Source organism: Sarcophilus harrisii, chromosome 4 (genome assembly GCF_902635505.1).
Source record: "Sarcophilus harrisii chromosome 4, mSarHar1.11, whole genome shotgun sequence".
Classification (NCBI taxonomy): domain Eukaryota; kingdom Metazoa; phylum Chordata; class Mammalia; order Dasyuromorphia; family Dasyuridae; genus Sarcophilus; species Sarcophilus harrisii.
The window spans coordinates 362,534,842-362,606,930 of NC_045429.1; the positions used below are offsets into that span (position 1 = coordinate 362,534,842).

General features: G+C 35.0%; 2 protein-coding genes and 1 pseudogene across 3 annotated transcripts in view; 1 reads left to right on the forward strand and 2 right to left on the reverse strand.

Moving 5' to 3' along the window:
- Positions 1–7,322: 7,322 nt before the first annotated feature.
- LOC116423357 lies at positions 7,323–10,731 on the reverse strand (annotated as a pseudogene).
- Positions 10,732–11,383: 652 nt separating this feature from the next.
- LOC100916813 (C-reactive protein) lies at positions 11,384–28,033 on the reverse strand. Of its 2 annotated transcripts, none has more exons than XM_031966837.1 (2): positions 27,836–28,033; positions 11,384–12,067 (listed from the first exon to the last, which is right to left on the reverse strand). In XM_031966837.1, the coding sequence occupies exons 1-2, from the start codon at positions 27,945–27,947 to the stop codon at positions 11,463–11,465; spliced, it is 717 nt and encodes a 238-aa protein (XP_031822697.1). In that variant the 5' UTR covers positions 27,948–28,033; the 3' UTR covers positions 11,384–11,462. The 2 variants fall into 2 exon arrangements, with proteins under 2 accessions (XP_031822697.1, XP_003767916.2); XM_003767868.3 differs by lacking the exon at positions 11,384–12,067 and adding an exon at positions 25,181–27,644 and having other exon boundaries at positions 27,836–28,018.
- Positions 28,034–71,071: 43,038 nt separating this feature from the next.
- Positions 71,072–72,089, forward strand: part of DUSP23 (dual specificity phosphatase 23) — a 2,470-nt gene continuing 1,452 nt past the window's right edge. Inside the window, exon 1 of the mRNA XM_031966838.1 lies at positions 71,072–71,522. Within this exon, the coding sequence (XP_031822698.1) occupies positions 71,256–71,522 (267 nt within the window). The 5' untranslated portion in view covers positions 71,072–71,255. The remainder of the gene's footprint in view (positions 71,523–72,089) is intronic.

Sequence of the window (72,089 nt, forward strand, 5' to 3'; positions counted from 1 at the left end):
AAGAACCCTATATAGAAGTTCTTTTTGTCAATTGATTTTTCCCTTCAAAAATTACCACAGAATTGATTGATATTTCTTTTGAGATGAATTTTTTTAAATTTCTCATTATGCCCTAACAGTTAATATCAAGTCCATGCAAATTTTGTTAGATCTTCACATAGCAATATCAGAGGACTGGGGTAGAAATATGGTAAAGCTGTCAACCTTTGTCCTGAGATGTTTAAAGCAAACCAGATTGCTTTTCTTCTTATCCAAACAAAAAGCTTAATGTGAAAATTGAGTCATAGTAAGAGCCACAGTATCTCAAAGAAGGGAGGTAATATCCTGACTGATGTTAATGACATCCAAGCTAGATCTAAAATATTTTGCTTCCTTTGGCATTCATTTTAGGAAAAAATATTGACAAGAGAGGAACTCAGGTTTTGAACTGATATCCTTTCACTCACGATCCAGGGGTTTTCATTGGAATTATTCTATTTGATCCAAAGTGGAAGATAGAATTGTAAAAATGGAAATACTCAATGGAGGAAAAAATACTTAAGAATTATTAAAGTATAGAATGAGCTTCATTTGGGAAGTACTAGAATTCTTCAAGAAGTTTGATGATTTCTTGTCAATAATATTATGCTGGGAATATTCAGGAAAGTTTACAAAACAGTCCACTTTAACCCAGGAATAACAATGTCAGGTCTGTATCCCAAAGAGATCCAAGGAAGAAAAGGTTATATAGTTATAGTTATAGTTATGTAGCTATATATAGTTATAGTTATATATAATTATAGTGGCTCTTGTGATAGTGGTAAAGAATTGGAAATTGAAAGGATGCCCATCAACTGGGGAGAACATCTAAAATGTTCTTTAGATCCAGATGATAGGTGTCTTACCAGGCCCATTAAATAGAATTAAAGTAATTTTTTTATTCCTAGAATCAACTTTTTATCAGTTTTGTGCTAAGAGTTTCTTTTCATTTACCTTACTTTCTTTGGTGATTAGCAAAATTCTATGTGGGGAAACCCAACTTTTTTCTTGATTTCTTTTCCCAATGTGACTAATATGGAAATGTTTTTGCATGACTTCATAAGTATGATGGGTATTATATTTCCTGACTTCCCAATGGTTGGAGAAAGGAATGGAGGAAGAGAATTTGGAAATAAAAATAAACAATTTTTAAATGTTATTACTATTGAACAGTTAGATGCCTCAAATGATTAGACTACTAAACCTGCTGTCAGGAAGACCTGAGGTCAAATCTAGTATTAGATAGATGTAAGAAAGAGCTAATTACCCTAGGAAATTATGCCAGACATAAAAGATTAAAGTAAATTTAGTGATAAAATTCTTGGGATATACACCTTATCAATTTTTTACTATGAACTTCTCTTCATTTGCTGTATTTTCTAGATACATGTTACTTATTTTGAGAAAAATTACATTTATTCCTATGTTCCTTAGAGTTTTTATTAGGAATAGATAATGCATTTTGTAAAATTTCTAATTTTGTTTAATCACTAGTAAAATCCTTTGTGGGAAACCCAATTTATGTCTGGTTATTAGCTCAGAAGGAAAAATAGATCAGTAGAATCTTAGGAACAGGAAGCCTACAAGTCTTCCAATTACTCCTGTGAAGATTATATTATCTTTGTCACCCTGGGATTACCTATTGATAGGTGGGTAAAATGGAAGAGCCAATTGTCCTCTGGTAATGGTGAGGTAGCTTCTCATACTACAGATATGAGCTGTATATGTTGGAAAGAGAAAGAGAGCCAGAGAGGACCCCTTGATAGGACAACAATGCAGTGGTGGGAGTCTGAGGCCACTAAATATCTTTTTCTTCCAATGCCCTTGGAGAACTCTTGTACATCTGATTTTGGTGTGAACTACATGAGGTTTTAGAAAACCTCAATATTATTAATATTGAGAGAAATATTAAAGTATTTGGGATATAGTCAAAATGTTTCTGCTAATATTTTGATTAAGATATTCCTATGATTTGGGGGAATTTGCAGAGTGCTTTTCTCAAAACAATATTATGAAGTGGTTTGTACAAATATTAGTATATTCATTTTATAGTTATAAAAACTGGAGCTACTAGAGATTAGAAGAACAAAAGGGCTTAGTGACTGGTCATGATAACGATGCAAAAGAAATTGCTGTTGTTATTACTATTAGAAATTGCACTTAGCTATTGCTTTCAGACTCTGAGCAAAGATTAAAGCATATTTTTCCTTGATTTCTTTTCCCAATGTGGCTAATATAGAAATGTTTTTGCATGATTTCATATGTATGGTGGGTATTGTATTTCTTGCCTTCCCAATGGGTGGGGAAGGGAATGAAAGGAGGGAGAGAATTTGGAAATAAAAATAAATTTTTAAATGTTATTACTATTGAACAGGTAGATGCCTCAAGTAATTAGACTACCAAACCTGCTGTTAGGAAGACCTGAGGTCAAATCTAGTATTAGATATTTATTAGCTGTAGGACCCTAGGCAAGCTACTTAGTCTCTTCTCTATAAAAAGAATAGCACCTACCTCCTAGGGTTGTTGTGAGTATTAAATAAAATAATATTTGTGAAGTTCTTTGTAAATCTTAAAGTCCTATTTAAATGCTAAGTATTGTTATTTAGATCACATTTCCATAGCACTTTAAATATTATAAAATGTTCAAGTCTCACCAATACTATTATATCCATTTTATAAATGATGAATTTGCAGCTAAGAGAGATTAAATAACTTGGCACTGGTCTCACAACTACAAGTGTGAACCCATATATTCACCATCATCCTCATTCCATTATAATATACTGCTCTATGGAAAGAGGTCAATAAAAGTTGTGTCCTTGACTACAACTGGCCCCTTACCTCTTCTCTTTGGCCTGCTTATACCAGAATTCACTATAGCCTAAAGGGGAACTGAAAAAAGCTATCAACACCAAATAGAAGTGAACAGTAAAAGAAGTTATAGAGAAGTCACAAGAAGTCTGAATGGAAACCAGGGAGATAGAAGAAACCCAGATGAGACTGAATCAGGCCCACCTCCATCCCAACTAGAGTCTGCTTCAACATGAATGCTTTAAAAAGATCTTCCTAAGCAATAAACTCAGGAAGTTTTTACATTCAAGGGTTCTGATAAAGGGCTCATTTCCAAAATATAGAGAGAATTGACTCAGTTCATAGGAATTCAAGCCATTCTCCAATTGATAAATGGTCAAAAGATATGAACAGACAATTTTCAGATGAAGAAATTGAAACCATTTCTAGTCATATGAAAAGGTGCTCCAAATCACTATTGATCAGTGCAAATTAAATGCAAATCAAGATGACTCTGAGGCACTGCTACACATCTCTCAGATTGGCTAAAATGACAGAAAAATATAATGATGAAAGTTGGAGGGGATGTGGGAAAACTGAGACACTGATACATTGTTAGTGGAGGTGTGAACTGATTCAACCATTCTGGAGAGCAATTTGGAACTGTCCCCAAAGGCTATCAAATGCTATCATAATGTGCATGCCCTTTGATCCAGGAGTGTTTCTACTGGCTTATATCCCAAAGAGATCTTAAAGGAGGGAAAGGGACCCACACATGCAAAAATGTTTGTGGCAGCCCTTTTTGTAGTGACAAGAAACTGGAAACTGAGTGGATGCCCATCAATTGGAGAATGACTAAATAAGTTATGGTATATGAATGTTACAGAATATTGTTGTGTAAGAAATAATCAGTAGGATGATTTCAGAGAGGCCTGGAGAGATTTACATGAACTAATGTTAGATGAAATGAGCAGATATTCATCACTGTATATTCATCATCGGATGAATTCTGATGGATGTGGCTCTTTTCAATAATGAGATGATTGAAGCTAGTTCTAATGATCTTGTAATTAAGAGAGCCATCTATACGCATTTCATGGGAAATGAGTGTGGATCACAACATAGTATTTTCACTCTTTTTGTTGTTGTTGACTTTCATTTTGTTTTCTTTCTCATTTTTTTCCTTTTTGATCTGTTTTTTCTTGTGCAGCAATATAATTGTTGAATATGTGTGTATATATATTGCATTTAACATATATATTAACATGTTTAACATATATTGGATTACTTGCCATCTAGGGGAGAAGGGTGGGGAGAAAGGGGGGAAATTTTGGAACACAATGTTTTGCAAGGGCCAATGTTGAAAAATTATCCATGCATATGTTTTGAAAACAAAAAGCTTTAATTAAAAAAAGATTCTCCTAAAATGCAGGTCTGACCATGTCAGCCCTCAAACATACATATACACAATAAACTCTAGTGGCTCCCTATCATCTCCAGGACCAAACAGAAAATTTTCTGTTCAGCCTTTTAAAGTCCTTTATAATTGCCTACTCTCTTCCTGTTGTCTTATATCTATACACTACCACTTAAGAAAATTAAAAATTATCTTATATCATTTTAATTGATCCCAGTTACAATTGATTTTTTCCACTAACTGCTTTTTTCCTATAACTACTTAAATCATGGTTCTTTGTCTCTGAACTCAGTTCAGAGATTCAACTGATCCTTAATGGGTTAATTTTTTTAAAAAATCTAGCTCTTCTGCTAATTATTGTTCTGTTCTTATCCCAAGGAATTAGCTGATTTTAAGGGATGTGTATAAACTCAAAGAGTTGAGAGTAATATTACACCACCAAGCTATCCTTCAAGAATACCTAGTTTGCTCTCCAAACAACCTGAATAGCTATCTTACATCTGAACTCAAAACAACAAGCATTTTTTAGTCTTAAGAAAGAAAGGGTTCATTCCTAGCTCTTCATTATCAAACTTCCAACCAGTCATATTGCTTCAAATCTATAACCAATCATGTATCCCTCAGCCCTGTGACATCACTTACCCTGTTCTGGTCTTTGTTCTACAAAAGGGGAGCATATTTTGCTTAGGATCTTTGACCAAAGACAGGGTCACTGACTTTTTCATTGTTAGGAAGGATGTTCCTGTTAATAAAATGTTATCTTGCTTGGAGAAATGTGCCTCATTTTATCTTTTTGTTAAATTCCACATATGATACCACCTACTCTTTATTCCAGTGTCATCACCCTTCTCGCTGTTTCTTGAGCAAGGTACACCATTTCTTAACTGTAGGAAGTTCCCCTGGAAGGCCCCTATTCATGGAGTTTTCTCTTTTCTCATTGTCATCTATTGTTTTCCCTGTCTTCCTTCAAGTCCCACCAAAAATCCCACCTTCTACAGGAAGCTGTTCCCAATTCTCCTTAATCATAATGCTTTCCCTCTACTGATTATCTCTAATTTACCTTGGTTGTTTTATTTTTACATAGTTATTTGCATGTTGTCTCTCCCACAAGAGTGGGGGCTTTTAACCCAGCATTACACAAGGTCTGCGATTTAGCAGGATTATAATAGATGTTTTGGGCTAACTAGATTCTAGTACTGTACCTTTATGTTACCCTCTGGTTATCCCAAACTCCCCTTTAAACTTCAAAAACCACCTCCAACCTATCTTGCCTCTAAGTGACTTTCTCTCAATTAGAACTGCTGCAACCAGCAGAGTTCCTCTGGGGTGGTGGGTAATTATAGAATAGTCTATGACAAGTCAAGGTTTAGATTTTTTAATGATAGGTTGGTAATGACTATATTGAAATCAACAGTTGAAAGGTTGATAGGCAAGGTAGCTTAAACTTCTTCTTCTTGAGATATTTTGTTTTCACCAATGAAAAAAAAAATGAGCCTTCCTAGTTGGAATTATCCTAACTCTTTCCCTGAATATGAGAACAGGAAGATGAGTGGCTGAACTTTCATTTTTAAGCTTTTAGATACTTATAGCTTTTGTTGTGATTCAGACATTTCAGTCTTCAATTCTTCATGATCCCAATTTCTTGGCAAAGATACTAGTGGTTTACCATTTCCTTCTTCAGTTTATTTTACAGATAAGGAAACTAAGGCATATAGGATTAAGTGACTTGCCCAGGCTCACACAGCTAGTAAGAGTCTGAGGTCAGATTTGAGCTCAAGAAGATGAGTTTTCCTAATTTCAAATACAGTGCTCTAACTTCTGTGCCATCTAGATGCCTCTACTTAAAGACTTCGTTCACATAATACAAAACAAGCAAGAAGGCTAGTAGAAGAACTACAAGATTAAATTAAAATGCCTTCCTTTATTCTCTTTCTTTTTAGCTTTCTAGATAGCCTATTTTAATGGGCCTCAGAGTGAAGGGGATTTTGGATTGTGTGGGCTAATCTCAGGACCCCCTTCCAACAAAACTGAGGGTTTTGAACTCATAGGATAAAAGGTTTTATATTAAAAGTATAAGATGGGGAGTCATCAGGAGATTTGAATTTTAGACTCATCTTCCCTCATACAGAAACAGAGTAATAGATTTGGAGTCACTGGATTATGTTTATATTTGTCTTTACCAATTATCACCTCAGTGACATTTAGTAAATCATTAACTTCCTTAAGAAAATGAAAGAATTTGACTAGAAGGCCCCTGGTGTCCCTTATTTATCTATTTTCCAAATGATCCTCTGACTTGATACTGTCAAAAAATAATCTGTGTAATCTTCAACCAAAGATTCCTTACTCTAAACCTTAGATTTCATCTATAAATCAGGAGATCTGAACTAGATGACCTTGACTATTCCCACCTTCAGCTCTAATAATTTTAGGATGCCACTGATGCCAGTGGGAAAATCTGCCCAAAGTGCCCTAATTACCCTTACATTGCAGCTTAAACTTCTGCCTTGGTTCTAATAAGACATTACCTATACTTTGAAAATTCCTTGTATATGATCACTAGAGAGGTGCTGACCTTTGCCCGGCTATGCAAAACTTAAAATATTCATATGCACAGAAAAGTAAAAGTCCTTATAGAGCAGAGTGAAGTAGTCTTCACAGTATATAAAAGTTGTCTTTCAGGAGAAGAGAGCTGAGCAAGTGTGGAAATATGAAGATGGCATAGTCTATGTGTGTGTATATATATATATATATATATATATATATATATATATATATACAAAATTACATACACACACACATACACCTTTCTTATACACAGGTGTACATATGTGTATCCCTCTCTCTCACACGCACACATACCTTTCTCTCTTACACATACAATCTCAAATACCCTTCTCACACACACTCCTCCCCTCTCACTATCACCTCTACTCACTTTGTCTCTGTCTCTCTAAAAAACACATACATATTTATACACTTACATTTTTATACACACACACACATATATATATATATATATATATATATATTACACATATGGGTGTCTATATATATACATAGATAGATACATATACATGTTTTGTACAGATATATACATATACATTTATGTATTCTTATTGTGTATGTGTGCATATATACAAATAGATTCAGGTATATAGCTTGCTGGCATGTATGTAAGAAACACATGTGTACATAGATATGTGTATGCATGCATACATGCGTGTGTCCATGTGTGTGTTTATACAATCAGAACTTTTTCTGAAGCAAGAAGGAGTGAACTGAAAAGCCTGGATTCCAAAGAATAACAGGGGCTTGTGCCCATAGCTGAGGCTTAATGACCATATAGTCCTTTTTCTCAAAGTTTAGCCCCCTCCAATCTAGGACTCCACCAAAATACACAGTATTAATCTCCCCTGGTGACAACACATAAAGTCCCACATGAATACATCTCCAATGTGACACACCTGGAACTGAATTTTATCAAACCCTCCCCCCAAAAAAAGAATCCTGCTCTTCCCCAAGGATAATATTTAGCTCAATCCCCAGAGAGTATGCTGTTTTAGGGCCTTTCTGACCATAGGCTTCCCATCTACTCAGAGTTCAGCTGTGCTTGACTGACTCTCACATGGCACAGAAGTGAATTAAAGCAGGAGTGGTCTCTAGGACCTGGAATAATGCCTCCCTATGTCCCTCTCCAAAAGCATGTATCCCACCCCTCTCTTAAACAGGAACATCTCAGTATAAGTTGAGGGAGTAGCATAGGAGAAAAGGCTCCAGCTTCTTATCAGGTCAGTGTAGACTTTAGGTACACAGTAAAGACCTTCAGGATCTTCTTCAGGGTTCATTAGAAGTGGTGTCAGGATCATATAGGAATCTTGGGAATACAGAAAAAAAAAAGTCAAGATATACATAATTCAAAAATAGGTTTCCTTATATATTAAATCAACAATATAAAATCCAAAACAATTCCTTTATCCCAAATAAAGCATTCCTCTGATTTATGTTTGCAAAGCCTTCTCCCCCATAACAAATTTCAGATGCAACTATAGACAATGCTTACCTGCCTGAGAAAGAAAATCTCTCAAGAATAATGATGATCAAAAAGTGCAGTGGTAGCTTCTTCTCAGTTAGGTTCTGGGGCAGGGCCTTGGATCAAACAGCTGTTCTGAGATGTCTAGCACTGACTCTCTCAGCTCTTCCTATGTAAAGATCTGATTCATGAAAGTTTTTATCCGCACCAGTCAAGACAACACCAATAATGTGCAAATTATTTTCCAAAACTTCCTGTTGGATATGGAATCAGGGTTGCAGTAGCATCAAAGGATACAGGATTATTTCTCATTTGGGAATTGCTTTATTTGTTATTTATTATAGGGGTAGTTGAAGTTTCAACACTTGGAAGCAATAAATAAAGGAACAAAGAATATAAATACTTTTAGAAAAGGTATGAGAATACTCCGGGACATGATTTTGAGGAATAGGTGGGAAATTCAGGCTCCTAAAGAAATACAAGCAGGGAAGAAAGGCAGCCCCCTGGTACTTAAAGCATAGTTTTAGTCTTTAAGGTGCTGAAATATCAATATACTGAAAGATTCTTACTATGAGTTTGGTAAGCAGAAGCTGTGCATAATAACCCTGTCTTGGGAACCAGCTTTATTCCCATCCAGAACAGTTACCCCAGGCATCAGATAAATGCATACCAAGCCAAAGCCTGTCAATTGGCAGTATAGCCTGTTCCTTATCCTGTTGTTGCAGAATCATAGTATAGATGAATGTCAAAATTGGAAGGACTTCAGAATTTATTGAATCCAATCCAATATTCACTAATAAATCCCTGCTACAATGTATCTCACAAGTAGTTACCCAGTCTTTTTATTAAAATCCTTTCAGTGAAAAGAAAGAAATTCCATTATATTTTATATAGCTTACATTGTTAGGATATTTTTTTAGCCTTGTGCCTAAATTTGCTTATTTTGTAACTACAAATTTCTTTATTTACTTTTCTGAGAAGAATATGAAAGCTAGCCTTCATTTTGCTTCAACTGTCTTGTCATTTCTTGTATTATATGATTCAGTTTTTCTAGTGGTAAATTTGTTCATTATTCATTGGACAAGGATATTACATATAACGGTTCAATAGCTGGGTTAATATTTATAAAAAAATCTAATAACTGTGTAATTCTTAACATACTCTAGTCCATTTTACATCACTCTGACACCATTATATCAGTAGTTTAAGAGAATGACACATAGGACAAAGAACAATTTGACATTTTTCTTCATTTCACAGTTTCCATGATCAAAGAATTCATTGCCAAACAGCTTGCTTGCTATTGAAGATCTGATGATATTTAGGTATTCTGGTCCTCAGAAAGTGTATAAAGACTACTGTTGGTATTGCACTCAAAAGCTTTGCAGTTTGGCAGACCCTGACATAGTCTGCATTTCACTGAAGTAGGCTTCAAGAATCTTCTGGCAATAAACTCAACAAATCTGATCACTCTTACGTGGATTAACTATTTAAATATTTGAAGATGATTATGATGTCTTCTTTGGATCTTTCCTTCTTTATTCTAAACATACTCTTTTCCTTGAAGTAATTGTCACATTACTCTAGACCCTTCACTTTTCTGGTTATTCTCATTTGGCTACCTACTAGCTGACTTATTTCCTTTCTCCTTCACTGCAGGAAACTAGCCCAAAATCATACTACTTTTATAGTTGCTATTTCATATTGTTGATTTATACTGAGCTGTTCATCATCTATAATTATAAAGCCTCTTACATACAAGCCTCTGCATAGCCATGCTTTTCACCTTTTGTGCTTATGAAATATTTCTTTGTAACTCACATGGAAGACTTTATATTTAGCTCTATTAAATTGTATTGTGTAGCTTTAGTTCAGTATTATAGGCTGTCAAGTTCTTCTTGAGTCATTCAGTCATCCGGTATAGTATCTATCCCTTCCAGTTTTATTCATCTTCTAATTTAATGAACATAGTTTCAGTGTTCTGATGCAAATCACTGATAAAATATCAAACAGCACAGGACCAAGAACAATTCTCTAGGATACTACAATATAAACCTCTTGCCAAGCTGATAGTGATTATTCATGAGTTCAGTTATAAAAACCATCCTGAATCTATCTAAAAGTACTATATTCTAATCTACATCACTCCATCTTCAGAACAAGAATACCATCAGATGATTTATCAAAAATTTTGCTAAAATTTGGGTAAACTATATCTATAGGATCCTTCTGATCCATAAAAAAGCAAACAAGGTTCAACTGACAAAATTTGTTCTTAATGAAACTAACCTAGTTCTTTGTAATCAATAAGTCCTTTGCCAAATGTTCCATAAATAACTCTTTAATGATTCACTTCATATTTTTTACTGAGATCAAAATTTGATCATCCTGATAATTTCATTCCAGCCCAATAGAAGCATGCAATGAAAATTCAAATAATGCAGCCACTTCATGGGATTAATTATTCATATTAACCAGGACCTGTATTGCCTTTCAGGCATAACAAATAATTTTTTTTTGGGGGGGGGGGTTCAGTACAATTCCAAAATTTTAATACAACCTTTTAGGATTTTGAAATTCTATAATTCTATAATGAGAAATGAAAGATAATAAAGTTGGATTCTAGATATGATCCTCCCCTCTTTCCCTAGAAATAGAGTGATAGATGTGAAGCCCTAGTATCTGAGTTTAAATTTACTTCTATCACTGAATACTTGTACCATTTTAAGCAAGCCATTTAATTTTTCTGGGCCCCAATGTCTTCCTCAGTAAAATAAGACTACACTAAATACCATAGGATATTCCATCTTTGACTATTGTTCTATGATCAATTATTCTACGAATTTGCCACTAGTCTGTGATCTTGAGACAATAACTTCCCCTCTGGCAGCCTAAATTCTTCAGCTATAAAATGGGAGGATTTAGACTATATGGCCTGGAATGTCCATCCCAGTTCTAATATTTATGAACCCAATACCCAGTGGCAAGGTTTCCAGAAGTAACTCCCTTGCTCTTAGGTAATTACTTGTGCCCTCTTCCTTTGCTGTTAAGGACAGAATGAGGAGTATAGACATAATGCAATATAAGGATGTAGCCATGTGAGCAGGGAAAAAAATAGCAGAGTCTAAGATGTAAAAATGAAGTTTAATTTTTTGGGTAACAAAAAACCATAAGAAAAGCTTGGAGACCAGAGGGCAGTAGGGCTCATGCCCACAGTTGAGGCTTAATGACCACATAGCCCTTTTTTTCAAATTTCAGTGCCCTCCAGTCTAGGACATTAGGACTAGCAATCACACCAAAGAATACAGACTTAATCTCTTCTGGTGACAACACAGAGTCCCACATGAATACATCTCCAATGTCACCCACCAGGGACTGAACCTTTTGAAACCCTCCCCCAAAAGAATCCTGATCTTGCGCAAGGATAATCTTTGACTTACTCCCCAGAGTATATCCTTGCTGTAAAGCTTTCCTCACCATGGGCTTCTCATCTATCCAGAGTTCCGCAATACCTGACTCTGACTCCCAGGAGACACATAAGTGCCTTGGTGTAGTAGTCTGAGGGATCTGAAACACTACCTCCTTATTACCAATTGCTAAGACATACAATGGAGGCCCTCTTTTAAGCAGAAGGATCTCATTAAAATGTGATGGAGTAGCATAGGAGAAAAGAGCAAAGCTTCTTGTCAGGTCAGTGTAGACTTTCAGGCATAGAGTGAAGGCCTTCAGGGGCTTCTCCACCTGGGGTGTCAGGACAACATAGGAATCTTCAGATTCTACTGGGAAAACAAAGGCTTTCCCACTGAGATCTATGGAAAAGACAGAAGAGAAGAAGAAAAAAGTCAAGCTCCCGAAAAAAAAAATCCTGAATAGATTTCTTTATTTACACATTAAGTCAACAATAGAAAAATCAACACCTTTCCCCCATCCCCCCACATCCACATTTGTCTGGTGGAGCCAAGATGGCAGAGAGAAGCTGGGAAACTGCTTAAGCTCTCTCCATTTTCCCTCAGAAACATTAAATCAAACCTGTAAAAAGAATTCTGGAGCAACAAAAACTAAACTAAACTAAATAAAATAAAAACACAAACACACACACACAAATAAAAAGAGTGAAGCAATTTCCCAGACTAAGGTAATTTAGGACTTCACACAATTTTTGTCACACTTCAATCAAAAAGGGAGCACCCAACACATACAACATCCTGGCAAGCCATGGAGAGGCCCTTAACCACAGCATAGAGCAGATATCAAAGCTCCATGTTCCAGGATCAGCAAACCAGTGAAACAGCAGCCCAGCTACAGGCTCTCCAGCTCCAGTACAGCAGGCAAATTGCCAGCCCTAGTACCCTGCCACAATAGACATAACAAGGCTGAGCCATGTTAGTGCAGTGAAAAGGCCACTATCCCAAGAATATCTAGAACAAAAAAGCAATAACCAGACCCTCTGCCCTGCCCTCCCCACCAATCCAGTGCAAGAAGTTTAGGATGGTACCTAAGACCAGGTTCAACTTTTTAAAATGAGAAAAAAAAAAAGGCCTGACCATAGAAAGTTACTGTGACAATAGGGAAGATCAAAACACAAACTCAGAAGAAGACAACAATGTCAAAATGCCTCCCCATGATGCTCAATGGGGAATATGAATTGTTCTCAAACCCAGAAAGTTCTCTTGGAAGAGTTCAAAAAGAATTTTTTAAAAATTAAGAAAGGTAAAAGAAAAAAAATTGGTAAATGAGAGTTATGCAAGAGAATTATGGGGGAGAAAATCAACAGTTTGAAAAAGGAAGGACAAAAACTGGCTGAAGAAACAACTCTTTAAAAAATTTTAATTGGCAAAATGGGAAAATGATTCACTGAAGAACACTATTCCTTTAAAAGAAGAATGGGCCAAATGGAAAACGAGGTACAAAAGCTAACAGAAGAAAATCATTTCTTTAGAATTTGTATTGGTCAAGTAGAAACTAATGATTCTATGTAAAATCAAGAATCAGTCAAAAAATATCAAAAGAATGGAAAAATAGAAGGAAATGTAAAATACATCATTGAAAAAATAACTGATTTGGAAAATAAATCCAGGAAAGATAATTTTTAAATTATTATATTAATTGAAGGCAATGATAAAAAAAAAACCTGGATGAAATCTTTCAAGAAAACCTTCTGTGATATCCTAGAATTAGAGGGTAAAATAGTCAATGAAAGAATTTACCATTCACTTTCTGAAAGAGTTCTCAAAACAAAAATTCCAAGCCAAATTCCAGAGCTATCAGGTCAACGAGAAAGTACTGCAAAGTAGTCAGAAAGAAACAATTCAAATATCAAGGAACTACATTCAGGATTACACAAGACTTAGCAGCTTCTATATTAAAAGATTGGGGGACTTGGAATATGATATTCCAGAAAGTATAAAAGTTTGGATTACAATCAAAAATCAACTATTCAGGAAAATTGAACATAGTCATTCAAGGGAAAAGATGGGCATTCAATAAAAACAGGGGCTTTCAAACTTTCCTGATGAAAAGACCAGAGCTTAATAAAAAATTTGATCTTCAAATATAAGACTCCAGAGAAGCATTTTATGATAAATAGAAAAGAAAATATACATACATATATATATATATGGTATTCAATAAAGCTAAACTTTCTACATGCCTACATGGGAAGATGATACTTGAAACTCTTAAGAACTATATATTTATATATAGTTTCCCTCACTAATATATGGATATAGATCAGTGCAGTTAGCTGTATACTTAGATAGAGGGTGTACGTATAAGTTGACTTTGATGTGATTTTAAAAATAAGTAAAAGATGAAAAAAGGACTGTACTAGGGAAAACAAGAAAAGGGGAGGCAGAATGGGGATAATATATCATATGAAAATGCATGCAAGACATATTGTGGTATAGAAAAAGAAGGGAAAGGGTAAGCATTGTTTGAACCTTACTCTCATTGGATTTGACTCAAAGAGTAAATAACATAAAAATTCATTTGGGCAAAGAAATCTATCTTACTCTATAGGAAAGGAAGAAAGAAAAGTTGGGAAGTGATGATATAAGAGAGAGCATATTGAAGAGGGTGATGGTCAAAAACAACATTCTAGTGAGGAAGGACAGAATGAAAGGAAAGAGGGAGAGTGTTTGTAATCATAGCTGTGAATGTTAATGGGATGAATTCTCCCATAATATAGAAGTAGATAGCAAAAAACAAAATTCTACGAATGTATTTACAAGAAACACATTTGAAGCAGAAACACAAATACAGTAAAGGTAAAAAGCTGGAGCAGAATATACTATGCTTCAATTAAAGTATATAAAAATTAGGGGGAGCAATCCTGATCTCAAACAAATAAAAACCAAAAGTAGACCTATTTTAATGAGACAAGGAAGGAAACTATATCTTGCTAAAGAAAAAAAAAGTACCATAGACAATGAAGTAATATCACTATTAAATATATATGCACCGAGTGGTATAACATCCAAATTCTTAGAGGAACAGTTAAGTGAGTTACAGGATGAAATATTTTGCCCAACTCTATGCTAATAAATTTGACAATCTAAATGAAATGAATGCATATTTACAAAAACATAAATTGCTCAGATTAACAGAAGTTTTTGCTTAAATAATCCCATTTAAAAAAAAAAAAAAAGAAATTTAACAAGCCAGCAATGAACTCCCTAAGAAAAAATTTCCAGGACCAGAAGGATTTAAAAGTGAATTCTACCAAACATTTAAAAGAACAATTCATTACAATATTATATAAACTATTTGTAAAAATGGGTAAAAAAGGAGTCCTGCCAAATTCCTTTTAAGACACAAATATAGTGCTGATACATAAATCACAAGCAGCCAAATCAGACAAAGAAAAATATAGATAAATTTCCTAATGATGAATATTGCTGAAGTTGAAGTTGTATTGCAAGATACTAGCAAAAAGATTACAGCAATTTATCATTCAAATAATACACTATGACCAGATGGGATTTATATCAGGAATTCAGAGTTGATACAATATTAGGAAAACTGTCACCATAATTGACCATGTCAGTAGTAAAACTAACAGAAATCAAATAATTATCTCAATAGATGAAGAAAAAGCCTGTGATAAAATACAGCCCCATGCCTAATAAAAAAAAACACTAATAAGTAGTATCTATCTAAAACCATCAGCAAGTATTATCTGCAATGGAGATAAGTTAGAAACCTTCCCAATATGACTGGAATGAAAGAAGGATGCCTGTTGTCACCACTATTATTCAATATTGTACTAGAAAATTTAAGCAATACAAGAAAAAAATACATTGAAGAAATTAGAATAATCAACAAGAAAACAAAACTATCATCCTTTGCAGATGATATGATAATAAACTAAGAAAATCTTAATCAAGTAAAGAAATTCTTGAAATAACAACTTTAGCAAAGTTTCAGGATATAAAATAAGCCCACATAAATCATCATCTCTTCTATATATTATCAACAAGGCTCAACAAGAGATAGAGAAACTCCATTTTAAATAATTGCAGACAAAGTAAAGTATTTAGGGGTCTACTTGCCAAGACAAAATCAGGAAATATAGGAACACAATCACAATAGAGGAACAATTTTCACACAAAATTAGAGATGATTTTTTTGGGGAAAAATATCAATTGCTCATGGGTAGGCCAAGCTAACATAATAAAAATGATAATTCTACCTAAATTAATCTACTTATTCAATGCCACACCAAATTACCAAAAATTATTTTATAGAGGTAGAATCTAGAAGAACAAAAGTTAATAATATCAAAGGAATTTATTTTTAAAAAGCAAAGGAAGATGGCCTACCAGATCTAAAACTATATTATAAAGGAGAGATGATCAAAAATATTTGGTACTAGCTTAAAAATAGGGTGGTGAAGCTCTCCTTATGTAAGGTTACAGTTGTTGAGGATTTCTTGTCACACCAGTCAGGAAGTCAGCAAAATAATGTGGAATATATTTACATAAAATATACAATACATAATTATAGTAATCTACTTTTTTATAAACTCAAAGACTCCAGCTTCTGGGTTAAGAACTATTTGACAAAAATTGCTGAACAAACTGGAAAACAGTATGGTAATAACTAGGCATAGACTAAGATCTCACATTATATACTAAAATGGGTACATGATTTAGGGTAATATCATGAGCAAGATAGGAGAACAAGGAATAGTTTACCTGTCAGATCTTTTGAGAAAGGAAGAACTAATAACAAAATAAGAGATAATGAATATTATGAAATACAAAATGAATAATTTTTATTACATTAAATTTAAAAGGTTTTGCATAAACAAAACCAATGCAACCAAAATTAGAAAGAAAGCAGAAAGATGGGAAACAATTTTTACACAAGTGTTTCTGATAAAGGCCCCATTTCTCAAATACTTGGAAAACTGAGTCAAATTTATAAAAATACAAGTTATTCCTCAATTGCTACATAGCCAAAGGATATGAACAGGAAGTTTTCAGATGAATAAATTAAAACTATCTATAGTCATATAAAAATTTCTCTAAATCACTTGACTGGAGGAATGAAAATTAAAACATTACTGATATTCCACCTCACATCTATCAGATTGGTTATTATGACATAAAAGGAAAATGATAAATGTTGGAGAAGATGTAGGGAATCTGGAACACTAATGCATTGTCGATGAAGATGTGAACTGATCCAACTATTCTAAAGAATGATTTAGAACTATGCTCATAGGACAATCAAATTGTGCATATCCTTTGACCCAGCAACATCACTACTAAGTCTATCCCAAAGAGATAATAAAAATGGAAAAGGATTTACATGTACAAAAATATAGTAGTTATTTGTGTGGTGACAAACAATTGGAAATTGAAAGGATGTCCATTAATTGGGGAATTGCTGAATAAGTTGTGCAATATAAATATAATGGAATAGTATTGTACTATAATGAATGATGAGCAAGTAGATTTCAGAACTGATGTTGAGTGAACTGAGCAAAACCTGAATAGCATCATGAACAAGTAACACTGTGTGATGATTAACTATGATTGACTTAGTTCTTTTCAGTAACACAATGATCCAAGACAATTCTGAAAGACTCACAGCAGTCTGAATGCAGATCAAAGCATATTATTTTCTTTTTTTGTTTGTTTTGGGGGGCTTTTTCCTTATGTTCTCTCTCTTCTTTTACAAAATGGATAATGTGGGCATATATTTTCATGATTCACACGTGTATAACCTATATAAAATTGCTTGGCCTTTTGGAAAGGGGGAGAGAAGGAACAAAAGAAAAAAATTTTTGGAACTCAAAATTTTATAAAAATTAACAGTGAAAAATATATTTACATATAATTAGGAAAAAATACTACTTTAAAAAAGAATGTTTCTGATTTATCTCTGACTCTACTGCTTCTCCTATATCATATATCAAACACAACTATAGACAGTCCCTACATATTCTCCATGTTCATTCTCAATTTCTGCTCAATTAGGCCTTGGAGAGGTAACCCTGAAGAGAACAGATGGAGTCTTCGACTGACCCTGAACTTTTCTGATGTAAGGTTACAGTTGTTGAGGATTTATTGTCACACCAGTCAGGAAATCAGCAAAATAATGTGTAATTGCTTTTCCAAGTTTGTAAGTAAGATGATTCATGTAAAATCTCTCTCCCAAGAATTAAAGGGAGTAATTGTGACATTGTAATCTATTAATTACTTTCAATCATATATCTTACTTTGTTCCTATAGATCATTGTAAGTTAAGAAGTGTGTGAAATAGGGCACTGATTCTAGCTAACTTCCCTATTATCCAGCTTCCCTATTTCTACAAAATTGAGCTCCAAGCTAATTCCTCATTCTTATTAAAAAATTTGTTATAGATGATAAATCATAATTACTTCTTTAACAATTATAGACACTTGGGCTAGGAATGTCCATACCTTAGCTTAATTCATGAAAGTTCCCTATTTCTGTAAGTGTTTTTTCCTGCTCTCAGAGATGCTCACACAAGACAAATTTCCATGATGATAATGGAAACTCTTCTAATACCTCAATCAAGCAGAATGCATAAATACCCATGTTAATATCATGTTACTCAAATTTTTATCAGTGTTTCTATGTTCTTCTTTTTAATGTCCCTAATTGATACCTATAAGAATGCTCTGTAAGCTTATGATGAGTTCCTTGTACAACTTAGCTGATCTTGGATCCATTTTATTGGCAAACTTCTAGTCAGTGCTAATAAATTGTGCTTACAACTTTTTTGCCACAGTTTCTCTTATTTACAGATTTCAATGATCACAACAGATAAAGAGATAGATAGATTATACACATACATAGCAGTTAGTAATAATCTTTAGTTGAGCAACAGATTCTGTCCTCCTCTGAACTACCTTGAGCACCAAATAAAAAATAAGAAGGGCCAAAGACTTTTAATGGGTGCTATAAGCTGACCCATTATATTTTTCTTACAGGATCAGAGAATAGCAACATGGAAATAGTTCAGATTTAATTCTCGATGGGTGTGAAAAAACATACAAATCAATCCCATTCACAACACACTCAATAAGTATTTGTCAAGACTAAGAAACAATTAGATGGTGTAATGAAGAGTGAACTGAACCTAGAATCAGAAAAACCTAATTTTTCAGATCCTGTCTCAGATAATTACTAGGGTAAATCATTTAGCCTGTATTTATCTCAGTTTCCCAACTATAAAATGGTAATAATAATAACACATGTTCAAGAGAAGTTGTGAGAATAATTGGGAAATATCTAACAAAATAAGTTTTAAAATATTTCTTTTAAGAATTGTTGTGAGGATGAAAGAAGATATTTGTAAGCTATTTAGCACATTGCCTTACATTTTGTGTTCTTCTTTTCTTGGCTTGAATACTATCAGTAAAAAAAAAAAAATGCTAAAGGAAGCTTAATTCACAGTTCTGTATCTCAAAATGTTGGTAATATTCTTTGCTAACACCAAACCTCTTTGAGGCTCCAAATTCCTTTATTTTTATCCAAGGAAATCTTTCCATTTTTAAAAACAAGAATGATAATATTGGGGTGATTCAGTTTCTCGAGTATTATGTTTACTGGAGTTGTTTATTGGCCAAGGATCTCACACATCAATTACACACATGCACCCCCCCCAAAAAAAAAAAACAGAAAGAAAAACCCTGTGGTGGAGTTTAAAGATCGTTTAAGAATTATGGAATTGTAGCTTCCTTTGCCTTCTTTTTCACCCCATTGCTTCAGAAGTAGAAGGAGACTGCACAAGACTGAGGGTCAATTTAATTTTCTTTTACCTCATTCATTTCAATTGTCAAGGAATTCAGAACTAACCACAACACCAACCAGCCTATTCGTGATGAACTTCTGTAAATTTAACTAAAATAATCTGAAAAGGAGAGGATTCTGGGAAAGTGGTAGAGTAGAATGGTAAATTTCAAGCCCTCCCAATTTCCCCCACAAATAAAACAAATTTGCACCTCAGGGAAAACATAGACTGGTGAAAAATCAAGAAGACTTGGAGCAGAACAGGGTTCCTCCTGATAAAACTGGAGAAAATCTGAAAACCCTTAGAGGTAGAAGATCAAAGAGAACATCTTGCAAGAAACAAGATAAAACCAATTCAAACCATGTGAAGTACAAACACCTCCAGGCCAGCTCCACAGAAACACCACTGGGTGTGGCTAGAGCCTTGCAGGAGACACAGAAACTTTCATTTCTTAAACTGTTGTAAGGTCCAGGTATACCTCTAGGAAGACTAAGGGAATATCACCTGATTAGAAATGCCAAGCCCAGCTATGCTGCAGAGCCATGACCCTGAACAAAGAGGAACCAGCACTACCCATGAATGCAGAGACAGTGGGGCAGACACGCTGCTGGCTGTGGGCACTTACTGGAGGGGAAAGCTCTTGGTGTCGGGTTCCTGGTCAGAGGACAGAGCTGGAAGAAAGCTCGAGACACCATCCCACCCCACATCAGGATTAGAGGTGTTAATACTAATATCTCTTATTTTAAAAAATGAACCACAAAGTAGAATGCCACCATAGAAACATACTATGGAAACGGGGAACACTAAGGTTTTTCTTCAGAGGATACTGAAGTAAAAAAAGCTTCTACCCCAAAGAGTAACATAAAATTGCTTCCTGTTCAGAGAGAATTTATAGAACTCAAAAAAGAATTTAAAAATCAAATGATAGACATTGAAGAAAAACTAAAAAAATAAAATAAAATAAAAATCATCCAAGAGAAAACAAGATTAAGGAAAATAAGTTAATCAACTAGAAAAGGAGATAAAGAGTCTCAAAGATGAAAACAACTCTTTCAAAATTAGAATTGGATAAGGGGAAGCCAGTGAAGCTATGAGAGACCAAGAAATAACAAAACAGATTATAAAGAATGAAGAAAATAGAATAGAATGTGAAACATAAGAAAAACAACAGATCTGGAGAACAGATCAAGAAAAGAAAATATAAGAATACTTGGACTATCAGAAAGTTGTGATAAAAAAAAAGACTTCAATACAATAATGCAAGAAATAATTGAAGAAAATTGTCCTGGAGTAATAGAACATGAGGGAAAAGTAGAAATAGAAAAAAATGCACCTATCATCACCTAAAAGAGATCCTGTGTAGAATACTCATAGGCATATTATTGCCAAATTTTGAAACCACCAGATCAAAGAGAACATCTTGCAAGAAACAAGATAAAACCAATTCAAATATGCGGGAGCTACAATTAGAATTGTACAGGATTTATCAGCAGCCACAACAAAAAATCATATCTACCGACAATCAAAAAAACTAGGCCTGCAGTGAAAAATATCATATCCAGCAAAATTATTTATAATATTGTATGAGAAAAATTGATATTCAATGAAATTGCAGATTTTCAGGACTTTCTATCAACCACCAAAGATCACTTTCAAGGAACTCAACATGGACTAATTGTTTATGTTTTTGTTTTGTTTTGTTTTGTTTTAACATGGAAAATGTGTAACCTATGTTTAAGATTGACATCAACAATAAGGAAGTTCAAAAGAAAGACTGAAGTAGAGTTAAAGTAAAAATAGTAGTTATGTCATACAAATGAGGTGCAGAGGAAGAATAGCCATAGAAGTATTAAAGGAGGAAAGAGAGCTCATAGTTCTGAAAGCCTACTCACATTGGGAAATAGGCAAAACTTCATATATACTATGAAGGTATAACACCCTCCAAAATCTGTAAAGAAATAAGTGGGGAGGGATAGGTGGACAGGGAAGCAAAGAGTGAGAAAAGAAGACAAAGGTGGAATCTATGAATTGGAGGAGATTAAATAATAGTAAGACAAGGAAGGGCAGAATTAAAGCAAAGGGTTAGCAGGAATAGGAAAGATGTGTGTGTGTGTTTATGTGTGGGAGTATGTATATGTGTATATATACATATGTATATATAAAAACATATCCTTTCTTAACTACAGTCTATTTAGGGTTGCGGCAGGGATGAAAGAGAAGAAAAAAGAATAAAGTAAAAAAGTGTGCAGCGGAGAACAAAAGAATAGGAGGTAAAGAAAAGATGGATACTTATGAATATAATTTCTTCTACTAATATATATTATTTCCTGAACTGGTATTTGTTGTTATATACATATTGAATCCTTCCTGGTTTTCTGCTAAGCATATGACAATATTCACTTTTGTTTTGTTTCATTTTGTTTTGTATTCTTTTTCTATTTTTTCTTTTTTCTTATTCAGTTTCTTTAAATAAAATAAATTTGAAAAAAAATAATTAAAATTATACTAAGAAAACTGATAAGGCTTGCCACTGGGATTGTACTTCAGCATGAAAGAAACTGCCAAAATTTGTACTTTAGAATCCCTCCAGGAAATGTCTCAGAACAAGCCAAAGAATACAAAAGCTTTTATATGGTGCAGTCCTTCAAAAATTTGAAGAAATTATCATATCTTCACTGAGACTTACTTCTCTACTCTACACTGAATTTCTTCAGTTCCTCCAAATGATCCTCATTGATATAAACTTGAAACTCTTGACCACCCTAGCTACCCTTCTCTGGACACTCTCCAATTTACTGATACCATTCCTAATATGCAATGCTCCAAATCAATCACAATAATTCAGATGTGGTCAAATTGGGGCAAAGTACAATGGAAGTATTACTTACTTTTTCCAAGAAACTCTAGTACTCTTACCCCAAACTAATTCTAGCATTTTGGCTTCTACTCTCAAAACTCTCACTCACCCTGGTAGATTGAGTCCCCCAACCTATTACTCATTCTTAAAGTTCTAAAAGGAACACTGAATCCCTGGAATTTAAGTCTCTACTGCCATATTCTCCATTGATTATTAGCCAAGGTTAATTAGCTTTAGAAATGATATCTACTATGTAGATTAGAAAGCACAAGTCTTATGGAAACATACTCCCAAATCAGGAACTCATTCTTCCATTATACATAAAAGGGGATGATGGAATCGTAACCAAAGAACACACATGATCAAAGAGTAAATTCACAGCTACTGGATATTGCAAATGCTTTTCTACCTTTGTGGAGTCTTTATTAAATCTCCTCAGGTATAACTCTTTGCTGGATTCCAGTGTCCTTGTAGAAACCTGTGTCTCAAATCTCAGCACAAAAGTGCTATCAGTCACTGCTGCTCCAAGGGCACTGCTACTGGCTTTGGTGGGCATTACTACCACTGCTCCTAGGAATTCCAAATTTGTGTAGGTAAAACTTCACAAGATCCTCATCCTATCAGTTGGGGAGGAAAAGGAAACAAGTAAAAAAAAACTTCCTCCTTCCTTTCCCATTTCTTTCTCAGGAGTCCTGCACCCAAGGGATTGAACACTTTCCAATACACCTAGATTCTGCTAGAATCTCCAATTTGATACTGACTTGCTGTAAGGAATCCTAATGAGTAAGGAATCTTAGTGAATTTCAGCCATGTTTTTTGTGTAACTTTTTGCTGAGAACTTGAGAATGTGCTTGCAGTTATCTGATGGAATACCAAGAAAACACAAAGAAGTTGGAAGGGCATCCTTTCTTGTGTATTAATTATTAAGTATACTTTATTGCAGGTTTATCCCAGAAACCTGGCCAGTTCCTTGAGTAAATGCAGTCCTCCTATAGGAAGGAACAAATATTCTCCTTGGTGAGTTTCTTGTGATGGAACATCCTGACCTGGGAGGCTGCTATGTCTCAAGAGTCATCTATCAAATGAGAATACTTAGCATAGTGTCTTCTGTGTTCTCAACCTACTAAAAACCCTTTAGTGGAATGTGACTTTGAGAATTCAACTACCAAGTATTTGTACAGCTTGCCTACCAATGGCTCCCATTCAAGACTGAATAGTTGTGGCCATGGATTCGTCCAGTTAAGAAATTCAGATGTTGATACTTCCCTGGAGTTGTGATGGTGTATGTTGTATGTTGTTTGTTATAGTGTCTTTATTGTAATGGCAGCTACCATGTTTGTTAATTTTGTATTAATTTTGTTCGATGAGTTTCCTCTTCCCTTATGTCTTATTTAAATAAAGGTTCTGAGCAGTAATAAATTTGTACAAGTAATAAACTCGTAGCCTCTTTAAGACTATGCCTGCTGAATGCAAATTTCAAACCTCAATTAATTGTATACTTAATGGAACCAGGAATTTGTCTGATTCTTTCAATTACAAGGCATTTTCTAAGTGGCATCATCTATTTTCATCCAATAAATAAAGCATGTCATACTTCTCCAGTCAGTTAAGGACTTTTTCAGATATAATTTTTTCCCCATGGGAAATTTCTGACTAATAGATTCAACCCAGTTTTCTAAGAGGTGAAGATCTTTTTAGTGTTCTGAAGTTATTCACTATTGTGTTCTCTATCCTTTCTAGTTTTGTGTCATCTTCTAATGTTATGAGGATGCCAGTCTATGCCCTTATCTAAGTCATTGATAAAAATAAAGTGACATACTACTAGTAACTTCATATAAGATCTATAATATTACTCTTTGAATCCAGTCATTCAATCAATCCTAAACCCCTCTGATTGTATTATTCCCTTCATTCAACTGTCTCCTTTACAATGGTATTAGAATAATATGCTTTATCACATGCTTTGTTAGAATTTAGGTAAATATCAATAGCATTTCCCATATTTATCAGGTTTTTTTTAAAAAAAGGATAAAAAGTTAGTCTGACACAAGACCCTTTCTTAATCTAACTATGATAGTTCTTTGAAACTAGCACTTCTATTATTTCAGTTATGTCTGACTTTCCATGACTCCATTTGGGGTTTTCCTGGCAAAGATACTAGAGTGATTTTCTCTTCTCTTCTCCAGAAAACAGGATTAAGTGCCTTGCCAGAGGCACACAAGCTAGCAAGAGTCTGAGGTCAAATTTGAATTCAGGTCCTCATGACTCCAGGACCAGTGCTCTATCCACTGTGCTACCTACCTGCCCTCTTCCATTTTAAGACATCATCTCTTTAAAGATCCATTCTAAATTACCTTGGGAAATTAGCTCACAAGTCTATAGCTTTCTCACTCTAAGAACTTTCCTTTCTTAATTATTAGAATACTTGCCCTTCTCCATGCCTGCTTATTCTGCAGGGTCTAGTGTTTCTTAGTGTTGTTCTCCATCCACTTTGTTATTGTGAATTTTTCTGTTCTATGAACTGCTTAAAGCCTTTGGCCAAGGAAACATGAATAGGTTTGTGGATTATTCATGATGATCAGACTGGAGAAATCACTGTAAAATCACTTTAGGATTATCAAGGCATTCTAAGTCGTACAAATATTTTATTCATTTTATAAGTGAAAATTCAGATTAGGAGAGGTTAAGTGACTTGGCCCAGCTCATATAGCTAGTATCAGGGCCCAAATGTGAATTCAGTTATCTCACCTCTACTTCAAGTGCTCATCCTACTACATCACTACTTTCAGGCAAAACATTAGCAGCAATTATGTTCCTTTATTTTTTTTGATTAACAAGCAATTGTTTTATCTTTCCTCCCCATACCCTCTTCCTCATTTTGAACAACAACAAAAAAGAGAATCATCATAACAAAAATGCAGAGTAAAAACAAAACAAATTCACACATACATATTCAGAAATATATGTCCCATTTCATATATTAAGTCCATCATTTCTCTGCTAGGGGATGAGTAGCAAGTTTCATCTTCAGACTTCTGGAGTCATGGTTTATCATCACATTGCTCACTTATGCCACTAACTACACCTTCAAAATCATATCCTATTATCTTGGGTATGCTTTTATGCTAAGTATATGATTCCCTGATAGAACACCCTAAGGGAAAATTAAAAAGGTTCCTAATAAGGGAACACAGAAGAAAGTCACAGAAGAAACACAGAAAGTATCCCTTGGAATCTGAATAAAGCCTTTAGACTGATAGTCAGTAAGATGAAGTAAAACAAAGGAAGATCAATTCAAATAAATGGTCCTGCATTCAGCCAGCCTCTTGCCTGCATGGAGTTTGTTTCATCACAAATTCTCCATGCATTAGGACTCTCAATCTATCCAAAAGCTGTTCCAAACTCTCTCTGCAACACACTCGAAGGACTATCCAATCTTTATAAGTCTGACTTTCAATATTACTCTGGGCCAAGTCTAGTTTAGGCCAATTCAATGACTCAGGTTCAGGATTGGATGCAATAAAACACTCATGTATTATAACATTCCTTAAAAATAAATTCACAGTACTCACAACGATTAAAAGGTATTTTCTAAAAATAGATATTTCTCCTTTCTATTTCCCTATTCACCAGAATAGATACATTGAGTCTTACATTGCAGTTAGTGACAAGAAAGGCCCACTCTCAGGTCAAGTCTTACTTATCTACCAATGCTCCTTACTAACCAGTTCCCAAAGTTGACCTTCTCTTTTTAAAAGGAAACCTCCCCTTATCACAAGTTTCAATTGCCAGGCTTTAGCTGTGCTCCTATTATAATAGGTATAAACAGGTTATTTAATAGTGACATGGTAATGATCACTAGGCTCACTGTGGATAATTTTTGGAGGGCTGGTGGCAAAGATAACTTCAAATACTATTTCTTTGGAAAAATTTGTTTCACCAATAGAAAATGTCTTCTCTTTTTGACTCTCTTAGATCCTTCTCATGTTTGATTGAATTCAGAGTTCCTAAATTTAAAGCCTCTAGGACAGGGGTGGGGAACCTATTTTCTGCTGAGTCATTTGTATATTTATAACATTTGCAGGCCATACAAAATTATCAACTTATAAAAGTCAAACAGTAAAATATTGTTGCACCTAGTGTTCCTCTCATCATCACCTGAAGCTGCCTTAGCAAATGATTTTATAAGCCTTATGTGGCCAGTGGGCAGGATGTTCTCCATTCCTGCTCTAGAATAAACCTTGGTTCACATGGAAACTTATTAAAGGAACTACAAGATTACATTTAAATGCCTTTGCTAATTTTGTAATTTTTTGGTTCTTTTGAGACTATGTAACAATAAACCTCAAAGAGAAGAGAATTCTGGATTGTCTTGATTACTGATCATACTGCTTAGATGTCCTTAAGCTTCCATTCAACTCTAGAATTCTAGCACAGCGCTACTATATATTTGTTAAGATTTTTATGTTCTAAGAAAAAACATGTAATAAAATTATAAAGAAAAGTTATGTTAAGAAAAAGGAGAGGAAATTCAGGAATTTGAGTTTAGATACAAAGATGGAAGGAACTGAGACATATGAAAAATAAAATTTAACTTCTTGAGGAAGAAAGAGCAATTAAACAACCTGGATCTCAGAAGATAGCAGAAGCTCATATCCACAGCTTAGGCTTAATGACCACATAACCCTTTTGTTCAAATTTCAGCTTTGTCCAATCTAGGACATTAGGACTAAAGGCCTCTCCCAGATATACAGAATTAACCTCTCCTGGTGACAATGCAAAGTCCCACATGAATATGTCTCCAATGTCTCCCACCAGGGATTGCTTCTCATCAAACGTTCCTCCAAAGGAATCCTGATCTTGCCCAAGGATAATCTTTGCCTGGTTCTGCACAACATATCCCCGCTGCAGAGCCTTCCTCACCATGGGTTTCCCATCTACCCATAGTTCAGCAATGCCTGACTCTGACTCCCAGCTGGCACAGAAGTGTCTTGGAGCAAAAGCAGCCTCAGGAACCTGGAACATTGCCCCAGTATTGCCCACAAGCAAGCTGAAATTGCTGCTGTCCCTTTCATGATAGAGGAGGATCTCATTATCCAGTGCCTGAGTGGCAAAAGAGAAAAGACTATAGGCTCTGGTCACGTCAGTGTAGAATTTTAGGCACACTGTGAAGGCCTTCAGGGGTTTCTCTAGATGTGGTATTAGAGTCACGTAGGAATCCTGAGACTGTCTTGGGAACACAATGACTTTCCCACTCAGGTCTGTAGGAAAGGAAGAAGGGCAGAGGAAGAAAATAAAATTTCAGACAATTCATAAATTGGTTCCATCACTTACACACAAAATCAACAATAGAAAATATAGTACTTTCCCCAGATCCCATATAAAGAATGCCTCACAGTTGTTTTTGTAAAACTTGATCCCCCATATTGCATCTCAGACACATAACCCCCACCTGTCTGGGCAAAAGCATTTGAAAGACTCAAGATGACCAGAAAGCACAGGGGCAGCTTCTTCATATTCATTCTCCACTTCTGTTCAATCAAGTCTTGGGGAGGAGAGAACATCTATGACGGAGATCCCCACCTGGTTCAGTTATCTCTTCCTTTGTGAGGATCCACTTGGTGAGGGTTTATATCCAAGCTAGTCAGAATGTCAGGAATAATGTGTAAATGATTTTCCAAAATTACCTTTGAGTTTTAGGATCACTCCTGAGCTGAGAAATCGATGTGAGTTATTTATTACTGGGATAGTTGAAATTTAGCCTTGGTATGGGGCACAATTTGAAGAGTTGGAATTAAAATAGCATTAGTCCTGATGGGAAGAGTCTCAGGGTTATATTTTAAATCTATAGGCAAAAAAATAGAAATAATCAGGCTTTATTATAGGTTTTAAGGAACAATAAGAAACACAGTTCCCTAGTAACAAGAGCATATCTTCAATCTAGGAGCTACCATATCAAGAATATCAAAGTAGTACTATGAATTAAACAAGTAGTTCTCAGGTAGAGACTAGAATTTCATTCACTGTGAGGGAGATAAAAAAATAAAATTAGGTAGATGTCAAAGTTTTTCATGTGTACTCTAGGCTGACATAGGATGCTATAGCAAAATCAAAAAAAAAAAGTCAAAGTGGGAGAGAATTTCATTATAGCCATCTAATCCAACCCAAAGGCCCAAATGAATTTCTTCTACAACACACATGACAAATAGTTATCCAAATTTTGTATAATGATCTGGCAAGATAAGGAATCCAATATATCCTGAGGTAACCTGTTCTGCTTGAGGAAATCTTTCCAGTCATCACATCTCAGTTTTTCTCTTTGTAACTTTTACCAAGCATTTTTAATTTAATTCTCTGGGAAAAGAGAAAAAAAAAGTCTGATCCCTCTTCATTTATCCATCTGATTCATGCACTTATCCATCAGACATCCAGCCATCAAATTAATCCATCTGACATTTGATGCCTCTTTGAGTACTTGAACTCAACTATTCCCCACCTTTACACCCAACTAGTCTTCTGCAGATTAAACATTGCCATTTCCTTAATGAATCTTCATAATGATGTTTAAATCCTTCACATTGTCCTCCACCAATGTGTTGATATACTACCTAAACTGTGGTGCTTAGGACCAAATGCAATACTCATGGTTTGACTTCTAATAGACAGGATGCTGAGGGATACTCCTTACTTACTCCTAGGTGTCTGCCCATTTTGATGCAGTTAACTATCATCATGCTCATCAATCATATTGAGCTTGTGGCCCACTAAAACCCCTAGATCTTTCTAAGACAAGCAATTACTTCCCTACCTTGCATTTGAGAATTATACTTTTAAACCATTGTGTAAGGTTTTAGATTTATCCACCTGACATTTAATCTTTTTATTTATTTAATAGTTTCACCAGTTACATTAAAAAACAAAAAAAAATTTTTTCCTTTCTTTTTAAAATTTGGTATGATTCCAGGATCTGTGGTCTTTTATTGTAGCTGGTGATAAGTTTTGTACAATTTTAATTTTAGCTCCAGCACATTTGAATTGTTTTTTCTGGTTTCTTGCAAAATTTTCTTCTTGATCTGGGAGTTTCAAAATTTGGCAATAATATTCCAGTGTGTATTCCACACAGGATCTGTTTTAGGTGGTGATTGGTGGATTTTTTCTATTTCTACTTTCCCTTTGTGCTTTATTACTCCAGGACAATTTTCTTGACTTTTTTCCTGCATTATTATCTCAAGATTCTCTTTTTGGTTACATTTTCTGGCAGGTCAATTGTCCTTATATTTTCTCTTCTTGATCTGTTCTCCAGATCTGTTGTGTTTCTTATAAGATATCTCACATCCTGTTCTATTTTTTCATTCTTTATAATTTGTTTTTCTATTTCTTGGTCTCTCTCTTTCATTGGCTACTTCTTGCCCAATTTTAATTTTCAGAGTTATTTCCATCTTTGAGGCTCTGTATTTCCTTTGCTAGTTGGTTAACTTTTTTTCACAATCTTCTTATTTTTCTTGGATGGTTTTTATTTATTTATTTATTTATAGTTTTTATCAATGTCTCTCATCTGATTTTTAAATTCTTATTGGGGGGGAGAGGATTCTGGGAAGATGGTGGAGTGAGTCAGTAAATTTCAAGCTCTCCTGATTTCTCCCACAAATAAAACAAATTTGTGCCTTAGGATGAACATAAACTCCAGAAAAATGAAGGAGACTTGATGCAGAACAGGATGCAGATCCTGATATAGCCTGAAAAGATCTGAAGAAAGACCCAGATTGGGGGCTAACCTGTCTAAAGAGCAAAAAACTGGCTAGCTCTGTAGAAAAATCAAGTTAAGAACCGCTAGGCTAGTTGGGTGTTGCTAAAGTCTCAACAGGAACCACATAGGGTTTCATCTCTTGGATTGTATGTGGAGTTTCGGTTTGAGTCCCAAAAGACTAAGCACTGCTTGGGAAGCAGTGGAGCAGGGACATTGCTGGCTGTGGGTAATTGCAGGAGGGTGCAGTTTTTGGGTTGGGGTTCCTGGTCACAGTGGAAAACTGAAGGGAAGCTTGAGATACCATCCCCCCCATCCCATAATTAGAAGTGCTTGCACTAATACGTCTTATTTTAAAAAATGAACCAGAAAAGAAGAAAGAACCCCACTATTGAAACACATTATACGAACAAGGAAGACTGTGATTCATCTTCAGAGAAGGACACTTTAGTAAAAAGAAACAAAACAAAAAAACAAAAAAAACTTCTACCCCAAAGAGTAGCATGAAATGGCTCCCTTCCCAGAAAGAATTTCTAGAACTCAAAAATAATTCAAAAATCAAATGAAATACATTGAAGAAAAAACTAAAGAAAAAGTTAAATCCATCCAAGAAAAACAAGAAGCTTATTTTTAAAAAGTTATCCAACTAGAAAAAAGAGGTACAGAGTCTAAAAGATGAAAATAATGCTTTGAAAATTGGAATTGGACAATGGGAAGCCAGTGAAGCTATGAGAGACCAAGAAATAACAAAGCAGATAATAAAGAATGAGAAAATAAAACAGAATGTGAAACATAAGAAAAACAACAGGTCTGGAAAACAGATCAAGAAGAGAAAATATAGGAATAATTGGACTGACACAAAGTTGTGACCAGGAAAGACATGTGTGTATGTGGAGTGCATGGGGGTTTGAGTGTGTGTATATATCTACATATGTATACATAAATATATCATGTTTTCTTAACTTCAGCTTGCTTGGGGATGGTGGGGGGATGAAAGGGGAGAAAAAGAATAAAGTAAATAAGTTGTGCAGCTGAACAATTTACAAAGAAGAAATGAAAAGGATACTTGTGAATATAATTTCTTCTACACACACACACATACATATATATATATATATGCTTTCTTGAACTGATAATTTATTGTTATATATTTTGAATCCTCCCTGATGTTCTGCTGAACACATGACAATGTACTCTTTTGTTTTATTTTGTTTTGTTTTGTATGTTGGATATTATTATTATCCCATCTATGTTTTTCTCCAAATTCATTGATCAAATGTTATATAGCCCAGTTACATTCACATAGCACTAGAGTGTGCCACTGGAGAATTCTTGCTAAATTCATATTGAGTTATTAATGACAACTTGTTGAATCTAGCCATTTGATCACCTGTGAATTCATTTCATTGAGTTGTCTTTTATCCCACACCTCTTCATCTTTAAAACAAGAAATTCATAAAATACTTCATCAATTATTTTTAAAAACTAAATTATTTCCATACTATTGATCTACTAATAATGCACTCTTAACCACAGAAGAAAATAAGGTTACATTCAGATGGCCTATTCTCTTTGAAACTCCATTACCATTTCTAGGAGTTCAGCAAGCATTTTTTAATAATATGGAACTTTAGATCCCAGAAAGGGTAGAGACTTAAGGATCCCTTCCACAAAGAACTCCAATTCAAAGGTCATCTTAACTAGGTTGAGTCCTGAGGAAACCTTCTCCATCATAGAAGGAACATCAGGTTTTTTTCTGGTACACTGTGGCTCATTGTTTATTCATCTCCAGAGTCCTAGTGAAAATATAAAACTTTAGCTTAGGTTGACTTATCTTTAGGGTCTCCCCTAAAAGTGATTAATGAGTTCAAGTAGAAAGATACTTGTATGTAAAATAGTAAAAATCAAGCATAGGGCAGCCGTTTATTTCCTTCACCATAAAAGAAATGCTTAAAACCAAAAGAAACATAAGCAAACATTAACAAATTCTGAAACTGTGAAACAAGAACCCATTAATCCTAAAATAGTTGTGCAAGATATAGGGAAACCCTTTTGAATTCAAGGAAGCAAAGGAACTCAGAAAGAAAAAAATATATGAATCACTCAAAGGACTTAAAAAACCTCTAAGCTAATATAGAAATCCAGTACTGCTATTATGCTCATCCAATAGGCAAATGCTGCTGGGAGACTAGTGGTATACTTGAATACATTTCACTTTCACCTTGGTCTGCACTATACAAGCAACAGCTCAGGGTCCAAATTATTTGACCAGTTAGATCATAGCTTGGGTTTTCAGATCTTATCAATGGTTATCTCCTCTAATAAGTGGCATAGCTGGAGACAAAGCTAAGATGATGCAGTGGAGGTAGCAACTCAGCTAAATTTTCCCAATATTCCCATCCAAATAGTTTTAAAATGACATGTCAAATCCAATTCTGGATAGCATAGCAAACAAAAGGTCACAGAGAGACATTTTTTCAACCCAAGGCAAACAACTTAAGAGGTCAGAAGGAGACATATAAGACAATAAGGATGGGGTGATGCAGAACATATGCAATATCAACAGTGGATCTTACAGGTGGCTGCAATGGCAAGACCATTGCAGCTTCAGGAGTTAACAGTTTCAAAATGATTATGTAATTGGACATATGGTCAGAAAGGCATTATCAGGGACTCTGAAGTGGCACTGACTACAGGACTGGTTGCTACTTGGCAAATATGTTGACCATATGCAGTCCTGGGTCACAGTTCTAGGACAAAGAAGAGATCTTATGACTTCAAGAAAGCAGGGACCCTTGTAGAAAGGTAAAGACCCAAGCAAAGACATGAGCCCTCTCCCTGGATCACATCACTTTGGAAGTATCAAAAACTTATAGACCTCCTGGAACTAGTTCAAAAAGAAGAAACATGAAGAAAAGTATCTTCCTATCCCCAGGTAGGAAGAGCTCAACTTTAACATAAAGTTCAAAGTCAATAAAAAGGTTAGGAAAATGAACAAACAATAAAAAAGATCATAAAACCTTGTATTGTTGTGATAGAGAAGATTAATACACAAACACAGAAGATAACATGAAAATAGCTAAAGCAAATCTTCAAAGAAAAAAATGCAAATTAGACACATAGCCAGCAAGAATTCCAGAAAGAGCTCAAGAAAGAAATGAGTGGTAGAGGAAAATTTTGGGAGGAAATCATGATAATACAAGAAAATTATGAAAAGAGCATTAACAAGTTTGTAAAAAAAAAAATAGGTACACAAAATGCTGAAGAAAATAACACCTTTAAAAAAACAGAATTGGCCTAATAGTAAAAGATGCATAAAAATTCACTGAAGAAAAGAACTCCTTAAAAAGCAGAATTGGCCGAACAAAAAGAGGAGCAAAAACTCATTAAAGAAAATAATTCCTTAAAGATTAGAATTGGGGGAGTAGAAGCTAATGACTTCATGAAACATCAAGAAATAATAAAACAAAATAAAAAGAATGACAAAATAAAAGAAAATGTTAAATATCTCATTTAAATAAAAACTACTAACATAGAAAATAAATCAAAGTGAAATGATTTAAGAATTACCAGACTACTTGAAAGCCATGATCCAAAAAAAAGAGCCTACACATCATCTTTCTTTGTTGTTTGGTCATTTAAATTTTTCTGGTTATACGTGTGCAATCACTTTTCTAAACATATTTCTTAATGAATCATGTTAGGAAAGAAAAATACATATCAAATTTCAAGAAACTGTAAAGGCAAACTGCCCTGATACCTTAGAACCAGAAGGTAAAATAGAAATTGAAAAAAATCCACCAATCATCTCCTAAAGAGAAATCATAAAATGAAAACTAAGCTAAGTTCCAGAGCTCTCCGGTCAAGGAAAGAATATTGCAAGCAGTCAAAAAGAAAATATTTAAATATAATAGAGATATAATCAGAATCATATGAGATTTGGTAGCTTCTCTACTTTAAAAGAATGGAGGGATTGACTTTTAACATTTCAGAAAGCAAAGGAGATAGGATTTCAATTAAAGATGATCTACCCAGAAAAATAAATACAATCCATCATGGGAAGAAATGAACACAATGAAATTGAGAATTTTTAAGTATTCATGATGAAACCACCAGAAATGAATGGAAAATTTTATAAACAGAAGATTCAAGAGAAACATAAAAAGGTAAATATGAAAGAGAAATTACAAAGGACTCCATAAGGTTAAATTACTTACAATCATATATGAGAAGATTATCAATAGTTAGAAGAAAACTACATAGGTGGAGGGCATAAGTGTGAGTCAATTATAAGATGATCTCAAAAAAATGAAGGGAAGAGAAAGAATATTGCATATGAAGAAAAGAGAAACAAGAGGAAGAATGAAGAAAATGATCTTAAAGAAAAGTAGCATGTAAGGAAAACCTTTTGAAATGGAGAAATGGAAAGCAATACTTAAATTTCACTCTGTTTAGAACTGGTTCAAAGAAATTAGAGAGAGAGAGAGAGAGAATGTTTGCATGCGCTCGCAAGGCGGGTATATGTGCACCTTTGTATGCATACTTGGATATAGAACTAGGTCTTACCTAAAAGAAAATAGGAGAGTAAGGGGAAAAGAGAAGGGAGGGAATAGTAAAAGAGAGGTTGAATCAAAGGAAGCAGGAATTGGAATGAAAACAGTGTTTTGGGAAGGACAGGATAAAAAAAAAAGATAAGAGAAAGCTAGACAAAAAATAGGATAGAAATACAGATTAAGAATAATCTGAAATAGGAATAGAATGAAACATAAAACAAAAGTGGATATCAGAATGATCAGAGGTGGGGGGAGGGAAGGAAAGTATAGCAATCATTATCCCAAATCTAAAAAAGTAAGACCTAATTAAAAGAGATAATCAAGGAAATTACATATAGCTAAAACATACCTTAGACAATGAAGTAATATCAATACTAAACATACATGCACAAAATGGCAGAGCATCCAAATTCTTTTTTTTTGTTCTCAATTTTTAAAAATTATTTATGTATTTTTAATTATAGCTTTTTATTTACAAGATATATGCATGGGTAATTTTTCACCATTGACCCTTGCAAAACCTTCTATTCCAACTCTTCCCCTCCTTCTCCCCACCCCCTCCCCTAGATGGCAGGTAGATTAATAAATGTTAAATATATTAAAGTATATGTTAAATACAATATATGTATACATATCTATACAGTTATTTTGCTGTACAAGAAAAATCAGACTTGGAAATAAGGTAAAAATAACCTGAGAAGGAAATCAAAAATGCAAGCAGACAAAAACAGAGGGAGTAAAAATGCTATGTTGTGGTTCATACTCATTTCCCATCGTTCTTTTGCTGGGTGTAGCTGATTCTCTTCATTATTGAACAAATGGAACTGATACGGTTTGTTGTCTCATTGTTGAAGAGAGCCACGTCCATCAGAATTGATCATCATACAATATTGTTTTTGAATTATATAATGATCTCCTGATCCTGATCATTTCAATCAGCATCAGTTCATGTAAGTCTCTCCAGGCCTTTCTGAAATCCTCCTGCTGATCATTTCTTACAGAACAATAATATTCTATAATATTCCTATACCACAATTTATTCAGCCATTCTCCAATTGATGGGCATCCACTTAGTTTCCAGTTTCTGGCCACTACAAAGAGGGCTACTACAAACATTCTTACACATATAGGTCCCTTTCCCTTCTTTAAAATCTCTTTGGGATATAACCCCAGTAGTAACACTGCTAGATCAAAGGGTATATACAATTTAATAAACTTTTTGAGTATAGTTCCAAATTGCTCTCCAGAATGGTTGGATGTATTCACAATTCCACCAACAATGTATCAGTGTCCCAGTTTTCCCACATCCCCTCCAACATTTAGCATTATCTTTTCCTATCCTCCTAGCCATCTGAGATGTGTGTAGTGGTATCTCAAAGTTGTCTTAGTTTGCATTTCTCTGATTAATAATGATTTGGAGCATCTTTTCATGTAGCTAGAAATAGTTTCTATTTCTTCATCTGAAAATTGTCTGTTCATATCCTTTGACCATTTATCAATTGAAGAATGGCTTGATTTCTTATAAATTAGAATCAATTCTCTATCTATTTTGGAAATGAGGTCTTTATCCGAACCTTTGACTAAAAATTTTCCCAGTTTATTGCTTCACTTCTAATCTTGTCTGCATTAGTTTTGTTTGTACAAAAGCTTTTTAATTTGATATAATCAAAATTTTCTATTTTGTGATCAATAATGATCTCTAGTTCTTCTTTGGTCACAAATTCCTTCCTCCTCCACAGGTCTGAGAGGTAAACAAGTCTATGTTCTTCTCGATCATGCACCCATTTTGACCTTATCTTGGTGTACAGTGTTAAGTGTGGGTCAATACCTAGTTTCTGCCATACTAATTTCCAATATTCCCAGCAATTTTTGTTAAACAGTGAATTCTTATCCCAAAAGCTGGGGTCTTTGGGTTTGTCAAATACTAGATTATAAAAGTTATTGATTATTTTGTCCTGTGAACCTAACCTATTCCACTGTTCAACTAGTCTATTTCTTAGCCAATAACAAATGGTTTTGATGACCACTGCTTTATAATATAGTTTTAGATATGGTACAGCTAGGCCACCTTCATTTGATTTTTTTTTTCATTAGTTCCCTTGAAAGTCTTGACCTTTTGTTCTTCCAGATGAATTTTGTTATTATTTTTTCTAGGTCATTAGAATAGGTTTGGAAAAGTCTGATTGGTATAGCACTAAATAAATAGATTAATTTAGGTAGTATTGTCATCTTTATTATATTTGTTCAACCTATCCAAGAGCACTTAATATTTTTCCAATTAATTAAATATAACTTTATTTGTGTGGAAAGTGTTTTATAGTTTTGCTCATATAGTTCCTGACTTTCCCTTGGCAGATAGATTCCCAAATATTTAATACTATCGGCAGTTACTTTAAATGGAATTTCTCTTTTTATCTCTAACTGTTGGGTTTTATTAGTGATATATAAGAATGCTGATGATTTATGTGGGTTTATTTTGTATCCTGCAACTTTACTAAAGTTATGGATTATTTCTAATAGCTTTTTTAGTAGAATCTCTGGGGTTCTCTAAGTATACCATTATATCATCTGCAAAGAGTGATAATTTAGTTTCCTCATTACCTACTCTAATTCCTTTAATTTCCTTCTCAACTCTTATTGCTGAAACTAGCATTTCTAATACAATATTGAATAGTAATTGTGAGAGTGGGTATCCTTGTTTTATTCCTGATGTTATTAGGAATGGTTTCAGTTTATCCCCATTACACATGATGCTTACTGATGGTTTTAAATAGAACGCATCCAAATTCTTAAAGGAAAACTTTATGAGTTATAGGAGGACATAGACAATACAAATATACTAATGGGAGATCTCACCTAACACGTCTTAGAATTAAATAATTCTAATGATAAAATAAATATGAAATATTTAAGGAAATGAATAGAATTTTTGAAAAGTTAGATATAATAGAACTCTAGAGAAAATTGAATGGGAATAGAAAGGAGTATCTTTCTACATGGCCCCTACACAAAAATTCACCATGTATTAGGCCATGAAAACCTCACTAACAATTTTTTTAATAGAAATATTAAATGCACCCTTTTGGAATGAAAATGCAATAAAAATGGAAGCATACTTAAAAAATTAATTAGATACTAATCCAATCCTGAATTATGAATGGGTAAAAGAACAAAATGTGTAAAAGAACAAAAAACAAAAGAAATAAACAATAATTTTATTAAAGAGAATGACAACAATGACATAACATATAAAATTGTGGGATAGAGCAAAAGCAGTATTTTGAAGAAATTTTCTATTTCTAAATGTGTACATGAACAAAAAGAAGGAAAGCAGAACAATGATTTAAATATGCAAATTTTAAAAACTAAAAAAGAACAAATTAAAACTAATTAAAAACTAAAAAAAAAAAACTAAACAACAAAATGGAAATCCTGAAAATCAAAGGAGAGAATAATAAAATTAAAAGTAAAAAAAAATTGAAGGAACAAAAAAATTAGAAGCTGATTTTATGAGGGGAAAGCAAAAATCATACTATTGATTGATTTGGGTTTTTTTTTAAAGAGAAGAAAACCAAATTACTATTAGTAGAACAAGAAGTAGAATAATTAAATAAACCTATCTCAGAAAAATAAGTTGACAATTCATAAATGATTTCCCTAAGAAAAAATTTCCAGGATTGGATGTATTTACAAATAAATTCTACCAAACATTTAAAGGATATTCCATTCCAATATTATATAATCTATCTGAAACATAGGCAAAGAAGGAGACAAAAATATGATTTTGATGCCTAAATCAGAAAGAGTAAAAAAGAGAGAAATAAATCGATAGGTCAATTTCCTTAATGAATATTGATGTAAAGGGGTTAAATATGATACTAAAGCAACTTATCATAAAGATTATATACTATGAGATTTATACTAGAAATGCAGGGGTAATTCAATGTTAGGAAAACTCTCAGCATAATTAACCATGTCAAAAAATTATAATTTATCTCAATGACACAGAAAAAGCTATTGACAAAAATATAATCCCCATTTCTATGATAAACCAGAGGCCTTCCCAATAATAAAAAGGGTGAATAAAGGATGCTTATTATCATCGCTATTTTTCCATTTTATATTCGAAATACTAGTTATAGCAATAAAACAAGAAAAAAACAGAAGGAATTAGAACAGCGAAGTGGAAAGAAAATTATCACCTTTTGCATATGATTTGATAGTAAATTTGGAGAGCCTTGGAGAATCAACTAATATTTAGTTGAAATGATTAACAACTTGGGGAAAGTTGCAGAACATAAAATAAATCACATAAATCTTCAACATTTCTATATATTATCATCAAAGTCTAAAAGAAGAAATAGAAATAAAAATTCTACATAAATTAGCTACAGACATTATAAAATACTTAGAAGTCTAACTGACAAGATAAATCCAGGAATTATATAAATACAATTACAAAACACTTTTCACACAAATGAAGATTGTGTGAAATTGGAGAAATATTACTTGCTTATGGGTTGAGTCAATTAATTAATTGACATTAATTAAAATTAGAATTTTAATTATTAATTAAATGACAATTCAGTCTAAATCAATTTACTTATTCAATGCCAATACCAATTCCAATCTACCAAAAATATATCTTATAGAGCTAGAAAAAATAATAATAAATTTTTTTCTGGAGGAACAAAAGGTAAAGAACATCAAGGAATTAATGGGAGAAAAAGGGGAAAGAATAAGAAAGGAAGCCCAGCAGTACCAGATTTCAAAATACATGTTGATTAAGAAAAAGAGTAGTGGATCATTGGAATAGATAAGATATACAATAATAGAAGTAAATTACCATAGTAATATAATGTATGATAACCCCAAAACCCAAGCTTTGGAAGTAAGAATTTGCCATTAGACAAAAATGGGGAAACTGGAAAGTAGTTTGGCAGAAACTGAGCACTTATCAATGCCTCACATTATATACCAAGATAAGGTCAAAATGGGAACATAATTTAAACATAAATATCAATAGATAGACAAATTAGAGTATTATAGCAATATTTTGTCAGATCTATGGATAAGAGAAGAGTTGATGACTACACAAGAAATAGAAAAAAATCACAGGAAATAACATGGATAATTTTGATTGCATGAAATTAAAAAGCTTTCACACAAACAAAACTGATACAGCCAAAATTAGAAGGAAAGAAGTAAGTTAAGAGAAAAAAAATTTCCAAGTTTCTCTGATAAAGGCTTGTTTCTTAAACAGATTGTCAAATGTATAAGAATACTAGTCATTCCCCTCTTGATAAATGATTAAAATGAAAAACAGTTTTCAGGAAAAGAAATCAAAATTATCTATAATCCTATAAAAATACACCAAATCATTCTTGCAAATTAAAGCAGTTCTGAGACACCACCTTACATCCATCAGATCTGTTGATATAACAGAAAAGAAAAATGACAAATTTCAGATGAGATGAGGAAAAGGACTGACGATAGTGTACTGTTGGTAGGTTGTGAACTGGGCCAATCATTCTGAGAACAGTTTTAACCCAGCAATACCACCACTAATTCTGTATCCCAAAGAGATTAAAGAAAACAGGGAAAGGACTCATGTACAAATATAGTTACAGTAATTCTTTTTTGTGATTGGATATTAAGGAGATGTTTATCATTTGAGGAATGGCTGATTGTGAAATATGATTGTGATGGGACATTATTGTTCTGTTAAAAAAAAAAAAAGATCAGAAGGATGGTTTCAACAAAACCTTGGAAGACATATGAACTGATGCAAAGTGAACAGAACAAGTACACACCATAATGACAATCTTGTAATAATCAATTATGGAAGACTTAACTGATCAATACAATGATCCAAGATAATTCCAAAGGACATGTGATAAAAAAAAAAAGCTATCTACTCCAAAGAAAAATGATGTACTCTGTACAAATTGAAATACAATTTTTTTTAACTTTCCTTGATTTTTAAATTTTTTCAGCATGGCTACTATGGAAATGTTTTCCATGATTTAACCTATTGAATTGATATCATATTGCTTGCCTTTTCAGTGAAGGATAGGAGGAAGGGCTTGTGAGAGAGAGAGAGAGAATTTGGAACAAAAAAAATTTAATGAATGATATAAATAAACAATGTTTAAAATAAATGGCACAGTTGCAAGAAGAACCTCTGACTGCCAAGAATCACTTAGATTTTGAATCCTCTGAATTGCATATGTAGATCATGAGGTTTTTCTCATGATCACTATGCAGTTACCTGAGCTCAGGAAAAGAAACAAAAAACAACTATGAAGTTTTTTTAAATAAAAGTAAAGATAAATAATTGGAGATCTTTTAATCATTAACTTTTGGGCTCTGCCAATATAAAACCTGAAATAAATCCAACCTCAGATACTTACTACCTGTATAATCCTAGGCAAGACATTCAATTTCTGTTTACCCCAGTTTCTTCATATGTAAAATGAGACTAATAATAGCACCTTTCCCCCAGGTTTGTGGTGAGGACTAAAAGAAATAATATTTATAAAGTGCTTGGCACTTAGTAGGTCCTTTTTAATATTTATTTCCTTCCTTCCCATCTAGGGGATAAAACCAGGTATAATGGGAGAAAACTGAAAAAAGACAGAAAATCAGGATGGGAAAGTGGGACATACTATTTAACAATTTTAACCCTTTAAAAGTGAAATGAACTGTCTTTGGAGTTGGTGGTTCCCTGTCATTAGAGAATTTTGGGTAACCATTTGTTGAATATGCTATCATACAGATGAACTTTAGTTATGATGGTTGCTGAAGTCTCTTCTACCTCTAAACCCAGGGATTCTGTGATTCCTAAGGCCTTTAAATCTCTAGCTATGATCCTATAAATTAGCAAGGGGTCACAGAGATGTTGAGTGGTGAGCCAGACTAGCAAGAAGCTAACAGATGAATTAATAAATTTTGTTACTGTGTGTTCACAGGAATCAGAAATAACATGACAATGGAGATATAGCCTGATTGGGATACTGAGTAACCAACTGGTGAGATGATTCCAAATGAGATGGAATTGATGAATAGTGAGTTGATTTAGTGTAAATCTTATAGAGATCTTAAGGAAGATGTGAACATGATGAGATGGTGAGTAATATGCTGAAATGATGTTTCTCTGAAGCATAAGGTCTTCCTAGTCCGTCCCCTGCTGAGACCCTGCAGTTACTAGAACTCCTTAGAAGGCTCATAGAGCAGTATAAAGGCCATCTCTTTGTTTCAATTCTGTTGTTCCCTGTTCCTTTAGGTGGCAAATAAGATACTTTTGGATTTGACATTCTCTGTGTGGGGATGTCATTTTTTAGGAAAAAGTAAATTATTTGGAGTTTTGCTATTGTTGTTTTACCCTCTTAAAATTTACTATTTTTGACATTTCTGTCCCCCACTCACTGAGAAAGAAAGCAAAAATATATCAATTATATGCATCAAATCTTGCAAGAAATATTTTCATATTAGCCACATAGTAAAAAAATAAAATAAAATAATTCAAAGAAATTATTCAGTTTGTGCTTAGACTTCATCAGTTCTTTCTCTGGAATTGGATAGCACTTTTTCACCATAAGTCTTTGAAATTGTTTTGAATCATTTTCTTGATCAGAATAGCCAACTCTTTCACAGTTGATCACCATACTGTTTTTTAAAATAAATTTGGTTCAATTTCCTATGTATTAGAGATATGAGGCTTTTATCAGAGATACTTGTTTTTAAAAATGCCACTTTTCTGCTTTCTTTATAATTTTGGTTGTATTGGTTTTATTTGTACAAAAGCTTTTTAAATTTTATATAATTTTCTATTTTACATTTTGTAATACTCTTGATATCTTTAGTCCTAAATTCTTGCCTTATCCATAAGTCTGACAGATAAAATGTTCTATGTTTTCTTAATTTGCTTATGGTATCATCCTTTAGGTGTAAATCATGTACCCATTTTGAACTTTTCTTAGCATATAGTCCATATTAGTTTCATATATTAGTCTATATCTAGTTTCTGCCATAGTTTTCCAGTTTTCACAAATGCTTTTGTCAAACAATGAATTTTTGGTTCCAAAAGCTTGGATCATTAGGTTACCATATACTCAATTACTATGGTTATTTACTATAATGTAATTAGTCCCTAGTGTATTATACTCAACCCCACTCTATTTCTTAGCCAGTATCATATTGTTTTAATAATTATCACTTTATAATGCAGTTTGAGATCTGGTATGCCTAGACTACCTTCTTTCACATTTGTTTTTCATTAATTTCCTTGATATCTTTGACCTTTTGTTCTTCCTGATGAATTTTACTACTATTTTTTCTAGTTTGATAAAATAATTTTTGGTACTTTGATGTGTATGGCACTGGATAAATAAGTTAACTTGGATAGAATTGTCATTTTTATTATATTGGCTCAACCTTCCATAAGCAATTAACACTTTTCCAGTTGTTTATATCTGACTTTGTGTGAAAAGTATTTTATAGTTATGTTTATATAGCTCCTGGGTTTGTCTTGGCAGGTAGAATCCTAAATATTTCATATTGTTCACAATTATTTTTAAATGGAATTTCTCTTTCTATCTTTTGCTGCTGAGCTTTGTTGGTATTATGAAGAAATGCTAATTTGATTTATATGGATTTATTCCGCATCCTTTTGTAAAATTGTTAATTTTAACTAATTTATAGTTAATTAGCATACCATTTACAAAGGGTGATAGTTGTGTTTCCTCACTGACTATTCTAATTCCTTTAATTTTTTCTTCTCTTTTTGATATATCTAACATTTCTAGTACAATATTAATAGAGATGATAATAAGTCCTTGCTTCATTCCTGATTGTATTGAAATGGTTTCTACCTTATCCCCATTATAGAAAAGACTTGCTGAATGTTTTAAATTATTATTACTTACCATTTTAAAATGAGCTCCATTTATGCCTATGTTCTCTAATGTTTTTATTAGGAATGGGTGCTCTATTTTGTTAAAGGCTTTTTTCTACTTCTAATGAAATAATCATATGATTTCTGTTTTTTTATTGATATAGTCAATTATGCTGATAGTTTTCCTTAACATTGAACCAGCCCTGCATTCCTGGTATAAATCCCATCCAGTCAAAGTGTATGATCCTTGTGATATATTGTTGTAATGTCTGTTATTATTTTATTTAAATTTTTTGCATAAATAGTCATTAAGGATATTGGTATATAATTTTCTTTCTCCTTTGGCTCTTCCTGATTTAGGCATCAGCACTATATTTGTCATAAAAAAGAATTTAGTAGTACTCTTTCACCTATTTTCCCAAATAGTTTATATAGTAACAGAAATAATTGCTCTTTAAATGTTTGATCGAATTCTCTTGTAAATCCACTTGATCATGGAGTTCATTGATGGCTTGTTAAATTTCTTTTTCTGATTTGATTGTTTAAGTATTTTATTTCTTTTGTCAATCTGAGCAATTTAAATTTTTATATTCATCCATTTTATTTATAGTATCATACTTATCGGCATATCATTGGACAAAATAATTACTCACAATTATCTTAATTTTCTCTTCATTGGTGGTGAATTGACCACTTTCATTTTTTACATGAGTAATTTGGTTTTCTTCTTTCCTTTTCTTGATAAACTTAATCAATGGTTTATTGTGGTTTTTTTTTCATAAAAGCAGCTTCTAGTTTAATTTATTAGCTCAATGATTTTCTTTCAATTAATCTCTCCTTTGCTTATCAGGATTTCCAATTTAGTTTTTTTTTAAATTATTCTTTTCTATTTTTTCAGGTATATGCCCAATTCGTTGATCTCTGACTCTATTTTATTGATGTAAACAATTAGAAATAAAAATTTGCCCCTAAATACTGCTTTGCATCCCACAAATTTTGATATGTTGTCAGATTGTCATTTTTTAATGAAATTATAGATTGGTTCCATGATTTATTCTTTTTGTTTACTTTGTTTTTGTTTTTTCGCAATAGGATTTTATTTTTTCAAATACATGTAAAGATAGTTTTCAGCATTCATTTTTGTAAGATGTTTGAGTTCAAAATGTTTTCCTCCTCTCTTCCCTTATCTTCCTTCCTCTCAAAGACAGCAAGCAATCTGATATAGGTTATATATGAACAATACTTTGAAACATATTTCCATATTTCAATATAGAATATTGAATATTTTCATATTTCAATAAGCCCAAAAGAAAAAATCCATGAGAAAGAAAAAAAGTGGACAAAAATAAAAAAGAAAGGTGAAAACATTATTCCTCAAGCTACATTCAGTCTCCATAGTTCTCTCTCTGGATATAAATGGTATTTTCCATCCCAAGTCTATTACAATTGTCTTGGATCACTGCATTGGTGAGAACAGCTAAGTCTACCCATGATTTGACCCATTTGCTTTTTAGAATTAAGTTATTTAATTTCAATTAATTTTAATTTTCTTTCCATTGTTCATTTTTGCATTTAATTTTTACTGCACTGTGATCTGAAAAGGATATTTACTATTTCTGCTTTTCTTCATTTGGTTGCAAAGTTTTTAATGTCTTAATACATGGCTAATTTATGTGTAGGTGCCATATACTGCTGACACTCTTTCTGGTGGCTAACCCTGAAGGATGGCTCTTACTGTCAATCAGCCCAGGGGTGGAGGCCCTGTTGCTGAGTTACTATGGAAACAGGGCCTTTTTGCTAACAGGCCTCTTGGGGGGGGGGGGGGGGGGGGGGGTGTGTCTCCCTATGGCCAGCCTATAGTATTGTAAGGTCCCTGGAGTTGGGGGAGGGAGTTGGGGCTACTGGTTTACAGAAGGTTTGCACTGGAGGCTGCCCCATGCTACCTTGCTGTAGGCCCCCTGCTTTGAGGTTGGCTACTTGAACCTCATTCCCCTACCACCCCAGTGAAACAGACTTTTCCTGACAGGCTGGTAGACTACTTCCCTACTTTTAGACCAATTTTGAGGAAATTTTCTAATTTTTAGAGGAGAATTTGGGAGGACTTCTGAATGGACCTTCCTTACTCTGCCATCTTAGCACTTGGAAGTCCCACTATGAGATTTCATTATTTTTAGTAAAATGTAGTTTCCCTGATTGTCTCTTTTAATTAAATCTAATTATTGATTTTGCTTTCTTTTAGATAATACTTGCTATCCCTGCCTATATTGTGCCATCTTGATTCTACTCAGAGATTGTTTTTTGCTACTTGGAAATAATTTCAGTGTTGAAGCAAGGAGATGATCATGTTAATTTCCATCACCATAGACAGGTTTACATTCATCACCCCCATACTGACATTTCTAACAAATTCCCCATCATGTTTTTCTCCATCATCTCTAAGAGCTGAGCACCTCAAATCAAAAACTTTTCAATTATTACTCTGTTTTATGAAATGACCTCTGTCTGTCTCATACAATCCTGGTTATCTTCTTTATATGTCCTTCATGTTGTAACTACATAGTGATTCAATTTGAACCTTGCTTATCTCTGCTAGTTCTCTTTTTCCAGTTGTGTTCTCTTGTTATTTGGGTTTAAACTGGAGCTCCCCATTTTGTCATCTCATCATTTACTCTCTATCATCCCTAAAGTTCCCAAAAGAAGTCTTTAAACAGCATGTTTCTGGGAAATGACTACAAAACACATTGGGTTATTGGACTCTGTTGGATTACACAAGAGAGAAATTTTACAAAACATTCCAAGGACAACATAGGATTTCAACATAACCAATGAATGAGGTGTTGCTTTTTATAAAGGGAAAGCCCCATCTATGACTGGAAAAGAGCAAATTGTCCTCTTGATGACACAGCAATGCCCCTAATCATTCTTCAGTCCATTTTTTGTATGTCTACCAAGTTCTAATTCTCAAAAGGCAGCATCAAACATTTTGCCAGGGCAAGCCATGAGTTCCCAGGAGACAACATGGATCTGGTATCAAAATCAAATCTTAGCTCTGTGATTTAATACCTATTTAACTTTGGGCATATCATTTCAGTTCTCTAATTCTTATTATCCCTCTGTACAACAAAATGTTTGGACAAAATCATCTTACAAAGTCCCTTCCAGTTCCCAGTACCATAATTTTATGAATAGTCTTGATTCAAATATCCTCAAATGAATTATAAGCAGAAATGCTGAAGAATATAAGAATGATTTTCATAATAAAAATTCTTCATCATGAGTTTCAGAGATGACTGACTCATCACCCTAGCTTCCTTATCTTCAGATTCAATTCTAGAAATAAATGAAGACAATGTAAATTCTAAAGATTGATGTCTGAGCACTGAATAATAGTGTGATTCATATGATTGTGTACTTTTCCAAAACAAGGGATATGGCAAGGTTTAAAAGGGCTATTTTGATATTAAAAACTTCTAATATTTCAACATGCCCTACATATCTGCAAAACAAAGTCATTGAACTTTACTGTGATCAAACACTGGACTTTTCCCAGGCCAGGACATCAAGTTATGTTTGCTCTGATGTATGTGAAAGTTTATATTCTGTTAGTGTCATCCTATTACATTGGGAAGAGTTGATAATATTTTAACTATGAAAATTTTGTTACTCATCACCTCTATGAGCCCATAACAATGCAGCTTACTATTCATATCCCTTTAAGCCCTTATCCAAAAGCTTGTAGGGAGGATTATCTTCCTTGAATTTTCAAATAAGGCACAGCAGAAGGGTCATGGCCCAGAAACCCAATTGAGTGACCTGGTACCATGGGAATGTATTCTACCTACTGCGAATAGGTTGTTCAGAAATCATCATAAAAAATCAGAATAAATACAGAGCACATATCATTATCGGGAGAGCCAATGCTAGCTTGGAGACTGAAAAGAATGATACTGAAGTTCTTCAATTGCAAAACATTCCCCACCATCAGTATTTTTATAATTATTCATAAGCCACAAAAATTCCTGTTACTCTCCCTAACCCCCCCAAAAAAACCACAAAATTGGGGCAGATGTTGACTGCATATTTGCAATTGTGAACTTCATCAAGGATTCTTATTTAAAGGTTTTCTTGTTTCCATATTATGTAATGAGTTCTCAGTTTTTTGCACCTCCTTTTCTTATGCCTTATACTTATGCCATAAGCAATGATAGGTAATGAAGATAAAGTGGGAAATCAGGCTGGAAGATCCAATATAAGAACTAAGCCTGCCAAATGACCAGAATTCAATTTAATTTAAGTTAAAATAGAACCAGGGCTAAAAAAAAAAAAAGCCAAAGGATCCCACTGAAGCAAAGATAAAGCTCAAGATCAAAAGCCATTTTTATACATCACCAACAAAATCCAATAGAAAGCGATACAAAGAGAAATTCCATTCAGAATAACTGTCGACAGCATAAAATATTTGGGAATCTATCTGCCAAAGGAAAGTCAGGAATTATATGAACTAAACTACAAAAAAACTTTCCACACAAATAAAGTCAGACTTAAACAATTGGAAAAATATTAAGTGCTCCTGGATAGGTCGAGAGAATATAATAAAGATGACAATACTCCCTAAACTAATCTATTTATTTAGTGCTATACCAATAAGACTTCCAAGAAAATATTTTAATGATCTAGAAAAAATAACAACAAAATTCATATGGAATAATAAAAGGTCAAGAATCTCAAAAGAATTAATGAAAAAAAAAATCAAATGAAGGTGGCCTAGCTATACCTGATCTAAAACTATATTATAAAGCAGCAGTCACCAAACCATTTGGTATTGGCTAAGAAACAGATTAGTTGACCAGTGGAACAGGTTAGGTTCACAAGACAGAATAGTCAACTATAGCAATTTAGTGTTTGACAAACCCAAAGATCCTAACTTTTGGGATAAGAATTCATTGTTTGACAAAAACTGCTGGGATAACTGGAAATTAGTATGGCAGAAATTAGCCATGGACCCACACTTAACACCGTATACCAAGATAAGATCAAAGTGGGTCCATGATTTAGACATAAAGAGCAAGATTATAAACAAATTGGAGGAACATAGGATAGTTTATCTCTCAGATTTGTGGAGGAGGAAGAAATTTGTGACTAAAGACGAACTAGAGACCATTATTGATCACAAAATAGAAAATTTTGATTACATCAAATTAAAAAGCTTCTGTACAAACAAAACTAATGTAAACAAGATTAGAAGGGAAGCAACAAACGGGGAAAACATCTTCACAGTTAAAGGTTCTGATAAAGGCCTCATTTCCAAAATATATAAAGAATTGACTCTAATTTATAAGAAACCAAGCCATTCTCCAATTGATAAATGGTCAAAGGATATGAACAGACAATTTTCAGACAATGAAATTGAAATTATTACCACTCATATGAAAGAGTATTCCAAATCATTATTAATCAGAGAAATGCAAATTAAGACAACTCTGAGATACCACTACACACCTGTCAGATTGGCTAAGATGACAGGAAAAAATAATGATGATTGTTGGAGGGGATGTGGGAAAACTGGGACACTGATACATTGTTGGTGGAGCTGTGAACGAATCCAACCATTCTGGAGAGTAGTTTGGAACTATGCTCAAAAAGTTATCAAACTGTGCATACCCTTTGATCCAGCAGTGTTTCTACTCGGCTTATACCCCAAGGAGATACTAAAGAAGGGAAAGGGACCAATATGTGCCAAAATGTTTGTGGCAGCCCTGTTTGTAGTGGCTAGAAGCTGGAAACTGAGTGGATGCCCATCAATTGGAGAATGGTTGGGTAAATTGTGGCATATGAATGTTATGGAATATTATTGTTCTATAAGAAATGACCAGCAGGATGAATACAGAGAGGCTTGGAGAGAATTACATGAACTGATGCTAAGTGAAATGAGCAGAACCAAGAGATCATTATACACTTCAACAATGATACTGTATGAAGATGTAATCTGATGGAAGTGGATTTCTTTGAAAAAGAGACCTAATTCAGTTTCAATTAATCAATGATGGACAGAAGCAGCTACACCCAAAGAAAAAACACTGGGAAATGAATGTAAACTGTTTGCATTTTTGTTTTTCTTCCCGAGTTATTTTTAACTTCTGAATCCAATTCTCCCTGTGCAACAAGAAAACTGTTTGGATCTGCACACATATATTGTATCTAGGATATACTGTAATTTATTTAACATGTATAGGACTGCTTGCCATCTAGGGGAGGGGGTGGAGGGTGGGAGGGAAAAATCGGAACAGAAGTGAATGCAAGGGATAATGTTGTAAAAAAAATTACCCTGACATGGATTCTGTCAATAAAAAGTTACTATAATAATAAAAAAAAAGGGTTGGAAGTGAGGGTCACCAATCAATCTCAGAATATGTTAATGGTGAGGACGTTCAAGAAATAATAAACAAGGTGAGGAGAAAAAAAAAGATCAAAAGCCAAAAAAACCCAGGGCAATAAACAGGAGGCACAAACGATAAAGAAGACTTAAAACTAAGTTTGCTCTAACCTTCTGATGGAAGTGCAAAACTCATAATACAGACTAAGATGTCCATTTGCAGGCATGGTTGATGAAAAAATTTGCTTGGTTTCACAATGCATATTTTCATAAGGGTTTTCTTTTTCTTTTCTAGTGTATTTAATGAGGGTGGGAAGGGAATATGAGGAAGAAAAAAACAAACATTAAATGGAAAAAAAATTAAAGTTTTGAAAAAAATTAAGTAAAATACCTTTTACCTCCAACAGTAATGGTCATATACTTCCAGATTGGTGCAGGAGCTAGTCTGGATTGCAGCCAGTATAAGATTTAGCAGGTAAGAACAAGTAAGCTATCACAGGGAGATAGTTCAGAAAAAAGGTAAACCTAATCTCTTCAGTAATCCCTAAACTTAGCTGAAGAGTTATTTCTTTATGGACCAAAAATGTTTTTTTTCTTATTTTGCCCAGAGTTAATTTGGAATAAATTCCAAAATAACTTGGAAGTCCTTCCAAAAGGTATTATGAACTTTCCTAATTCCTTAAACAGGATACATTAAATGTGATATAAAATTTTTATTAATAATTCACTCTAATCAATCTAAGTCAAATCAAGTCAATAAGAATTTATGAAGCCAAGAGTACCTACTACTTTCTTGACACAATGACAAGTATTAGGAATACAAAGAAAAACAAAAGCAAAAGAAAATAAAAAGTTGCAATAGTCCAGTTATGAGGTGATCATGACCTTCAACATAGGGGTGACAGTGTCAGAGGAAAGAAAGGGGGCAAATATGAAAACTGTTATGAAAATAAAATCAAAATGACTTGACAAGTGATTAGGAGTACAGTAATGAGAGAAAGTTAGGACTCAAGGTTTCTATCTAGGTTACCAAAAGATGGTAGATGGCACTTTAGACACTAAGAGAAAAGTTAAGAAAAAAGAAGGTTCGGGGGGGGAAGAGTATGAGTTCAGTATTGGACATATTGAATTTAAGATAACTAAAAGACAACCAGTTCTATATATACAGTAGGCAGTTGGAGATGGCAGAAATGGCAGATCAGAAGTCAAAAGAGAGATTAGACCTGGACAAATAAATCTGAAAATTATCTGCATAGAGATAACAATCCATGGAAGATGAAGAAATCAATAGGTGAAATAGTATATGTGGCTTAGGGATCCCAGGACATAGTCTTCATATCACCTACCACTTCAGCTTGGTTAGGGAAGTCATATTTTGCTCTGGGACTTTGAATTGATAGGATTCTGATAGTACTTCCCATGTGAGAACTTCAAAAACCTGTCCTTGTCCACTGCAGCCTTGTCCTTCTCCACTTCTGTAGAGAGAAGCAAAGGACAAGAAAACATCATAATTGCATTTATTATAATGGGACTAGCCTTTGGATCAAGCCTAGATAATATGGAGACACCCCTGGGAGCTTTTTTGGGCAGGCCCAGTTTGCCTAACAATGCAGGTGTCCCTTATTCTATAAAACCAGAACAGGTCAGAAAGGCTGTTTCTTTAAATCTACTGATATAATCAGTCTCTTTCTGGATCGTATGCTCTATCTTCCTCAAGATTTTTCCTTCATGAACTTTCCTGCTGTTTCCAGAGGGTAAATAAAGTTCACAATTAACAGCATTGAGGAGACTATGAACTGATCAGGTAAGAAGAGAAAGATTTCTCTTTGACATTGGCTCCACAAAATGGACCTGAGAGTATTTGTTTCTTCTCTACTCCATGTCTTCCCAGTTCCAGATGCCAGAGGTAACCCCCACAGATTCCAAGAGTTTGGGTGACCATGGAACCAAAAATTGTAAGCAGGCTGTTGAAACCACCTTACCTCTCTCTACCTAATCCTCTCTTTAGAGACTAAAGCTGTGTAGACCAAGGGGAATTATACTTCCCATGTGTTGGGGATTGAGTTTGTACATTTATAATTATAGCTTTGAAATACATATTTCTTTTTTTAATAAAGCTTTTTTTTTTATTTTCAAAACATATGCATGGATAATTTGATATTGACCCTTGTCAGAGCCTTGTCTTTCAGATTTTCCCTTCCTTCTCCCCACCTCTTCTCCCCTAGGTGGCAGACCATTCAGTATGCTAAACATGTTAAAATATATGTTAAATGTAATATGTATAAACATATTTATACAATTCTCTTGCTGCACAAAAGAAATCAGATCAAAAAAGAAAGTAAATGAGTAAGAAAACAAAATGTAAGCAAACAACAACAAAAAGAGTGTGGAGGTTATGTTGCAATCCACATTCAATTCCCATAGTCCTCTCTCTAGGTGTAGATGGATGGCTCTCTTCATCACAAGATCATTGGAATTGGCATCAATCATCTCACTGCTGGAAAGAGTCATATTCATCAGAATTGATCATCACATAATCTTGTTGCTGCCATATACAATAATTTCCTGGTCCTACTCATTTCACTCAGCATCAGTTCATGTAAGTCTCTCCAGGCCTCTCTGATATCATCCTCCTGATTGTTTCTTACACAACAATAAAATTCCATAACATTCATATCCCGTGTCTTATTCAGTCATTCTCCAGCTGATGGGAATCCATTCAATTTCCAGTTTCCTGCCACTATGAAAAGGGCTACCATAGACATTAAAATTAATATTTCTATATAAAAGTTCATCCACTATTGGCAAATGTAACAGGGGTACAAGGCACACCCCCTACATTTAGAGGAATACAACAATTAGCAAAGGTGGAATTATTTACAAAGAACTTATATATTCCAAAACTCCCCTGGGCACCAGAAAACAGTGGGGGGTGGGAAGAAAGAAAGTGAAATATAACACACTTGACCTTCGAGGAATAGGGGCCAAGATGGCAAAGATTACATGATGAAGAGGGAAAAAATTTGCTTGGAATTGGATCTTTCTCTTCTTGTCTCCTCCCAGTTCAAAATCTCAATGGCCAGCATTCTCTTAGACCTGAAATCAAGCTCAACACATTCAGATCTCAATATGATCTTTATGGACTTGGCCTTTTCTCAGAAAATTGGTTTGTTTGCCTTCCCACTGGGTATATTTTCACAAAATGGAGCCAAACCAATAAGATTAAGGGGTAAGCTTGGAGTTGCTGCTGTGATAATGGCTGAGCATTTAATTTTCACTCCTCCCATGTCAACTTTCATGAGATCCATGTTTACAGCAGGTTTGTTCTAAATGCCACTATTATGAAAGGAAAATCCTTTCTCAACAAACTCCAATGGATCATTTGCATTTGAAATGCTTATAAACTGGATCTCTGAGAAAACAACAATACACAGGAGTTGGTGAAGCCATGAGATTTCAGGGAACAATGGCAATGCCAGGCCATAAAATACCAGTTCCAAAGCACCAAGAGCTACAGATAAGGGAAGAGAAGGGCAACACTGGCTCTCCCTACTCCTCCATCTCTCCCCTTAAAACCTCTTAGTATCTATTCCTGTCTTGTGATTCCAGGTACACATCTTGCTTGTTTCCCAGTGATATTGGGTGAAAACTAGATCTCGGCAGGGCTGAGGACCCTCTGCACAAGCACAAAAGTATTGGGAGCTCATCAACCTCAACCTTAGATAAACAGATGCCCCCCATCAGTCAATAAGCCTATATAAAGTACCTACTATGTGCCAGGAACTTTGCTAAGTGCTAGAGATACAAGAAAAAAAGGCAAAATATACTTCCCTACCTCCCAAGGAACTTAAAATTCAATGGGAGAGACAACAAACATATATACAAATACATATTTTTTGTTTATATACATTTATATGTGTGTGTATTGTGTGCTTATGTATATTTTATATAGAGAGAGAAGCTTTTTGTGGAGGACAGAGGGGAGATATTATAGTCAGACTCCAGTGTTAGGAAAATCACTTTAGGGACTGGAGAATGGATTAGAATGGGGAGAGACAAGGTAGGCAGACCCATCAGTAAACTTTTAAAATAGTACAGGTGTGAGGTGATGATGAGGGCCTACAGGTGTGAGGTGATGAGGACCTACACCTGCGTGGTGGCAGTGTTAGTGGAGAGGAGATATATTTGAGAGATATTGCAAAAGTGAAATCAACAGTCCTTGACAACACTCCATTTCCCTAATTCCGGTTATTATCTCAGGCTAACTGTCATGCTTGTAATGTTCTTTCTCCTCTACTTTGACAATTGACCTCCCTAAGTTTCAACTAAGATGTTTCCTTCTCCCGAAAGCCCTCTGTTAATTATTTCCTTTTTCTACTGGACATGGCTTGTTTTGTATATATTTGTTTGCTTCTTGCTTCCCCCATTAGATTGTAAGTTCCTTGATGACAGGAACTTGCCTATATTTATATACCAAGCACTTAGCATAATGCCTGGACAGTAGGCATTGTTGATTGATTGAATAAAAGACTTCTCTATAAATAATGTGCTCTATCTTTAGTATAAGTACTTTCTGGTACTTATTTTTCTTGATTGAAAGGATGCCTATGGGTCTTTTTGCTTCCTTCTTGATTCCTGTCTATCTTTTGGATAGATCAGAGAAATATATTTCAGATAGAAGTGTTACTAGAAGGGAGGTTATAGCCTCTTTAAAATGCCTATAATGCTCAAATTTTCTTTTTACCTGTTGACTTATTTTGTTTCCAGTCACTTCAGTAATGTCTGATTCTTCTTGACCCCATTTGGGATTTTCTTAGCAAAAATATTTGAGTACGTCCAACTCATTTTGAAGATAAGGAAACTAAGCTGAGTTAAACAGAGTTAAGTGATTTACCCAAGTATTTAAGGTTGAATTTGAATTCAGGTCCTCCTGACTCCAGGGTCAGCTCTCTCTACCCACTGTGAAACCTTGCTGTCCTATTAGCTAACTAACCACTTTTTGAAACTCAAATGTTACCTCTTACTGATCCCCCAGATTAGAAACAACCTTCTTCCTCAGAACTCGCATATTATTTGAGAATGTGACTCTTTACTTAAACATAATATGTGTTATCTGGGGGGGGAGGGTCTTAACTACCTACTGCAAGGTTCATGAAGGCAATAGTCATATCATCTCTAAATCTTGTATTTCTGCCAGCACCTTAGTAAGTTGTACCCACAAAAGGAGCTTGATAAACGGGCATTGTATTGGCTATATTGGGGGTTTGTTTGGTGTACTGATGGAAAGCACTAAATTTGAGAGCAAATCCTGATGCTACCTTATAAAGACCAACATTTTTCCACATTCTACCTACCACAAGGAAAAGTCACAACCTTCCTGCTCCCCATCTATAAAATAGAGAGTTGAACCAGATTCACAACTTTAAGATCGCATCTCCCCATATAGAAAGGCTGAAGAATTGTGATTCTGTGTAATGGAAGTGTCAGAAGGACATTGGCAAATGTGTAGACATTCTGTAACTGGTTCTAATCTGCTAAACACATCATGAATGGTAGTGTGTCTGATTGGCCACAGAGTCAAAACTGGGGGTGTTTTCAGAAAGATACCTCTATTACACACCATCATAGCTCCCCTAAAAGCAAATTCTTCCAGCACTTCACATAAAGAGACACTGTCAGAGGCATTCTAAATATGTGCTAGTCCTAAGCACAGTAAAAAACCTAGAGCAAAGCAGAAAAATTTCAGTAACTGTTGAAGAATAGCTCTCCTCTAGCCCATAAGTGACTAGCATCCTCTGGAGGGTACCCCGCTATCTACTTTCCTACACACATGTATCCTAGTCCCATATGCTGCAACTGTCTCCTAAATATTCCTATATCAAAAACTATTCCTTCTCTCATCAAAATTGACTATGCTAGGAAAAGGAAAATAAACCAATTAAAGCAATTCATATATAAGATAGAATTAACCCTCTCAGGGGATATTCTATTTGCATTTTATAAGAGAAGCTTATTAACCTAATTGCATTTCTATTTGGTGGAAAGTACTTGGAAAGTATTTTGAGCAGGCAATGAGGCTTTCCAAGTGCCAACCCAGCACCACTCTAACTCCTTGTTATTCAGAAAGAAAATTTTATTTCCTCTTCTAAAGTACCTTCAACTTCTGTTTTAAGCAGATGACTTGAATTGTGGTCAAAAGATTTGTTTCTCATCGTGATAGAGTTAAGAGAAGATTGACTCACTTCTCTTATCTCTTTAATTGCCAGATGTAATTCTAAAACCAATTCTTTAAAAGATAAGGTGAATCTTATTTATACCAAAAACTGACATTTGAGAACAAAAGTCATTTATTTTTACAAATGAGATACAGCAGATTTTCCTAAACAGACATATTTTCAGCTCATTTTTCCAAAAAAAATCAACTATATCCAGGATAGATTTCAAAATTAACAGATACTTCCTCCCTTGTTTCAGTTCAAATGACTATATGAAAGTTTGTAATGAGCCTACTTCTGATCATAATGATTCAGGGGTTTATATTATATAACAAAGAAGAGTTTTCTAGTTGACTACTGAAGACAGAACTGAAGATTCAGGGATACTGAAGTGAAATTTAGTTCACATACAAAAAGGGACATTTACCCTTTTTTTTCTTTCTCTCCCTTTTGATTTTGAAGCTGAAGAGTACTTTGAACAGCCCCCTGAAATCTGGAGGAAAGAAAGTCCCAGAAAACAGGGCAAAGAAAGTGTGAAAGGTCCTTTCAATATCTGAACTAAGTCTTGAAAAATGCCAGGAAAACCAAGAAACAAAGGTAAGGAAAGAGAACATTCCAGGTATGAGAACAGCAGTAGTATACTGAAATCAGATGGAATGAACTTTTTCTGATGCTTAAATTTTTGTGTGAACCTCAGAAATCAAGTGCTTGTAGAGTTGTGAACTGATCCAGTCACCCTGCAGAATAATTTGGAGCTGTGCCCAAAGGGATATAATGATCTAACAATACCACTACTATGTATGTATCCCAAAGAAATTTTTAAAAGGGAAGCTGGTGGGGAACCTATCTGTGCAAAAATATTTATAACAGCTCTTTTGAGTCTTCTTGCACAAAATGACTAATATGGAAATCTTTTATATGGTTGCATATGAATAACCTATATCAGATTGTTTACTACCTCAGAGAAGAGAAATGGCAGTCAGGGATAGAATTTGGAACTCAAAACTTTTAAAAAATTGTTTTTTATCTAATTGGGGAAACTTTAATATTATTTTAAAAAAAGAAAAATCAACAAGTGCTGCAAATCAGTATTTAGTTTATTATTGTGTAGTTTTTTAGACTTTAAAAAGTGATGGAGAAAACAGCAAGTTAAATTTAAAAGTGGGTCCTGCATACATTTTTTTCCCCTTAGGGAGCCAATTGTTAAACATTTAACAGCACTGCACTCAGGACAGCAATAAATAGATCTGGAGCATGGTGTTCAAGGAACAGTATGTAAACAAGCATACCAGTATTATAATGTGAAAGGTAATAAGATATAAGAAGACCAGAAAGAAGGAAAAGGTCGGGTCTAAAGAGGGAAGACTATTCCTGGAAGCCATGTTCCTCTTACTACACTCCAAATTAAAACTCATATTCATTTGGGGGAGGGGGTTCTCATATCATACTACTAAGTTATACTAAGCATATAGTACATTAAAACCACTTTTTTTTCAGAACATGTCATGTTACAATGTCTCTATCATCTTCTGTTTGTGAAGTTGATTTTTTTTTAACCAAGTGCATTTATTTTACATTTATTCCACTGAATTGAATCTCATTAAATTCAGCTCAGTGCTCTAGCCCAGAGGTGTCAAATATGTGATAAGGTGGCAGCAGCACTCTGGAGTGTGGCTGAGCCAGATTAAAATGTAATTGAGAAATATTAACAAAATTAAAATACAATAAAGCATAGATAGTATCACATTTTAAAAATAAGTCAATAGGTGGCTGTAAGGATCCTTTTGTGTGGATTTATTGCTGTTCAATCACATACAACTTTTCATGACCCCATCTGGGGTTTTCTTGGCAGAGATACCAGAGTTGTTTGTTATTTCCTTCTCTAGCTCATTTTACAGATAGGGAACTGTGGCAAACAGGGTTATATAACTTGCTTAGGGTCACACAGCTACTAAATAGATTTGAACCCAAGAAAATGATTACTCATCATTTAAGATGTATCACTCTATCCACTGTGCCAGATAGCTGTTTATATATGGATCAGCGACCTTTAGTTCTGTTTGAGTTAGAAACCAATATAACCTGTCACCATTCTTTTAGATCCTGACCTTGTCATCCACTGTGTTAACTCTCCCTCCCAGATTTGTGTCATCTGAAAATTTGATTAATATACACTCCTTTATCTAAGGCATTTATAAAAATGTCACACAGACCAGGACCAAGTACAGTTTTCTAGGTTAGTCCATGGGAAACCCCTTGCCATGTTGATACTGACCTACCAAGAACTAGCCTGTGAGCTTCACCATTCAATTACTTGTGAAACCATCTGCTTGTATTATTGTTTAATCCATACTTCTCCAACTTTTCTTCCAAAATAATATGAAATACTTTAACAAAATATTTGTTAATATCTAAGTAAATTATATCTAATACTTATCACTATGTCGATTCATTGTCTTCACAATGCTTAATTTTTACAAGTTTTGTGAAGGGAGTGAGGAGGGATGAAGACAGAGACAAAGAGAGAGTCATTGTAAACTTTTTTAAAATTCATAGAACAGAACAAATTATATAAATAACATATAATTTCATCAACTAAAAGACGATAAAACCACATACCCAAACTTGGAATGCTGCAAAATTATTCAGTAATGAAAAATATTTCATTCAACAAACATATGAATCAATAAAAGAAAGAACAATTCAATTAATTGAAAATACAACTAAAAATACCAGAAAAAGAACAAAACAACCCTCAATCAATGCAAAGATAAAGTTGTGAAACTCAACAGAGATAAATAAAAATTGGGGGTGGAGAACACAGATTTTAAAAATAAAACTAGAAAATAGCTTTTTGAAGAAACTAATAAAATAAATTGTTGGATAATCTGATTCCTAAAAGAGGAAAATGAAATTACCAAAATAAAAAAATGAAACCCAGAAATTCACCACAAATGAAGAAGAAATATAGGAAATTACTAAAACTTTTTGCCTGATTATATGCAAACATAACTGATAATAAAATGGATGAATATTTACAAGACAATATAATGCCAAGATTAACAGAAGAAATGAAATTTTAAAGAACCTAATCTCAGAAAAATAAATTGAACAAGTCATAAATGAAAACCGAAGGAAAAAAATCCCCAGACCCAAATGGATTTACAAGTCAGTTCTATCAAACATTCAAAGAATAATTACCTATATTACACAAATTGTTTCCAAAAACAGGGAGAGATGACATCCTTCCAATCTGAGAAATGGATGCTATTTTATCCCCCATTTTAAAACTGAAGAAACTGAAGCAAAAAGAAATTTAAGTATTTTGTCCTTCATTCTCAAAGAAGACTGTGACATCAGGAAGATGATGCAATGACATGTAAGTGAATTGGATTTAAGTGAGGGAGGGCTAGGCAAGGTCACCTGCCTCACTTTCCCTCCAGAGTCATCTGGGTCCAGTGGCCTAATATAGATAAAGAGGACTGGAAATGGTCCTAGACCTGCCCAAGATCATGCAGCTAGTAAGTTATCAGAGACTGGCTTTGAACTCAAGTCTATCAATCAGTCAATAAACATTTATTAAGACTCAACTATGTGCTAGGCAGTCTGCTAAGGTTGTTCTTTTTATAAAAGAAGCAAAAAACAATTTCTGCCCATAAGGAACTCATAGTTTAATGGGGAAAACAATAAGCAAACAAATATGCACAAAAAGGTTTATACAGGATAAATAGGAAATAATTAAAGAAAGTAAGGTACTAGAATTAAGAAGATTGAGAAAGGTTTTCTCAGCTAAAATTCTGGGACTAGAAGGAAGCCAGGAAAATCAAAAGAAAAAGATGAGGAAGGAGATGATTCCAGGCATGAGGGATAGATAGGGAGAAATGCTCGTGAAATAGCAAGGATACTGGTGTTGCTAGATCAAAGAATAAGTGGCAGAAAATAAGGTATAAGAATGCTGGAATGAGAGGAAGAGGCTACATTGCAAAAGGCTTTGAACACCAAAGAGAAAATTTTGTATTTGATCTTGGAGAATCCAGGAAATCACTGAAGTTTAAGTCTTCCTGATTCCAGTACCTTTTCACTGCATTCTATCTACTGCACTACCTTAGAAAAGAAAACTGCTTTAAAATCAATATCTGTAATGTATATTGATGTGAAATTTTCACATAAAATGCCACCAAAAATCTATAACAACATATTAGAAGGATCATCCGTTATAATTAGGTTGGATTTTTTCAAGGTTGTGTCACTATTAGTGAAAGTATCAGCATAATAGACAATAGGGATAAGAACTAGATCTGTTGTTTTATTTGTATAGGAAATTCTAATCCCAAAGTGAATTGTAATTCCTGTTACAAGTATAATTTGGTATTGTCTGTACTAGTGGTATCAAGCTCAACTAGAAATTTGACTCATTTAATCATATATAAGGGAAGACTGGAGGCTGTATATTAATTTAGAAAAGCTATTATTAATATTATTATTTTGGCAAGTTACTCAGGGTTAAGTGACTTACACAGAGTCATAGAGCTACTAAATGTCAAGTGTCTAGGAACAGATTTGAACTCAGATTCTTCCGATTACAGCACTGGTACTCTATCCATATAGCTGCCCCTAGAAAACAAATGATTAACATGATCTATGTTCCTTTGTATTTTAGGAGTAACTACCTGCAACATATAGTTTTGGACCTTAAGTCAGGAAGATTCATCTCCCTGAATTCAAAACTAGCCTCAGACACTTCCTAGATGCATGATCTGAGCAAGTCGCTTAACTCGGTTTGCCCCCAATTCCTCTTCTGTAAAATGAACTAGAGAAGTAAATGGCAAAACACTCCAGTGTCTTGGCCAAGAAAATCCCAAATGGGGTCAAAAAGATTTGAACTTGACTGAACAACAACAGCAAAAAATTCTATTTTTATTTATTTTGTTAAATATTTCTCATTTGTATTTTAATCTGGTTCTGGTCATACTTTGTTCAATTTATAACCCTAAAGAAATTTCCTTAAAAAGAGGTTAATTGATTTACCCAGAGTCACATAGTCACTATATGTCAGACTGGGCTTTGAACCCAAATTTCCTTGATTTTGAGGCCAACTTTCTCCCCACCATTCCACACTACCTTTCATAATTTATATTACCACCAAAAATTCAAATGACTATAGTAATAGAAGAATAAAAAATCTTTCAATAGAATATAATTCCCTTTTATCTTAAAAGTATTTAAAAGCATAGGACTAAAAGGACTTTACCTTAATATAGTAAACAGTATCCAAATAAAACTGTCTTTAATATAAAGACAATTGAATCCTTCCCAATAAGATGAAGAATGAAGCAAAGATATTCATTGTCACCCCTAATATTAGATATGATTCTAGAAGACCATAGATAGCTTCCTGAAATAGAGAGACTAATCATCCTGATATATATTTTTCTCTCTTCATATTTCATCTAGAGTATGTCATTTAATTCTGGGTTATAGTTTTATCCATTAAGGTGAAAAAATTAAAAGTTCATGGATTATGAGGCAGTTAGGGTAGCATAGTAGATATCTGGTAGAGATAGGAAAGCCTATTATTCCAGGAAAATCACTTAAGCTCTGCCTCAGTTTTCTCATTTGTAAAATTGGGATTATAACTTAGCAACTGTCTTCCAAGGTTGTAAGAATCAAATGAGATAATATTTGTAGAGTGTTTTGAAAATCTGAAAATGTTATATGAAAAATGGGGTTTATAATTTAGCAACTGTCTTCCAAGGTTGTTGTGAGAATCAAATGAGATAATATTTGTAGAGTGTTTTGAAAATCTGAAAATGTTATAAATATTAGAGCTGTACTAAATGAGAATTTGTTGAAAAACTATGAATGTTAAGCATGGAACAGAGAAGATTCTGTAGGGACAAAATAATTGTCTTCAAGTATCTGAAAAGCTGTCATGTAAACTAAGAAATAGATAGTTCTACTTGGTCCCTGAGGACAGAATTCAAAATAATGGCCAAAAGTTGCAAAGTAGCATATTTAGGCTTTATATGTGGAAAAAACTTCCTAATAATTAGAGCTTTCCCACAGTGAATGTGTTGCCTCAACAGTTAATTGGTTCTTCTTTGCTGAAGATTTTCATCAAAGAATAGATGACTACTAGTTGGGTAAATTATAATGGAAATTATGTTTGAAAGTTGCTGGTATCTTCTTAGTCACCTTTGAGAAAAAGCAATAACATTTTTATTCCTAGCATCATATTACAGAAATTGAAAAGTATTGATATTCATATTAATAAGCTTCACTCATCTCAAGTTCAAATGTGTCCAGTATAAGCAGCCTTTATAATAAAAGAAGAAAAATAAAAGCTAGATTATAGTACCATTACACATATTTGGAGGTAGTTAAATAAATGATGCAAAGACTAGTCATTAATGACTTAATATCAGCTTGAAAGGAAGTCTCTGGTGGATTCCCCAGATCTTTTTTTGACCTGTGCTTAAAAATTTTTCAGTGCTTAGGGGGAAAAAAAGCTGGTCAATTCAATAGCTAATTGTGATTCCAAAGGACTGATAATGAAGGAGGTTACCCATCTGATGATGTTCGTCCTTCATTTTCAAAAAGGACGAACAACATCACAAGATGATGTCTTGACTTGCTTGGGAATTGGATTTAAGAGAGGTAGAGTTATATAAAGTCATCAGCCTCACTCTCTCTCTCCCAGATTCATCAAATGCCAGGACAAAAGTCAGGATGATCGGTGATGGCCTAGGATGCAGTAGCTGACTTTAGCTGCTATGATGTCTGACCAAGCTCTAAGCACTCCACAGTGCCTGTTTCAGACACCTTCATGGATGTGGAATAAGTTGTCTTCATCCTCCCATTTTATCAGGGGAAGTCTTCACATGATAGACCTATTGATTACCCTCAATCTGGTTTAGCCCATCTGTCAAGAAGGTTTTACAGGCCACTGTGCATGGGATAGCTTCTTGGAGCCACAAGTAAGAGTTGGGTAAAGGGGGGTACCAAAGATGGATAAGCAGTGCTGAAAAAACTCAACAAGCCCTCACATCAGAGGTGCTAGTCATCCCTGAACACCCCATACTATCCATCTACTATTGAGAGATAATGGACCCAAAGTACAGATTAAGAAATGAATTTTTTAATACATTGCTTTAATAGGAATTTGTTTTGCTTGAGCATGAATATTCAAAGAGCTTTGTTTTTCTTTTCGTTTTTTTAAGATGGGGGAGGTGGAGGAAGCTAGGGAAAGAGTAGCAAAAAGAACAAAAAGAGAGATCATTAAGGCATCTTTATAGCACTGATGAGAACAGAAAGAATCACAGACAAGTTTTAAATATTACATGTAGAATTTTATATTTAGAAAGAAACCTATTGGTACGTAAGAGAAATCTACAGTTTCATTTACAATATTCTCTTATACAATGCATATAGAAATACTTATTTTATTTGGTCTTTAGTAAGCCCAGAATACTAAATAAAGAGATTATCATTGACATGTAACTTTTGGCCCAAAGCAATTCTACATTCAATATGAACCTTAGTCTATTTCTTGATGGACTTTTTCCAATTAATACCCTCTTGTTAGTATTCCTATTTGGGATTTCCTTCCATATATTCTCTTTGAACCTGAATGCCAGCCTGAAAATGAAACTTCACCACGCAGAAAAAGGAATCTAAGAAAGTAGAGATCCCTCAGTAAGTTCCACTTTTCTAAGTGATCTATACTATAGCTCCATACTTATAGTTTCACACTCAAGTTGTAGCCATCCCTAAGTGGGAAAAGAGCCAGGGCCCAGAAAATCATGGCATCTCAAAGTTGGGACTTTTGACACTACCATACTTGAACAAGAATTACTTCTACAACATATATGACAAGTTGGTCATCCAGACTTTGCTTGAATAAGTCCAAAGAGATAGAATTTGATATTTTGATATCGTCCAGAACTGTTCAATTCTATTTTGGAGAGCTCTAATTGCTAGATTTTTTCCTTCACATTACCCCTAAACTTCCCTCTTTGGAAGTTCACCGATATCCCTTGTTTATTTAAAAATTCTTCCCTTAACATTTCCTTCACTTGACTTTAGATATTTTTTAAGAAAGTCTTGGTTTTTTTAGTTTTATTGTTTAATTAAAAGGCAACCCAGAAGAAAGAAAATAAATGCCTGATAGTGAAAAAATTAATAAAATTAAATTTTAAAACAAATTCTTTCTCTAGCTATAGTTATAAAAGTACTTCCCTTTCAACTTACTCTAAGTTTTTGTAATTTAACTTTTAATGTTTAGGTCAAGTATTCATTTGGAACTTATGGCATATAGTATAAGACAATGGAGTCAAACAAATTAAAACAATTTCTGCAGGCTACATATTGATGTAGAAAAGTAAAAATTAAAGATAGATAGGTAGCATAGTAGATAGAACACTAGTCCTGCAGGCCAGAGGACCTGAGTTCACAGCTGACCTCAGATAATTAGTAGTGGTATTAGCCCAGGCAAGATATTTAATCCTTCTTGTCTCAAAAAAAAAAAAAGAGAAAAAGAAAGAAAATCACAAATTAATATTGTCTATGTGGTGCTGTATTTTATTTATTTTGTTAAATATTTCCTAACTACATTTTAATCTTCTTTGGACTGAATTTAGTAGTTTTGTAGTTCCTGAATTTGATACTGCTGGCATAAGATACTGGTCTACTATGCCCGTCCTAATGTAGTTTAAGATCACATTAACTTTTTTGGCTTCCATAATAGATCAACACTGTTGACTCATTGAACTTGCTCCCCAGATCTTTGTTGTCTAGCTTCATACTTGAGAAGCCAATTTATAAGACTTACTTTTTTTCCAGTAAAATTTCTCTGATTAGATTTAGGTCCTAAAAATTAAATGGTTTTGTTAGTGTTGCAGAGCTAGTAATGAGGGCAGGACCAGAAATAAAACTCAGGTGTCCTGAATCCTGGCTCAGTGCTCTTTTCATTAGAATCACACTGTCTCTACAATAATGCAACTACAAAATATCTTTTTTTTCAGTTACACAAATGAAAAGTCTTTGTCTAGATCTTTTTCTCCTGACTATTTAAATTGCTTTAAATATTTATTATCCTCTATCTGGCCCCCACCATTGGGGGCTGATCACAGATATCACAGTCACATAAAAAGTAAAAACCAGAAGGAAAATCATATGAACCTATATAGTTACCATAGTAAGGTAGGCATGGCTACTGAGCTAGCTATGGGAATAAGCAGGCAATAGCTGGGAGATTATAAGTGATAGGGAAGATGTCTGAGTGAAAGTACAAAATAAACTCTCAAACTGAAAATTTAACAGTTGATTTTCTCTAAGCAGTAAAGGCCAGCTCCAACACACCACTTAGCTGCATCCTTGACTGTACTTTGTTTGCTCTATTCTATTCTCTTTTCTCTTGCAGACCAATTCCTATTACATTAATTTACCATTTCTCTCCTGGTCACCCAACTACCTGAAATAAATAGAACTGGGGAAATATTGACCCAAATCAGATACTTTGACTGTGAATGACTCACTCTGTCTACTCACTCCATCCCTCCACACCTATATGTATGTTCATGTGCCCCACTTCACCTCCATTCCTATAACACAATGGATTGATTTTTCCATAAGGCACCTATTCTCAACTTTTTGAGAATTTATATTGTTTTACTCACTTGTTCATTCATTCATGACTTCATTCAAAAAAAAGAAATTTATTAATACAAACTAGTTATAAGGCACTAGGTTAGACTCTAGAAGAGTTAAGAACTAAATAAGATAACCTTGTCATTTTAGTTTGATTTCTTTACAAAAACATTCGTGCACATATATATAGTACAGTCCACATAAACTCATATAATCTCTTTCCTCTCTCCTACTTCACCCAAAAATAGCTTTATAGTTTTTATTTACTTTTGAAATTAAAGTGATTTAGAATTAATCCTGTTTTGAAGAATTTCACAGTACCTCATTAGATAATGTAAAACACCCTAGGGCGCCATGAGAATTTCCAGTCTGAAGCCCAGGGAGGAAAATGATTCATTAACTACTGAGAAATATAAAACATCGCAGAGAGCCAAAGAAAACACATGAAATCTCCCTACTAACAGCTACAAGAAACATAGAGAATAATTTATTGCAGCCCCAGGCCCCTCCTTCTCTCCCTTTCCCAATGGGGCTCCCTTTCCATACTTCTGCTCTCTAGCCCCTGCCTCTGCTCCAATATTGTTGCTCTAACCCAAGAGGAAAGATGGTCATCTTCATATGAACTTCCCCCAAGCAGCCATCATAAAAATATGAATAGAACAGCTGTACTATTCCTAGCAATGTCCTAGACACATATAAGATACATACCTTGCCTTTGCTTCAGAATCTGCAGTCTTGAAAAGGAGACAAAACTTACAGAATATGTTAATCAACGAGCTGGTCTTGTTCAGTCATTTTTTTTCAATCATGTCTGACTCTTTGCAAACCCATTTGGGGTTTTCTCAGCAAAAATACTGGAACAGTTTGCATTTTCCACCTCATTTTACAGATAAGGAAACTGAGGCAAATAAAGTGACTTGCCCAGTCACCCCAGCAAGTTAATGAAGCCATATTTGAATTCACAAAGAATAGCCTTACTACAGGTCTAACACTCTCTCCACTGCACCATCTAGCTGCTCTAGGTATTAATCACAGAATGCAAGCCAGTGAGCCAATGTGGTATAAGATTAAGAGCACTAAACCTAGATTCAGAGGTTTAAATACTAACTTTGCTATTTATTCCCTCTATAGTAAACCATGGGCAAGTCACTTACGGTCTCAGGATCTCATTTTTCTCTTTTCTAAAGTGAAGGGTTTATTTAGATTAGGTGATTTTCCTCAGATGAGAGCTTATAAGGTCCCTTCCAGTTATAAATCCATTATTCCTGTCAAGAAATTGCCTAGCCTCTACTTAGAGCCCATCAATGGAAAGAGTTCAAAGAGCTTACTACAAAGGAGCATATCTAGTAATTTAGGGCTAAATGTTGGTTGTGAGCACCATAAATGATCAAGAATTCACGCTGGATTAATCAGAAGAGGCTACTTAAGGGTGGTATGTCTTGAATAGGATGGGTAGAATTCAAATAGGAAGAGAGAAAAAATAAAGACTTTAGAGCAGAAAAAATTAGGGTATTCCAAAGACTCCTTCTTCTGCAGCACTAACAATAGTGAGCCAAGTAGAATCCTAAAATGTTATATCTAAAGGAACAGTCATATTACCCTATAAGGTCTGCCACCCTTGGAATGGTAACAGGTTGGAACTTAAAAACTTGGTCAGAAATAGTCAATTCTCCCTTAAGCTTCAGTTTCAATTATAAAATGAAGATATTGAACTACATGATCTCTAATATCCCTTCCATTTCTCAAAACAAAAGCAGCAACAAGTTAAACTATGGATAGAGTGAAGTGAACATGCAAATTACAGTATTTACTATTGGGTAATCCTTCTGACCTGTGTGCAAAATCAATTGATAACTCTATTTGGTGTTATGAGGTTCTGAAGTAGCCTTGGACTTTCCCCAGATTTCAAAACTTGACTCTAGGCTAGAAATACAGGCATATTTCTAATGCATTAATGCACTGCTGGTAGAAATGTAAATTGATCTATCCATTCTGGAAAACAATTTGGACTACACTAGAAAAGTCAATTAACAGTGTATAGCCACTGGCCCAGTGATACCACTATTGGATGTATGCCTCAAGAAGATCAAAGAAAGAAGAAAATAAACCCTACATAAATATGCATAGCAGCACTTTTGCAGCAGGCTCTACAAAACAAAATAAAACTAGGAAAAAAGTGAGTGCCTATTGTTTGAGGAATGATTAAACAAATTATGGTATGTGAGTGTTAGAATATTATTGTACTGTAAGATGCAACAAATAGGAAGAATTATAAGAAATATAGGAAGATCTACAGCAACAGACAACAAAATAATCAAAACTAAGAGAACAATTTGTATGATGACAATAAGATAAATTCAATGTTCCATTGAAATAAAGCATAATATTTCAATGTATACAATGTATATATTTGATAAATGTAATGATCAATATTAACCTTTGGAGATTGATGATAAAGCATATTCCAGCAGATAGTTGTGGACTACAGGAGCAGAATGAGGAATGTTTTTAGGCATGGCCAATTTTTAGTTTATTTTAAATGATTATTACAAAAGATTTATATTGCTTAGGAGCTGAAAAGGTAAAGATGAAGAGTCATTCGGAAACATGTCAAGTCAACAAGCATTTATTAAACATTATCTTCCAGAAAAACAGCTAGGTGTGTCAGTGGATAGAGCCTAGAGTCAGGAAGACCAGAGTTCAAATCCACTCTGGTGATAATTTTGTGACTCTGGATAAGGCACTTAACTTCTCTTTGCCTTAATCCACTGAAGGAGGAAATGGCAAACCACTTCAGTATCTCTGGCAAGAACACTTCATAGACAGAATGGTCCATGAGGTCATAAAGCATCAGGCACAATTGAACAAGAACACATGCCAGATACTGTGTTAAGCTTTGGAAATGGAAAAAAAAATGGGGTATGGGAGATGGGGAGAGGGATAAAAATAATTTCTGCTTTTCAAAAAATTCACAATCTTTTATAGAAGACAACATACAAACTATTACATGGTTATGATATAGATGGGGTGAACTGGAGATAAATCTCAGAGGGAAAGTATTAGCATTAGGAAAGATTGGGAAAGGCTTCTTGCAAACACAAAGATTTCAATTGAGGAAAAAAAAAAAAAAAGAACCAGGAAAACTAGGAAGCAGAGCTAAGGAGGGAAAGGATTCCAAAGATAGGGAGTAGTTGGTAAAAATGGATAGAGATTTGGGAGATGGAATGTCAGATCATTAAAAATCAGGTTACAGAGTACATGAAGAGGAATACAGAGTTGTTATTCATCTTGTTTTCTTGCAGGACCAATAACACCATAGGATGGTATTTTGACTTGATCATATGTTGGATTTAAGGGAAGAGAAGTTAGTTAAGTCATCAGCCTCACTCTTTCTGAGTCATTGAAGTTCAGGCTTCAGTTCTGAAGCTGGCTTCAGGCTGAAGTTCAGACAAAAGTCAGGATGACAGCAGATGGATGACCAGAGATACGGCAGATAACCGTGGCATTTTCTACACCTGATCAAGTTCTAAAGTGCCTGCTTCAGGCACCTTCATGACCATTGCCAAACTATGCTCATCTGCCCATTTCACTGGAAAAGTTTTCATATCCCTGGAGCAGACATCTCCTAACTCACTAATATGAGACCTTCTGGGTACTCTCAACCTGGTCGGTCAAGATGGTTTTACCAGGGGCCACTATGCATGTTATGGCTTCTTGTAGCTTCAGATGAGAAGTAGGTTAACATCAAAGGCAGATGAACAGCCCTGAAAAGGGTTTAGTAAAACCTTACACCAAAGGTTAGTCTTTCCATTCCAAGGAATAAGGTGTAAGGAGACTGGCAAGGTAGAAAGGAGCCAGATATAAAGGACTTTTAAAGTCTTTTATCACTGATCCTGAGGATGCTGGAGAGTCCGGAGAAGGGGGAGGACATGCACTTTAGGAAGATGGATTTGACAGCTCGGTAGAGGACAGAGGACTGGAATGGGGAGAGACTTTGGCCAAGCAGAGCACAGTAATCCCAGGGGAATGTCATGAGGGTCAACACCAGTGTCAGAAGAAAGAAAAGAGCCTATAAAAATTGGACAGATTTTAGCAACAGATTGAAAATGGAGGTGAGAGTGAGAGTGAGGATGATACTTGATTGTAAGCTTGGGTGACCAAGGATGGTGGTACAGCAGTAGTAAAGAAGCTCGGAAGGAGGGGGAAGGCTTGATATATATTTTTGTGCGTTTGTCACCCCTAATATTCCACTGGAGTTACTTACGTATGAGTTATATTCCCCCACTAGCTCCATGTGGGCAGGATCTGAGTCACACAATCAGAGAATCTAAGGTAGAAGGAACATTGGGGGGGGGGGGGGGGGAGAGATTGCGCCCAAAATGAACTAGAATCCTCTTCCCGTCAGACCGCCCGAGTGATTATTCTGCCTTTACTAGAAGTCCTCAGGCTGGGACAACCCCATAGCCTGTCCTTTACCCCTGAGAGCAAATCTAAATCTGTTTCGTGGAAGCCCCTATCTTTGTCCTCCCAGGGGTCAAGTGTAATTTAAATATTTCAGTCTCGATCCCGGCACAGCCCTTCCCCAAGGAAGGGGCCGATGAAATATGGTGCCCAGGAGACGCTATTGTAGAGGTGCTCCGACCACGGCTCTACATACTGGATGCTTGTCCCCGTGCCCGGTGCCCCAGTGCCCGGTGTTCCCAGTGCCCGGTGCCCCCGGTGCCCCCGGTGCCCGGTGCTCCCGGTGCCCTCGGTGCCCGGTGCTCCCGGTGCCCGGTGCCCCCGGTGCCCAATGCCCCCGGTGCCCGGTGCTCCCGGTGCCCTCGGTGCCCGGTGCTCCCGGTGCCCAATACCCCCGGTGCCCGGTGCCCCCGGTGCCCAGTGCCCCCGGTGCCCGGCGCAAGGCTCGACATTCAGCAGGACTTTAAGAAAAATCCAATGGAAAAACACGAATTAAATAAGACAGGAAAGATTTAAAAAGTAAATCAGTGGGGTGGACCGCAAGGGGTGAGTTATCGCACCGCGGCGGCCAGGAGGCAGCAGAGCATCCTGGAGAATGTTTCCCCTTTCTGAGTCAAACCCCTTGCCTCGGGCTATCGCCCTACTCCGCGGATGGAGCGGCTCCGCCAGTGACCAAGGGAGCCGTTCTCATCATCCCCGCCCATTCTTGACGAATCAGCCAATAGCCGCGCGTTTTCCTTGGAGCTCCAGGAATCCCAGCGCCTGGCTCCGCCCCGTCGCCTATGATTACCCAATCCCGGCGCGAGGGCGTGATCAGTACTACCTCGGAAGTTGTAGGAGACACCTCCTCTCTTCCCCCCCTCTAGGAATCCTGGTACCAACGAAGCGGGGGAAGTGCCCGTGGCGGGGCGGGGCTTGGGGGACGGGGTTACGGCGCTGTACCCCGTCCCCAAAAGACCCCCGCTTCCGTTACTTTATAGCCATGGGCTCCCAGCCCCCCAACTTCTCGTGGGTGCTCCCGGGCCGCCTAGCGGGCTTGGCGCTGCCGCGGATCCCCGCCCACTACCAGTTCCTGTGGGCTCAGGGAGTGCGGCACCTGGTGTCCCTGACGGAGCGCGGGCCGCCCTACAGCGACACCTGCCCGGGACTCAGGGTGCACCGGATCCGCGTCCCCGACTTCTGCCCGCCGACCCCCGAGCAGATCGACCGCTTCGTGCGCATTGTGGACGAGGCTAACGCGCGGGGAGAGGTCAGCCTAGCGGGCTGGGGCGGACGTCCGGGCCTGGAGAGGAGGGGGGGGCGGGGGGAAGTGTGTGGCCCCAAGGACCCAGCCGCCCGGGGAAGGACCGGAAAGGGCGGTCGGTGTCAGCGCCGGGCCGGAGTGTGGGGATTCAGAGGATGGCCGAGGCGGCCCTTGCCCCGAAGGGGCTCCTATTCTGCTGGGGAGTTAGAGAGGCTCCATCTGTGGGTAAAATAGATAACGGCCCTTGCCCCGAAGGGGCTTCTATTCTGGAGAGGCTCCATCAATGTGTAAAATAGATAACGGCCCTTGCCCCGAAGGGGCTCCTATTCTGGAGAGGCTCCATCTATGTGTAAAATAGATAACGGCCCTTGCCCCGAAGGGGCTCCTATTCTGGAGAGGCTCCATCAATGTGTAAAATAGATAACGGCCCTTGCCCCGAAGGGGCTTCTATTCTGGAGAGGCTCCATCAATGTGTAAAATAGATAACGGCCCTTGCCCCGAAGGGGCTTCTATTCTGGAGAGGCTCCATCAATGTGTAAAATAGATAACGGCCCTTGCCCTGAAGGAGCTCCT

What these genes read in the sequence shown, in the direction of transcription:
- LOC100916813 (XM_003767868.3), bottom strand. Translation starts at nt 27,947, where the DNA reads ATGTTCTCTCCTCCCCAAGACTTGATTGAACAGAAGTGGAGAATGAAT. An exon ending in AAATGCTTTTGCCCAGACAG is followed by an intron (nt 27,645 to 27,835) that starts GTGGGGGTTATG and finishes CCTTTCCTACAG; the next exon opens with ACCTGAGTGGGAAAGTCATT.